General features: G+C 33.6%; 4 protein-coding genes and 1 pseudogene across 5 annotated transcripts; 3 read left to right on the top strand and 2 right to left on the bottom strand.

Moving 5' to 3' along the window:
- The first annotated feature begins 6,474 nt into the window (after positions 1 to 6,474).
- On the top strand, positions 6,475 to 16,367 carry LOC127833822 (uncharacterized). The gene is made up of 6 exons (XM_052359298.1): positions 6,475 to 6,564; positions 8,053 to 8,134; positions 13,856 to 13,972; positions 14,975 to 15,051; positions 15,701 to 15,797; positions 16,033 to 16,367. Exons 1-6 carry the CDS (start codon positions 6,491 to 6,493, stop codon positions 16,054 to 16,056), a joined length of 471 nt encoding a protein of 156 aa, XP_052215258.1. The 5' UTR covers positions 6,475 to 6,490; the 3' UTR covers positions 16,057 to 16,367.
- Positions 16,368 to 27,482: 11,115 nt separating this feature from the next.
- LOC127833821 (uncharacterized) lies at positions 27,483 to 32,603 on the bottom strand (annotated as a pseudogene).
- Positions 32,604 to 32,772: 169 nt separating this feature from the next.
- On the top strand, positions 32,773 to 50,658 carry LOC127833818 (uncharacterized). Its single transcript, XM_052359295.1, has 10 exons — positions 32,773 to 32,907; positions 40,588 to 41,609; positions 42,385 to 42,555; positions 42,760 to 42,932; positions 43,775 to 43,916; positions 44,508 to 44,604; positions 45,807 to 45,979; positions 46,900 to 47,051; positions 47,408 to 47,676; positions 47,994 to 50,658. The coding sequence occupies exons 2-10, from the start codon at positions 40,590 to 40,592 to the stop codon at positions 48,704 to 48,706; spliced, it is 2,910 nt and encodes a 969-aa protein (XP_052215255.1). The 5' UTR covers positions 32,773 to 32,907; positions 40,588 to 40,589; the 3' UTR covers positions 48,707 to 50,658.
- Positions 32,954 to 37,733, top strand: LOC127833819 (uncharacterized). Of its 2 annotated transcripts, none has more exons than XM_052359296.1 (2): positions 32,954 to 33,894; positions 36,720 to 37,733. In XM_052359296.1, exons 1-2 carry the CDS (start codon positions 33,567 to 33,569, stop codon positions 37,685 to 37,687), a joined length of 1,296 nt encoding a protein of 431 aa, XP_052215256.1. In that variant the 5' UTR covers positions 32,954 to 33,566; the 3' UTR covers positions 37,688 to 37,733. The 2 variants fall into 2 exon arrangements, with proteins under 2 accessions (XP_052215256.1, XP_052215257.1); XM_052359297.1 differs by having other exon boundaries at positions 32,965 to 33,899.
- Positions 50,659 to 51,362: 704 nt separating the features above from the next.
- Positions 51,363 to 51,905, bottom strand: LOC127835981 (bifunctional 3'-5' exonuclease/ATP-dependent helicase WRN-like). Its single transcript, XM_052362400.1, has one exon. It carries the CDS (start codon positions 51,903 to 51,905, stop codon positions 51,363 to 51,365), a length of 543 nt encoding a protein of 180 aa, XP_052218360.1.
- Positions 51,906 to 72,089: the final 20,184 nt, after the last annotated feature.

Raw genomic sequence — 72,089 nt, 5'->3', positions numbered from 1 at the left:
GGTGATGTCTGCGCTAAGACTTCTCCGTGCTGACCTCCATGTCGTATGCTCCCGCTCTTTCTTAAAGCTTGTTGGTGAGGCCTTGGAGTTCACTCGTGAGGTCAATGTCATTCGCGAATCTCAAAATGGAGGCGTGGTTGTCTTGGAGAGTCACCTGCATTGTTTTCGCAAGGGAAACATTAAACAGGACGGAGAGAAGACACCCGGACGGACACCCTCTGATATCCTGAAGAAGTCACCCATCTGTCTATTTAGAAGTACACTTCTACAATTGTACTGCGCTGTTGGCGTTTCCGAAGAGTTCTTGGATAACTCGCACCAGCCCATCGTTAATGTTGAACCTTCTCAGAACCTGCCAAAAGCCATCGTGCAACACGCGATCGAAAGCTTTCTTGAAGTCAATGAAGTTGTGGAAAAGCTCTCATTGGTGTCGCAGGTGTTTCTCAACGATAACGCATTGTTTCACTCTGCTCCACCAAGCGCTGAGTCTTGCCTGCTATTCAACCAGCAGTTCAGCGGTCTTACTTCTCAATTGGTCTAGGATGATGATGAGCATTACTTTTCTGATTTGGCTGATGTGGCTTAAGGGTCGGTATTTCTCCCACAGCTTGAAGTTGACATTTTAAGGTAGGGGAATAACCAGAGGCTGGGTCCACTCCTTTGGGTAACTTCTTCTCCGCTCAGATCTAATGGTATAGTGTCGTTCTTGCTGCAGTCGTTGCCTCTCCTCGATTAAAATCAGTTCAGAAGGATTGTTGTCCAGATTCGGGGATTTTCCTGCCTTCAGACTGCGCATAGCCACCTCAACATCTGCCTTAAGTATGAACGAACTTTCGTGGTCTGGGATCATTCGAAAGGAGACTGAGGTCTGTTTGAATAGGGTAGTTGTAAAGGTCGCTTTAGTATTCACTCCACCTGTTTAGGAATGCGGCAACCTCGGTGAGGAGGTTCTATTCGGCGTCTGCTATAACACTGGCATGGTGCTGACTGGTCTTTGTGAGGGTTTTAAGGGTGATGTAAGCATTCTTACCGCTGCCTGTGGTCATCTTTTTGTCAATGTTCTTCCTGACTTCCCTGTCTGCCCTCCGGTATTTTTGTCCTAGACTCCTGGCTTGTGTAATTCTTATGCCTCAGCTCTCTTATCTTATCGCAGAGGTCCATATATCTCCGCGGTCACCTATGGCTTGTTCTTCCTTCTCCCTTTAACAAGAACTTCTTAGGCCGATGCCAGCAGGACGTCATTGATGGTGTTGGGGAAGGAGTCGATGTGATTGTCTAAGGCTGCAAACTGCACCGCCTATCTGTGCTTGGCATGCCTCTGCTATTGCCGAGTCTTTCAGTTTCTCCAAGGCAAATCTTATGCGATGGTTCTTCGTGATGTAGCGTTAGGTGTTTGCATTCATCGGTTGACGTCTCTGGTTACTCATAAATCAGATGGTAGTGCGGCTACATGTTCTGCCACTGCAGCGGATACCATGGGATTGATTTCATTTCTCAAAGATACTTTGAGGGTTTGAACTATTCTGATAGATTTTATCTGATTGTGACCCGACTGTAGAGTAGGTCGGTGGTAAAGTAACTTGGGTCTGAAGAAATGTTCCTTCTGCATAGTTATGGCATGAACTGATTGCTTGATAATGCATGATAATGTTTGATATTGCGCGGGCTCCATTGATACTTTTTGAAGTGAAGTCATACTGTCGGTTATTGCTCTTATCAACGTGATGTTGTGGTTGGTATTTGATGGTATGGACATAGGGGAACAAAGTTATTTTTCTTTGGTATGTCTAAACAAGCCTACACTTCCCGAGCTGTCAGTTTCTGACTCAGAAGACTGGTTGCTTTTCTTCTCCGCTTTCTTTATCAGATGATATAACGTATCTCTTCCTGGAACTTGTAATTGTATACCGTGTTCTAAAGCAATTGGTATTGTCCCAAGTGGATTGATGACTTAGATCATCTGAGAATTCTTCTTTATGACTTCATAGAGACTTTTAGTTAACTGTAAGGTATACTTTTTAGCCAATACAATATTTTGTCACAGGAATCGAAATTTGAATAAATCCAGACTGCAAGTAGTGACACGTATTTTGCAAATTACGTTTGTAAGAAAAAGCTGACAGCGTTTTCTAGTTGTGTTTATTTACATTTGTTATCAGTTACTTGTCGTTAGGGTCACATAATATAGCCTGCTATACATGTTATTTGTAAAGACTTTATTATGCAGTTGAATACACCACCGAGGGCTGGAACGGTTTAGGGATGGTAAAGTATTGTTTTACCAAAATATAAAAACCAAAGTCTTATATAATCATAGTAACAAGGGATTTAACTAAACTATTTGTATTTTCTGACATCTATCAATCAATGTCAATAAAATAATGACAATCAACAATTTCGACATGTACACATAGCTTATCATTTCTGTATAAAAGAGCGATTACAACATTTTTCAGACGCATAGAAAATCGCATTCGAAAAAGAAAACACAACACAATTTGGTCAGTCGGGTCAAGTTCAAGGTAACTGTAACAAAAAATAAAAATATAAAAACATCACACTGATAGTTTCCAGTAACTAACTTAAGTAAACACTGAAACATCTGGGTGAAGCTTGCACGAAAGCCTAGCGTATAATTGTATTCAGGTTGTGTCGGATGAAGGGCAATATAACTATCACTATAAACGATAAATGGCATTCGCTCAATAACTACAGTTTGCATAAAAGCACTTCACTGAAATTGTGTGTACATAGGTAACTTACATTCAGACTCAGCTTGTGCTTGCACGTAGACCAGTCAGGTCAATCCCAAAGTACATGTTACTACAAATATGAAACTACTCTCTAGCGAACAATGTTCTGCTCAATGGATTGAGTTTGTACATGGCGACTTTTCTGAAACTTCTTAATTGTGTACCTAATATGCATACATAGCATGAAAGTGCATTACGCGCCAGTTTGATCAAGATCAAGGTCACTGTAACTTTAAATATAGGCACGAGTTGAATTTAATCATTTTGAATCACTAAATAAAAAAGAGATTTTTGGATATATTTCAAGTCTACCATTAATAAAGTCGTTCAACCATTTAAATAAAATCCGCTTATACAGGGTGTTGGCGAAAGCCTGTCCCGGTTTGTTAATTCCACAATGCATAGATTATCAATGCTGGCTGAGTTATAACTATACATCATAAATGAAAACCGTGCGATATTTTAGGAGTTGGGGGCTGCATTAATCTTTTTCGAAAATCTCTCGTTCTGATAATGATTTTTTTTTTTTAAATTGCCTTACATGACATCGGCGAAGTAGTTATGATACACATGGCTTACTTGTATATATGCGTTGTTCATATATATTAGTGATTGCACAACGTAAAACATATACTGCTATTGTAGTTATTTGCTATTTAAAAATCATGCTGGATGCAACAAAACAAGTTAAACATCTTCACTATTTATAACGCTCTTACACTCAAAATTAAACGGTTGATGCTCTAAATGTTCCGTTGCCCATATATTCCATGCTCTCTTGGCATTTCATCACGTTTTCGACTGCTAGTAAAATGTGTTATGAACTAGTTTGCTTGTTCACCCTAATTGGGTCGCCAATAGGTAAATGTTTCGAACGAGATTTACTGCATGGCCAACAAGCTATTACACTACGGCAAAAGCTTAGCTTCCCATTAGCGATGCGAACTGACGTGAGCTAAAAATTGAAGTATGTTGATATCAAAACTTAAGTTTAAAAACGACATAAAATGTAGAATCCACGTTTTTGTTGCTGAGAGCGAGCATTAAATTAGCTCTATAAATTTCATTGTTGTTCCATATGTATATATAATTGCTACTACCCGCAAAAGGGCCATTATTTTCTAGTATGATCCGTTGCAGTTGCAAGTTTCAAGAAACCTTTTCGCAACTTTTAGCATGTATTGAAGTTTGTCATTGAATGCTTTTTAATTTTGATAATTGGAACAAAATAGCTCCAGTAAAAAAAATAAAATTAAAGAAAGATAAAAAAGAAGAAATACTTATTTTGGCTTGAACCAATGACCCTTGGAGTAAAAGTCAAGCACTTATACATGATGCAAAAGACGTTAACGTCATTTATTTTCCCGCGTCCATTTTGGCACGACGTCATTTTAAACATTTTGTCATAGTCAGCAATTGACTGAAGGAAGTAAAGAAGTAGAAGTAGAAGATTGTATTGCGTATACACTATATATTTTGTAACATAAACAAGAATACAGTTACCTGTTTAAAAACGAGGAACTAATAATCGGTACATAGTTTAGTTTTTGTATTAAATATAATTATAATAAGGTTGTAAAAAGAATCTTCAGTCATGCGTGAATATTTTGGGTCATGACCCGTCCATGCAGAGAGGTAATTTATAGTTTCTTTTTATTTTATGCTTTTCTGTGGTTTATAGAGAAAAATCAGTGGAATAAAACTGGTATTTCACTGTTTTAAACAGTGAAAAGGAACAGTGAAAAATATCGATATTGAAAAATATTTTTCACTGTTTTACTGTGAAATGACGTCATTTTTTCGACGAAATGACGTCATAAATCAAGCGAAATTTATCCAGTTCAACTCTTTTACAATGTAAATAAACGGTGAAAAAAGCATAAAATAAAACGAAAATTTGTTGGATTCGATGGAATATCGGTTTAAATTCACTCGTGATCATAAAAAATACATATTTTCACTCGTGGCTGCGCCTCTCGTAAAAATATTATTTTATATGATCATTCGTGAAATAAAATCGATATTCCATCGAATCCAACAAATATACTCTATATATTACACTGTGTTTTAAAATATAACATATTATCGTTAGCCATTTAGATTTATCATTTCATTGCATGAGAATGACATGCTTAAACATGATTCTATATTTGGAAGATTTCGATTGTATATATGTTATGTTAAATATTATATTGGTGAGAATCAGTAGCAACGGTTGCAACGGTAGCCAGGGTTGTATGGATCAATAAATAACGTTACCGATACCGCATACTCGACTTCGTTTATTTATGTAAAGGACAGGGACTGTTACATTTCTCGATTATTGGTTCCTCGTTTTTAAACAGGTGACTGTATTCTTGTTTATGTTACAAAATATATGACGTAGACAAAATAAAACGTTTAATATGACGTCGCACAAAATGGACGCGGTAAAATGAATGACGTTTACGTCTTTTACACTCCCCAACATGAAATTATTAAAATTTAATATAAGAACATAAACATCATAAACACATCAGTATGATACAAATCCATTACAGCGACAAATAATTTAAACAATTCAATTGCAATATTCTTAATAATTTTTTTTCATCAACAGCAAACATATACACAGTAAGTGTTTTACCACTATAATTCAGATGGACTCAATACAACAGAGTACAAAACATTATTTCCACAAAAGTAAATCATCGCAATAAACATCATGCTACGGCAATATCAAGTCAATCAATTCAAATAGCCATTACTGTTAATCACTTACTCAACTGTGTCTAGATTGAACATTCAAGCAAGCACAATTTTGTAATAGGTTTAACTACACAGCTACGGACAAGTCCATCCCGACCCCCCAATACACTGACCACCCTGCCCAAAGCCCACTGGCTCCTAGGGACGTTTTCTTCAGAGATTAGGACGACATCTCCGGACCGAAGGTTTGTGGTCTGCCGTTGCCACATTTGCCTGGCTTGCCTTAGTACCACTCGGCCATTCGTGCTCATACAGTTATTGGCTTACTTATATACTTTATATAAGCATTCCTCGTAGTGCACAAAATATGACGATAACAATAGTACTCTGAAAATTATTCCATCGTTTCGCGTTTGTAACGCTTGTAACGCTTGATAAATTTCAGGTTTTTTAATCGTCAAAAGATGAATATAATGTATATTTTAGAGCATGATATATGTTCAGTATTTCTTTTCCCTTGCAAATAGCATAGCTACAACGCAAAATTGCGAATCTTGAACACTTTTTTTAACTTTGTTGTCAATTTATCAAAAAAATGAAAAGGTGCCTTTAAGCTATGAACGTTCTTTGTCGGTAGTATCCGTTTTGTTTAGCTACCGTGATCTTACTGCATTTAGCTTTTTTGGAGAAGATCATGTAAGGCGAGCGTGTTTCAACATGCACGCAAGGGTTATTTTACGTTGACTTACTACATGACACAACGAAATTAGCAATATGGCCATCATGCACTACTGTTTGAATTTAAAAACCATTAAGAATATACATTAACGATTCTTGGTAACTTCATTTTTTCAATTTTTCTAAACAATCGTTCGTATAATTATATAAAGTGTGTCCGCTTAAATTATTTGGGTTATGGTCTGCTATGTGATATGATATCGTAAATGGATGGGTGTGTATTTTCATTAAAATGTTTGTTTTTTAATTAATAAAGGTTCATTATGGCGGCGCAAGAAGACACGCGTATAGACGTTTCAGTAGAGAAACTGATGGGTGTTGCTGAAAAAGTGCGGCGTATAACTGGTCCTGCTAAACAGCAGTGGATGAACCTTAGGCATAACGAGTATATCGTTCCTTTAATGTTTACGCATAAAAATAAGATATTTATGATATTCCGTTTAAACTATTTTAAAAAGTACAACTTATCAGCATGTCTGTTTATTAAATGTGCAACAGTTTACCAAACAGATAAACGCTCGGCAGTTATTCGCGAAGGGTTAAATGTAGCGATGTGCCATATGAATCTATTATCATATTGGGTATATTTAAATTCCGTTTAATAGATAAGCAATTGTGAAAACTTTTTGTATTTTATACCAATAACCAATAATTGTTTCGTGTTAAATACTTATTTAGACGCTGGATAGCGGATAGTTTGCGGTTTAAACATATTAAAACCATATGTTTCTACACATATAACTGAGCAGAAATATAAACATAGTCACCGTGTCTGTTCTTTGAAGCATTTTGTTTTCATTTTGTACACATGTTCTCTTCGTTAAGTTAGGTATTCATCCAGTTTGTAGATAATAGTAGATTAGCATAGTAGTAATACGATCACGAGTGTATTTCAATCATCTACACCAAGTTTTTAATTAATAAAACAAGTTAACATATGTATTTTATTAATAGTTGAAAACAAATTGTGTTCGTGTCCACTTTACTTCCTTTTCTTAGCATGACATGAGTACATTATTTCCAATACAGAACGTTATGGCGTGTCAAACGTTGCAAAATTCAATGTTTCCGTATGTATGTGGTATATTTGTATATATATATATATATACATATATATATATATATATATATATATATATATATATATATATATATATATATATATATATATATATATATATGGTAAAATCCGATATATGTATTGCATAACAAATATATGTTGTATAATTTCATATTTATGTTCGCTTTTCAGTCACGCCTGTTTAAAATATTTCCCATGATGCAAATTATAGGACATATATATGAACATTTTACAACAAATATATGGAATTATTGCACACACATTTAAAAGTTTAAAAGTTTAGAACACACAAATATTTTGAAAATTACACATATCAGAATTATACCACATATATATCAATTTATTGCATACATGTTATGAACTGTTACGTCATACATATGAAAATATCGAATATAAATTTGAAAGCATACAACATATATTTGTTATGCAATACATATATCGGATTTTTCCATATATATATATCTATGCATTTATGCAACATATATATGCAATTATAACAACCTTTACGTGGGGATCAAATTGTAAAAAAAAGTTACCTATCATAATCTCTCTTGCTATTGTTATAGTGGACATTTTACATAATTATGACGTTTCAATATTAATTTCAAAGCTGAATGTCTGTTATTTACATGTCATGTCTTCTCTGAAGTCCTTAAATTTAACCAGATTCATGTCAACGGATAAACGAGCGGAAAGAAGCATGATCGTATTACGTGATAATAATCATAATACATGTACATAGTGATTTTAATGCAAACGTAATATATACGCATTTTTTATTCAATTGTACAGAAGCTGTGTGTCCATAGAAAAGCTGTTTGATGATATGGAGAATGTTGTGAAGTCGGCTAAAAAAGAAACACAAAGACAGCAGGTAAATATTATTTGGCGTAGTTAATGTGTTCTTTCCCAATAAAAACATGTAGTGAAGTAAAATTATAAAATTAATAACAAAATAGTGAAATAACTTATAAAAAAAATCATTATGAAATAGAGTGTTGAACGTGAAACTAGTATTACTTATAAGACATTTTAACACAACTTCACACCGAAGCCTCGAAGTCATTTCAACTTATATACTTTTTATAAGGCACACAGGGCATTACCGATTCAAGTCCGTTTTAATTAGAAGATGATTCCCCTTAATTCTATTTAAAAAACATTATTTTACTTATAGCATCCTTAACGGGAAATCAAACACATTTCTTACCTTTAAAGCAAGTCAGTATATGTATTTTATGATTTTATTAATATAGTATAATGCTAACATTCTGAAAGAATTACACTGTACGTTGAAATTGCACATAAAAGAACATTGCTCGGGATTTGAACCCGGGACTTATTTAAGCAAAATAGAACGCCCATTCGTCGTTAAGTCTGTAGAAGCGATATGCGTATCTTAAAGGATATGTTCCAAAATAATTGAGAACTAACGTTCCAAAAGCGTTATTATGTAACCTGTTTTGATTGACGACTTTCCGTTATTTAAACCATTATTTTCTTACATTTTTATTTATCAGTTTGCTTGTTTGAAAATAATAAATATATGCGACTTGTCATTTTGCCAAGTTGTGAACAAATGTCTTTTTTCTTATTTAATGTCTGAGTATGGATTTATTGTTGATCGAAGGACTCTCTGCTTTCTAACTTGTAACATTCGAGTAATAAACATTTTGTTCGGCGTGGATGTCTCAATAGCCAACATATTTGTTCGCCGATAGACCCGAATAGATACGTATATATTAAAAAAAGAGAAATTCTTATATTTGTTTCATATCTCGTTGACATAATGTTGAAACAGTGTTTAATCAGGCGTTTTTATAAGTATGTTAACGATTTAAACTAAGCAGTAGTTCATAATGCTTAAGTTTTATCCCGACTCTGGCAGAAGTAGGAAGTGGTTATATAACATACAGATTCGAGTTCAAAGTTCAAAGCTAGATTACATTTTTCAGTTTTGAAACTATTTATGCAATTTGCATATACACATGATAACATATTAAATGAGTGCATAGAGATGTAAAATCATCATTTTGGATTTTGTAGCCCGTATTCTTCACTTTGAAAAACAAATACATTACTTGTAGACGCTCAAGTGTCCTAATTTGCCATGTTATTGGCAAAAAAAATAAATAAAATATAACTATGAATATAAAGTCCAATACCTTGGTACCAATTTAATTTAAATCAAAGCATTACGTTCGCTTCGTTGTTCTCGATTTTAATGATGCCCAAAAGTGAGTGTATAACCAAAGTAATGTGAGACAAATATACAATATGGTGATTTTTACAAACGTTCAGTGTAAGCGTCGCATGCAGATTTTAGCGCAAAATGAAAATAGAAATACACATTCTCATCATACAATGCGTATAAGCACAAATTTTAGTTGCGAAGCGACACACGTTGACATAATGCGGCTACACGGGTTCAATTCCCGCATCCGATTTATGTGCATCGCCATCTTAAATTTTCCGAAAAATGACCTCTGCGGCTGTTATCTTAGCGAGTGTACCAATAGTAAGACAAAAACATACGTGGGCTTCGTTTGTTTTGATTTTTGTTTGAAAGTCATCCTAACGTGAGTTGTCGTGCTATGGAATCAATACAGTTGTCGGATAGTATTAAACGTCAGACTGAAAATGATTATAATGCAAGTCACGGTTAATGGCACTAAGAAGTAGTTAATGAAATGAAAAACACATTTAACTTTATTTAAAAAAGGAAGCATTTAACATTTTAAACTTAAGGTTTGGGGTTAAAGTATGATACAATAAATACATTGATATTCTACTTTCGGCTTTAATTTAATGAAAATTAGATATACATAACAAGATACGACACCCGTGCATACAGGGTGCACATTTATGTCATCAGTTTCTTTGGTTTTTTTTTGATGTGCTTAAAATAAGCATCGAATAAAACAATAACAGAATGTCAAGCCAGACCTGTCGGGGCCCGGAATAACAAGGACGCACTCCAACGACAGTTTCCAGCGTGGAAGCATGGACCTCTGTGACAAAATTGCTGAGGCATAAGAAGTTCACCAGCCTTGACTCAAGGGCAGATTACCATAATGCGAACAGGGAGGTGAAGAAGAACATTAAAGAGTCCAGGAAGGATTGGTTGAGTGGTATGTTTTAGGGGTAATGTTTCCACATCGACAAAAAAGATGACCACATCCGACAGTAAGAAGGCCTACATAACCATCAAGACCCTCACGAAGACAAGTCATCCAAAGGCCAGTGTTTAAGCAGACGCTTACGGAAGTCTCCTGACCGCAAAAACGCAGTCTTTAACAGGTGGACCGAAGCGGACGACGCAAGTCCGTCCATAAAGGCAGAGGAATGGTTAATTCTAATGTAGTAAAATATCCGGGATCGGACGATGGCCATTACGAGCACGGAGGAGAGGCAACGACTGTAGCAATGGCGGTACTATGCCGAAAGATCTGGGAGGAGAAAACTTGGCTCAAGGAAGGGACCCAATATCTTTTCATCCCCTTACCGAAAAAAGGGCAACTTCAAGTTGTGTGAGAATTACCGCACCAACAGCTTCATTACTCATATTAGCAATGCCATTCTTAGCGGAGGAACTGCTGGCCAAATAGCAGGCTTGATTCAGAGCTGTGTGGAGCACAGTGGAACAGACCTGTAACTGAAGAGTCATCGTTGAGAAAAACCTGAACCACCATCGTGAGCTCTTCCAAAATTTAATCAACTTAAAGAAAGCTTTCGACCGCGTTTAGCATGATGGTCTATGGCATGTTACGAGAGGATTAACAAATGACGGATGCAAGTCATTCAAGAACTCTACAGAAACGCCAGCAGCTCAATACTTCTCAATGGACAGCAGGGCAGGCGGACTGCTTTAGGACATCAGTGGGCGTCCGTCCTGTATCTCGTCAACAGACTATATGAAAGAGCACAAACATACGGGATGAATGTCTGCACACTGAGGGCGAAGATCATGGTGAAAAGCACAACCAACACCAGTGCATTCTTCACAATGAACGACGATAAACTGGCAGTGACCAGCTTCAAGTACTTGGAAGCATCTCTGTCCAAGGATGGTATCAGTACCGCTGAGGTCCGAATAACAATTGCAATGGTAAGACTGAGCAGGTTGTGTACAAGCAGTTCCATCAGCTTCAACACCAAGTACAGTCTCTAAAATGCTGTTGTAGTCATATCCTATTGTACGGCTGCGAGACCTTGACACTTCACGCATACACCGAACGCACTATACAGGCATTTGAAAACAAATGTCTCCGAAGACTGCAAAGCATTTCCTACACGGAGCACATTACCAAGAAGGACGTCCGGAACATGACTTCAACACTTGTTGGCAAAGAAGAGAGCATACTGTCGACCATCAAGCGACGAAAGCTGGATTTCTTTATACACGTCACCAGGCACGACTCTCTGTGCACGACTGTTCTCCAGGGCATGCTAGAGGGAGGTCGCCGTCCAGGCCGTGAGGGAACGCTACGTGGTCAATATGAAAAAGTGGAAATCCCTTTCCTTGGATGAAGACATCTCAGCAGCTCACAAAAGACCTGACTGTATGGGTATATCTTTATCGTCGTCCCTTATTATCCCCCAACGTTTAGACCGGTCAATGGAATAATAATGAGGATAATGATGATGCTTGTGAACAAAATAGTGTAATCCAATTAATTTCAATATTAGCAATTCTAGCACGACACTCTGCATGTTTTCTCTATACAGTGGAAAATATCGAGTGTAGAGTATTCAACGATAATTATTGGCGGAGCCTTATATTTTAAAAATAGTATTGCAATAGAGCTTTACAAATAAATTCACGTGCTTCAATGCGCTCTATCGAAATCGTTCGAAACCTACATTTTAATTAAACGTTTTGTTATAAATATTCACAATTTTAAACTTCATTTGCACGAACAGGTTACACATTTGTCTAAACGATAAGACACGAAGCAAATGCAAAGGTCAACCACATAAATACACACAGATAACACAAACAAATGAATAACATTGGACTTATTCTCATCAGTACGGTTATTGCACGATATTTGATGTTTAAACCGATATTATGAGTCTCCAAACCTCACACTTGGTCGACACTTATTAAAAAAGGTGTATATACAATTTACCTCATCCCATCACAATTCTAATTAAATAGCAATAAAAGAAAACGCTTTAAAATTGAATTTTATTTTGCTTATAAATGCTTTGTAACAAAGCAATACAAACATACTTATAACTTTGTGGCGCATGATAAAATGGCACTGAAACAAGTACAAACCACATCTTGTATTAAATGAAATAATTTTTAGTCAAGTTTTAAAATTCTCGTTAAGCATTTTCATAAAGAAGCGTAAATAATGCGTGTGAAACCTACACTCACGAAGCTTCGTTGTGTATGGTTATAATAAGCAATTATAAGCTGTATACAAGAAGTACAAACTACTAGAAAGCAAGTAATGCACTAGGCTGATACTATGTTCTGTCCTTTATAAGAACTTTTTACCATACAAGTTATATCTTCTTACTGCTTTTATATTTGACTGTGTTCTGTTATTGTCGACTGAAAATGAACAAAAACACTACCACAAGTTTATGACGCTTGTAAAAAATATGTGGTTATTTATACACAAAGATCCATCATTTACAAATGTGATCCTCCATCGCGGTTTTTATACATAACTCTGGGTTTTAAGGTTATTACAATGCCAAGTTTTAATGCTATATAAAGACCTCCAACCTAAATTTTTAACATATTGTTTAGCAGTTAAGCATTTTATGTTGTTAATTAAGTCTCTCGATGCATTCTGTTAGACACCCAATTAAAATATTGCATAACAATCGACTTTTATGAGAAAATAAGTAACGTCTACACTGGTATAAACAGAACATATAAATAGACATAATTGGTAATATGAATCATTAATAACGCGTATGACTGCAATTTGATATATATATATATATATATATATATATATATATATATATATATATATATATTTTTTTTTTTAACAGTATGCCACTTTCAATCTATTGTCAATCAGGTAAGATTAGTGCGAAAACTCCCAAACATACTAAGCAAAAAGTGGTTAAAATTCCTCTAAAATAAAGAGGCCTTCCTTCCTTTCCTTCGGTTATAATTGTATCTCGATGTACAACAATGATCAGACAATAATTGAATAATTACATTATGGTTTAATAAACAGTTTTTGTGATATCTAATATGAATTACTTTAAACCTAAAATGGCTTGATAACAAAACCTTTGATGTTTCCAATAAAATTTAAAGTTACATAGTTAATTTCGAACAGGTATCGATTAATCAGAAAATGAATGAACTTCAAGAAGAACGAAAAACTCTCAAAGATGAATTGGAGAAATTGAAAATGAATAACAAAAAGCTGGAACTCGAAAATAGACAATACCAGAACGACATGATGTCACTAAGAAGTAAAGTTGATAGCCGGGTAAACGTTACTACGCATAAACATATGTTATAATGAGCTTATTCTTAAATATTTAGTGTCGTGATGGCCACTGATACTTATGTTGTAATGCATGTATTTACATAGTCAAAGATGATACATTTTAGATCAAGGTTATCAGGACTTTTGAGGAAAGGTGGAGTATATTGGGAGAGACGAACACAGTCTTCGATAAGAAACTAAAGGAGCGATACGGCGAAAATTCGTCACTCAAGAAAAAGAATGTGAGTCACATTGAGATTTATGCAGTTAAGAAGTTTTACTATATATTATCTCGACCAATTTATAATTAATATAATAAAGAATGTAAATGCATAGGATTTAAAACAAGAAGCGCGAGACGTTTTTAAAGTATAACATCAAATAAATAAAAATTGTTTTTATCTTTACATGATCTTATCTGAATAGTTTAACTAAGTTAACTTTGACATGATCAAGGTATGGACTTCTTGACGTTGTTAACAATTATGTTACAAACGATAATTGTTTGTCTTGTCATTAAGAGGCCAAGTATGGTGGTATAAAGGTGAACTTTTTTACTTTGCAGTCTCTATTACATCTCTACGTCATAGCAAACGCGTGCGCACGCAATAGCTACTGTATCCGCACGTCATAGTTATTGCGTGTATTAGATATAACGTACACAAGCGATACGCAGTAAATGACCATTGAACGTGTCGGAATGTTATCAATTTGTAACTATTCCAATTAACACATCGGGCTATGTTCTATAATGGCTTTTCTGTTGGCCATCTATCGCGTTCGCACGTCATAGTTATTGCGCTCACATGTCATAGCTATCGTGGCGCACATAAAAGCTTTTGCGTGCGGACATTATAGAGGCATTTCAAATTAAAAAGACAGTTATAGAGACATTATCTACGTACCCTTTTTCCACTGTACGAAGAACGAGCATGATGTAATAATAAAATAGAAACATTATGTTGTTTTTATTACATTTTGTCGTTGATATACAAACTAAGATTTTATTTTGATAATTTTACTTCTCATCGTTATATATAATGAGCACTTTATACATAACATGTCAGTGCAACCGTAATATGGTTAAATATTGTTAGATTTGAAACACAATAAGTTAGTAGATATATTATAAAAGCATGAACTATAAGCACAATAAAAACTTTTTTGAGTATCACAGTGTAACTGCTTCACGACAAATGACTCAGTGGTAAATGATCTTTATTTTACAATTTTACACATTTTAGAAAAAACTCACGGAAGACAACAAAAGATACAGTATTGAGCTCATGGAACTTAAAGCTCTTAGAACAGCGAACCATCAGTAAGTTAACGGTTTGAAATATCTTTGCAACCATAGACAATGCATATATCATCTCAAATCAACTCAACTCATATCAACTCGATGATAACTTCTTTGAGATATTCATGATATATGACAATTAGACTAAGCATTTATGTATAAAAAATTATGGTAGATAATACAAAAATATGACTCGTTTCTTACCCGTTTTTGATATATTTCGATTGACAAGCAACACAACTAGAATGAATCTTAATTAATAAAACATTCTTTACGCTTTGCATGCATGCATACAAACCGTCGGCAAGGCAAGAAATTCAGTGATTGTATATATTTTTAAATGTTAATGAGAAAGAGTCAAAAATAAAAATTCAGAAGTCGAAGAGGAGCAAAAGATTGATATTATTTCAGAAGTTATTATTTTATACTTTCATATATTGTTTTATTTTTCGAAGTCGTTGCCTAAAATAAACGTCTATATGGATTCAGAAGTCAGCATTTAAGAAAGTTAACAAATACCTTTTAAGTTAAAACTCATAGAGCATGTGGCTGTACTGTATACATTTAATGAGTTTGGCATTTGTTGCAAATTCGAAATTCAAAGTGTTCGATATACCATAAATTAAGTATATGTAGTTTATTCATATCGCTATTTTTTTTAAATATATAGGTTGGAACAGAGATTGTCCCAGCTTGAGATCGATAAGGCACGTCTTTTACAGAACTTTCTGCAAGAAAAAAGCAGAGAAAGAGGACGCATTAACCCGGTTTGTACTACATTCAATAACTAACGTCATACCTTAAATATTTTTCTAATCGAAGCGAATACCAAATATAATGACATAATAAAAAACAGTCAAACATAAAATAGTTGCATAGTGTTACAAAATAAAATAAGTTGTTGCTATTTATGTGTTAATCATTAAATCAATGTAAAATATAATATGTTATTACAGCGTTATAATTCGTTTGTAAATCGAATAACGATTTATTTAAATATAGATTAAAAACCTCAGAAGTGAGTAAACTTAATGATAGTAACCCGAACGTGGTAGACCTTCATGACATGAAAAGACCCACCGACATTTTGGTGACGATGATGGAGGAGCTTTACAAAAACGAGTGGACGGATGCGTTTCTAGAATTGAAGAAGGATAATCCTGACTCGAATGAAGAGACTAATATTGCACAGGAACTTGTAAACATATTAAAGGCAATTTTCAATTATTCTTCATGTGTCGACGCGTGTACCTCAAAATTACGTGAAGAAGGCTTTAATGTTCGTCTCCCTGCTGTTGATCGGGATAATCTATGATTCAATATCAATATTTATAGTTTTCAAACAGTTAAATATTACCGATAAATTACTCGTTAGGTACAATATTTAACTGGAAAAACATTTTAATCATTCCCGAATCCTAACTGTAAATGAAACCGACCGATTTTTTTTATAACGTCAAGACGTTATTATTGAGGCGAACATTTTTGTTTTACAAACTAAAACATGTCAACAAATGAAGGAAAAAAATACCGTCAAACAAAAACGTGTTGATTTGGGTTAAAATATAGATATTGTTCTCTCGACCATTGGAAATATATTTTTCTATTATCACTCTTTAATTAAAATTTATATTCTCAAAATATAATATATATCTAGCTTTTCAAATACATGAACAAAGACAACAGTTAGTATGCGTGTACTAGTGATAAGTATTTAATTGCATTGTATATTTTTGTTTTCATTTTAGAAAATCTATGAACTTTGCAATGAGATGGACTGGAATGGTTTATTTCAACATGTTGAAAGTGCAATTGAGACCATAGCTACTGCTGTACAGGTACCAGACGACTTCTTAAAAGATCTTAAAACACAACGATTCAATCTCTACAGTGCTTATATAATGTATTAATAGTCCAACGCCAAATGAACATACATTGCTGTCATCAATAAGATTCGATAATCTAACAGTTTAAACCGATAGCACCAGTAATATATGTATACGAGGTGTTTGTTCACAACGTTGCGATATAGTCGGTAAAACATTTTTATTCATGGCGTTACATGTACACACAAAAACATTCACTGAACCAGTTGATTGACTCGGAGGCTACAGCTTATTGTTCTCTCCACTTACTATATCTTTAAAGACTGGGTCGAACCAAAAATAACAGCAAATGGTTGTTTTGCAAAACACAACCCTTTAATATGAACATGTTCTTGTTAGGAAATGAAAATGGTGTGACAAATACGTGTTCACTAGGAAAGGTATCATTGAAGGGTTTTGGGTCTGTATAGATTCGGATAAAAAACACTCAAAATTGTAATATGGATATAGCATTTTAGTATTTAGTGAAATGAAAAATAACGAAGCTATGTTTTTTTTGCGAAAAAAGGTGATTGTTTTGGAACTGTGTTCGTCAATGTTGAGATTGCGGTCGCTAAACGACTCTTTGGAGCGTCACGGTTCGAATGAAAGTTGTTGCCTTTTTGTTTTTCTATTTGTCTAGGAATCCAAACACCCTGCTTGTTCGGACTTTAAAGTTGTCATCAAGAAAGAAATGCAAGAGCAGATAAAGAAACTTAAGACACGCAGAGCTCATACTCTTCTATCTACTTTACAACGCGTATGTATTATTTTAACCCATGGTATGAAAAATATGTGAGGGCGTGAAGCTTACCTGTACAAATTGGGCATCACTTTAACAAATAATACAAATTAAATCCGACGTATAGACTAAATTTTGAAAAGTCGACAATTATCTGAAACTTTCCAATACTTAGTTGAATAATTGCAACTTTGGGTTGTTTAATCAAGAAGTCTGTTAAATGCTCCGTACCATTTCATACGAAGCTCCGCCTATAAAACCAGCTTAGGCTGTTCAATATTCTAATATTTGTTTCTCGTTCAGAAGCCTTTGACAATTGTACATCGAAAAACGGACAAATGTATACATACATTGTATGAAAATCCTATTCGTTTTGACGTCATTCGCTTATTTTGTATTGATGAAATCAACGCCGTAATTGTTTGTTACGGTCACATCACGTAATTGATAAGAACTGATGAATGTTCTTCTAGGTAAAATTATATATTTATTGCATTATTATAAACGAAATCTCAAAATAACATCGTGTTACACTGAAATAACATACGATCAGAGTATATATGTGTTTTAACAAATTAAAAAACTATGAAAAAAACTATTATACACTATAATCACTCCATCTAAAGCTTATATAAAAAACAACAACTGAAACAGTGCCAACATTTCAAGGTAACTGAACAATATGAATTTTCGCCCATACCGTTTTCCGCCTCCCGAATATGCAGAGCGCATGATATACATGTATATAGCTTTACTATAAAGTTTTTATGTTCCCTAACGCAAGGTGTAAGTTTGTTTAGTTTTAATGCCCGTTTCCTTCCATACTTTACTTCAATATGATTGAGAATGCATATCATCTGGTTACTCATTAACATAATTCCACTGAATAAGCTATTTAAATTAAGGAAACTGCGAAAAGCATCCTCTACCCATTTTTTAATTATTTTTTTACATTTTCACCATATTAAACAGGTTTGGTTTAAAATATGTTTGCGCACACTTTTTTATTTCAAATGAAGTCGATTGACTTTTACAGTACAAATATTTTAGAAAGTAATTGTTGATTTGTATATGTTAAAAAACACAGAACTGAGTGTATGCGTTTACTTATCTTAGTTAAGTTAAATAACAGTGTGCTATAAATATGCAAATTGTTATCATTCAATATAGCGAAAACTCGACCAGTTCTCATATTTGAGTTTTTTTCAGTTGAATTTGCTAAGGTCATTTTGCTACAAAAATAATACCACAAACAATCGGATTTATATACATAAACTACATCTTAATATACATGTATTTATTTCAAGTAAAGTATAACTGAATCATTTATAACGTCAATGCAATCGCATAGTAAATATATGTTAATAACCAAGTATGTGTTTGTTAATTAGGGCTTGTCCATTCTATTAGTCGTTGTATTGGCATACGAACACGATTGTTTATTTATTACAATGTGTATACATTGTTTATCTAAAGGCTGTACATAATTAGGTCAGAGAATCGTTTTATTTGTATGTAAATTTGTCATGAGAAACGCTGTGAATTGTGTTATAGGATAGCATTCAGTACATCGAAGTGACATCGAATAATAGGGCAAGCTGAAACAAATATAGTTGTGTAGTGAAGCGAAATTGTTAAATACTTCACGTTGCTTGCAACTCTATATTAAGCTCACACACGCATGTAGATAAATACATATTAATATGATATTATTTACATTGAATATTGATATTAACTTTTATATTACTTTAATTATTTATAAACATGTGTTTCACTATGCTGACACAAATAAATTCATATATTTATGGTAAATCCATATATATATATATATATATATATATATATATATATATATATATATATATATATATATATATAGTATATTTGAATATATATATATATAGTATATTTGAATATATATGTTGCATATTTCCATTTGTGTGTGGTATAATTGCATATATATATTGTATAAATTCATATATATATGGTAGAATCCATATATATATGGTATATTTGAATATATATGTTCTATATTTCCATTTGTGTGTGGTATAATTGCATATATATGTTGGATAATTTTCATATATATGTTGGATAATTTTCATATATATGTTGGATAATTTTCATATATATGTTGGATAATTTTCATATATATGTTGGATAATTTTTACATATATGTTGGATAATTTGCATATATATGTTGGATAATTTATATATATATGTTGGATAATTTTCATATATAAATAATTTGCATGCTGGGAAATATTTTAACGGGTATGACTAAACAACGGATATGGCTTTTTCGAGCGTGAAGTGCGTTCATCAAACATCATGGCCGACAAAGACATGTGAGTAAAATGATTACGCATTTGGTTTCAAATTCTGAGTCTCAAAAGGCAAACAAATATTAAGTTTTGGAGCATTACTACAGTATGAATGTGCACATTTATAATCCTTCAATTATTTGTAACATTATGGTGTTCTTTCATTTTGTTTGAGCAGTATCTTTTAATTCGGATATGCACACTTCGGCTTATTTTTTTATCATGAAAGACGGTGGTTTAACAAATGCAATTTCCTTTAATTTCATCTTCTTCCAATATTTTATTGATATAATCTGGAGTATCATCGATTTTAAAGCATGCTTTTGCCATTTGTTAAAGAAGTCTCTTTAAGTTAAACTGTACTTTCAGTACATTTGTTGTCAGTATTGATGGACAGGAACATCACATCATAGCATCTGCAACCCTTGTAGAGGCCCTGAATTCAGATGGTATGCTTAAACTTATAATATTTGTAACTTGAAAAAAGCAACACAATTATTATGTCAAATCTGGAAATAATAAGTGTGATTATTGTCAATCAGTTACCAATACTTCAATTTCCATTTTATTCATGTCAATAAAATAAACCTTACCACCTAAGTGATGCTCAATCAGAGCTCCAGATAAGGTTTTGTGAAATTCTAAAATTACTTCCAGATTTTCAAAAATAATTCTTAACTCTGAAATTTTATTCTTAACGTTACTACTAAGTTTTGGAAAATAATTCTTATTTTTCTAAATGACCTAAAAATAAATAATAATGGTTATTTTCATGCAAAAAATCAAAATAAACATACTAGCAACTTAGTTTATACGAGTTCAACAGTGACTTTTCAGTATGATACAATTTTATTTTTCAAATACCTTCATATGCCCAAACTGTGCTTAGATTGCATGCCTTAGATGAATTTTACATATTTCACAATTAAAACGGGTCTCCCCTTCAATCTTTTCAACGATTAGCCACGGGACTTGTCCCTTCCACTCGTTTAATGTTTTTGTGTGTTTAAGTTTGGACCCGTCGTGTCCCGTTTTTGTTTAGCTTTTCCGACTGTGTCGGCAACTGAACATACAACATCGTATAAGATCTTTTCTATAATGTCTTTCTAAACATTTAACTTCGGCTCACTTTGCGTACAATATGTTAAAAGCGTGTTTTTGGACGCTTTGCAGTTTTTTAGGACGCTCTCTGGGCGCCGCCATTGTTTTTTGACAGATAGACTGTATACGCCGCTTTTATTGGAAAAAATGCGCTTTGTTAAACAAACCCGATAACCATTCTATATAAGCACCCCAAAGATCTTTAATACGCGAAAAGAACTCAATAAAAATCGATACGAACCGATGCAAAAATAATATTCGTAACTTGATTTTGTAATTATTAATGGTACGACAAGATTTTAAAACAAATACGTAACGGACTTGAAAATAATTCGTAATTACGAAAATACGACCCTTATCTGGAGCTCTGCTCAATTGATCATTGTCCGCTCGGTAACTAGTTACATGTACCTCGGGTACATGTAAGTATTCTTACATGTTCCCCGGGTACGGAAAATATACTCAAACGTACCCAGCCAATTTTAGACTACCCGACTGTTTATTCCCGCCCCAAAAACACGCTACCGATTACCGTAATTACGAAACAAACTGCTATTTTTAAAAAAGTGCATCAACATGCTTGTTTAGTATGAGTTTCGATAATATAGATGCCATTTTCACAGAAAATGAAATAAATATGAAAATAATTAATTTAAAAAATAATTGCTGACAACGATCGATTTAGCGCTAAAGTTCCCGGGTATGTATGAGTATATTTACCGTACCCGGGGTACATGTAAGTATGCTTAAGTGCACATGGGGTACATGTAACTAGTACCCGAGCCGACAATGACCAATCGAGCCTAACTGACCATCCCATTCCTTATTTACGCTCTTAAAGCCTCTTTAAACATTTAAATGTGTTCATCATTATAATTGATTGAAGATGTGGTGACACTTTGTAGTTCAGACCATTCAACCAGGCAACATGCCTATGAGTACATTTTATCTGTGCTGAGGCAAGGTTTGTCATTCATATTTTTTCTTATCTCTTTACTTTCAAATGAAACTTGCAAATGTGATTGATTACATGTTTTATGATACTTAGGGATTCAAACAATACAAAAATGTTCATGTGCTTGTATTTTTTCCGATTGTTTATTGCGAAAAAAGTGATTGATTTGTTTTAATTTCAAAGTGAACATTGTGATGTTGTCACTTCCTAAAATACTGAATGTTTTGTAATTGGTAAAATATTGGGTAGCCGCACATGCGCATATATCACAAAAACTTGCTTTACTTTCTGTCTCAAGAAGCACAGAGGTCAGGCGGCATCTAATGCATAAAATTATTTGCGGACCTTTTTTATGACTATAATTACCGTGTGTGTAAACAATGTTTACCAATACTGTACATGAATTGATTTTGAACTTAGTTCATTTATGTTTGTTCATTTTAAAGACAAGCCTCTACATTTAAAATTATTTGAAAATGAAACATCACAATGGAAAATGCCATATTGCAATGTATAAAAAAAATTCTTAAGCTGCTGAAAGAGATATTATTATAGCCCGCCATAGGCGGAGGGATATTGTTTTGGCGTTGTCCGTCCGTCTTTCCGTCCGTCCGTCCGGCACTTGTGTGTCCGGAGTCATATCTTGGAAGTGCTTTGGCGGATTTCACTTTGTATGAGTATATATATGGGTAAGAGGATGATGCTAGCCAAATGGCATTGTACGCCATCTCTTAATAACGGACTTGTGGCCCTTTGTATCTTAAAAAAATGCTTTTTTGTGTCAAATATAACACTTTTGTGTCCAGAAGCACATTGGCGGGGGATATCAATTCAACGGATTTGCTTGTTTTCTTTTGTATTGCAGGGAAGACAAGTGCTGGTACTCCTAGTGATGGTGGTGACGGTGGTGGTGGGGGAGGTAAGGCTGTTGGTGATGATTGTGATAAAGACAAGGATTGTAATGCTGATACGGATAATTCTGATGATGATAATGGTGACCATGAGTGGATAATTATACACCCACAAACGAAGTTTAGGGGGGTATATAGGAGTGAGCTTGTCTGTCTGTCAGTCTGTCTGTCTGTCGGTCCATATTAAGTGTCCGCTCTCTAATTCAAGTTGTTTTCATCCGATCTTCATTAAACTTGGTCAGGTGTTGTATCAAGATGATGTCTAGGTCAAGTTCGAATATGGGTCATGCCGGGTAAAAAACTAGGTCATGGGGTCACTTAGTGCGTTTTAAACATTCAGCATGGTGTCCGCTCTCTAATTCAAGTAGTTTTCATCCGAGCTTCACCACACTTGGTCAGAAGTTGTATCTAGATGATGTGTAGGTAAAGTTTGAACAAAGGCCATGCCGGGTAAAACTAGGTCATGGGGTCACTTAGTGCGTTTTTAACATTGAGCATGGTGTTACGTCTGTGACAAAGCTCTAGTTTATGATGTTTATGATAGTTGTGAGGAAGATGATAGTGATGGTAAGGATGGTGAAGATGGTGACAATGATGATGGCGATTGTGGTAATTATGATCATGGCAATGATAATTATGCTTAAGATTGTGACAATTTTAACGATGATGATAAATGAGGATGACAAACAGGGCGGGGGGGGGGGGGGGGGGTAATGATGATGGTAATAATTGATGATAGTTATGATGATGCATAATTTGGTGGTTGTATTAAGGGTACATGTATTGCTGACAAGGATCATTATAATGATAATTATGGTGACCATGAGCAGATGATGATTGATGCTGCTGTTGATGTTGACAAAAAGGAGGATTTATGATGGTGATGATGAAATTCATTGAGTTAATTTCCTACTTTGTATTTATAACACAAATACATTTTTAGGAATGATCATTATATCACACATTTAACCTGTATTGTGTTATAAATTAAATCTTATTGATACAACATAATAATCTCATGCAAAATCTTATGACCAACCTCCAAAAGCGCAGCTTTCTAAAACGCAACATAGAACTTGGCCTATCATGCTGTGAATGTTAGCACACCCTTTCACAATGATTCTTAAATGAATGGTCATGGCCTGCTCAAAAGTGATCAAAGTTTGAAGTGTGTATGTAGCAAAGGGTTATGATATTTAACAGTTCTCTATTATTCACAATGTAGTAGTGTTTATGTCTTGCCATTAGTTATAGATGTGTGTTAATTGTAATTGTTTTTAGATGCTGTAATTATACCCCCATTACCATTGGTAATGGGGGCTATATAGGAGTCACTTTGTCGGTCTGTCTGTCTGTCCCAAAATTTCATCTGATCATCACCAAACTTGGTCACAAGTTGTTTCTTCATGATGTGTAGGTCAAGTTTGAATATGGGTCATGCCTGGTCAAAAACTAGGTCACGGAGTCACTTAGTGCGCCCCAGGGTTGGTAATGGGGCCATGCATAGTTGAGATTGACCGTATTGTCATAAGAGAGGTTCAGTATCAATATGAAATGAATCGGTGTAAAAATGAAGAAATTATAGTAAAAGGATATTTTGGGTGGGTGTGGTATATGTGAGCGGGGCGCCCCAGGGTTGGTAATGGGGCCATGCAAAGTTGACATTGACCGTATTGTCATAAGAGAGGTTCAGTATCAGTTTGAAGTAAATCGGTGTAGAAATGAAGAAGCTAATGTAAAATAACCTAAAAAAATGAGTGAAAATCTCTGACCCGGCCCCACCCCATTCCCCGTAACTAAACTTTTGACCCAGGGTCAGATCAAAATTCCAAATAGTGCAGGGTGGCATATATGCTCATAGCTACCATGTGTGTAAGTTTCAAGGTTCTAGTGCTTATAGTGTAGGAGGAGATAGTGGCCAGGACGGACGGACAGACAGACAGACGGCGGAGATAACCACAATAACTTTTTGAAAAGCGTTGGGATAAAAATCGCCATAAAATAACTTCTTATATGTGAAGACAGCATGCAAAATATTCTGTGCCAATGCAGCATGTGGGTTATACGTCACGTCTGTGACAAAGCTCTAGTTGTTTCCTGTACAGACTAGTGTTTTATCTAAAGGCTATATTAAATATTTGTTTTAATATTTTTTAGAGTCTCTGCCTGAGAACGAAAGACCAGAAAGATACTTCCAGTACTACATGGACAAGATCACAAACCCTGCTCCTGCTTGAACTGTACAAATCAAATGTAGATAAGTTCAACAACCCCCTGTTAAAAAAACTTTGTGTGAAGAACTGTGCAAATCTCTTAACAGTAAAGGTTTTTAATAGCAAGCATGTTGGAGGGAGACGGAAGACCATCGTGGCAGCTTATCGTTGAGCTAAAGACAGCAACAGAGCGACGAGATCAAAGAGCCATAATGTGATACTAAAACAGATTGTGATGGAATTTGACACTTATAGCAAAAATAGATCTAACATTCGATCATCAGCTCAAGTATGGAATGATTACTTTGTGATGATTAGAAGTGATCTATGGATTTCAATGAAAATAAACCAATAAAAACAAACACAATACCTTAATATTGATATGTTATGTCATCATCATAGACATTCTGAACATAAATACCTTAAACAAAGGTCACCCATATGATATTATGTTTCAATGGTTTTTAGCTCGACTATTATATATGAAATATATATAGTGGAGCTATCCTACTCACCCCGGCGTCGGCGTTTGCGATCCTGTTAGCATGCAAATGTTAAAGTTTGCGTACTACCCCAAATATTTTCAATGTCCCTTGACATATTGCTTTCATATTTTGCATACTTCTTTACCAACATGACTCCAACCTATATACAAGAGCAGACAACTCTATCAAGCATTTTGTAATAATTATGGCTCTTTTCCCACTTAGAATATGCATATTATAGATAAATCTATGTTAAAGTTTGCGTACCACCTCAAATATTTTCAATGTCCCTTGACATATTGCTTTAATATTTTGCAAAATTCTTTACCAACATGACCCCAATCTATAAACAAGAGCAGACAACTGTATCAAGCATTTTGTAAGAATTATGGCCATTTTTTCATTTAGAATATGCATATTATTGATAAATCTATGTTAAAGTTTGCATACCACCTCAAATATTGTCAATTTCCCTTGACATATTGGTTACATATTTTGCAAACTTATTTACCAACATGACCCCAATCTATAAACAAGAGCAGACAACTGTATCAAGCATTTTGTAAGAATTATGACCCTTTTTTGTCTTAGTAACTGAATATTTTTTTGATTTTTGTGTTCAGATCCACTTGACTTCTAAAGTATCAAAGCTATTGCTTTTTAACTTACTATCATGAGGGTACTGTACCTGCCAAGTTCATTTTAACCTTGACCTTTGAATGACCTTGACTCTCAAGGTCAAGAGTAAATTTTACTTACATTGCCATAACTTTTTTATTTATGATCACATTTTATTAATACTTTGACAAAACAACACTTACCTGTATACCACAATGGATTCCACCCAAACAATACCCCACGCCCCAAACCAGAATCCCTGCCCCCCCCCCCTCCTCTCCCCCCCCCCCCCATTTTTTTTGTCTTCCTTATTTTATTTTTGAAAATCATCTTATAAATGACCACACCCCACATTATACCCCCTCTCAACCCCACCCCCCAAAAAAACAACATTTTTTTTTTCATTTTTTTATTTTTGAAGGACCGTCCAAACTTCCCACCCAAGCTATTGCTATCAAACTTGAAATAAATCTTATTAGTCTGTTTTATATCTTTACAAATGTTCAATAGATTGTGGAAAATATACCTGAACTATTACCTTGACCTTATTGAATAATATGAACAATTGCCCCATGATGGCTTACGTTATACTGTCAAGCACTCGAATAGTCGAGCGCGCTGTCCTCTGACAGCTCTTGTTTCTTAATACATGCATTTTTAGGTAATTATTCTTTGTGTGTAGTTCTGAATATATTTTAACTAAAATTCGAGGTTAAACATTTGCATTCCAATTATAAATTGCATGCATGCAACTTAAAAAAAAAAATCTATACACTTCAGTAAGAAGCTTCCAACACTTTAGCATGTTGCATTCACTCAAACTTTTAATGAAATAAGTGTCAAGTTCCAAATCATGGATGATATTAATATTATTGTTGTTGATTTTTAGCTCGGCTGTTTTCGGAGAAACTCCCGAGGTATTATCATAGCCAGCTTGTCGTCCGCCGTCAAGCGTCGTGCTAAAACCTTTACATTGGCTCTAAAATCAAAGTGCTTCCACCTACAACTTTGAAACTTATATGTAGATGCACCTTGATGAGTTCTACACGACACACCCATTTTGGGGTCACGAGGTCAAAGGTCAAGGTCACTGTGACCTCTAACAAATATTTCTGACAAGCTTTCATTTATTCAAAACTGCACCCGCAGCCGAGCGTGGCACACGTTATGTGGTGCTCTTGTTGTTTAAAGATATGTTATCGTTTGTTATGTAATTTGCTATAAAAGTGGAACAGCAATAGCTTTTTAGTCAATTTATTTAAAAGCAATAGACATTTTTTCAAGAACATAGAATTGCATACATGTGAAGACAATTCTGTAGGATACACAAATACCTTATCATTTAACAGACATATGGACACTTTAATTTTTAGCTCCACTGGCCAGAGGCCAGCGGGGCTTATGTCATGGTCCTGTGTCCGTCGTGCGTGCGTTAACTTTACCTTAAAACATCTTCTCCTAAACTACTGGTCCAATTCTGATCAAATTTCTCAGGAATGAACCTGGGGTGAACCTCTTTCAAATTTGTTCAAATTATGCCCCTGAGGTCAAATTTGACCCTGCCCCGGGGGTCACAAAAAATGAAAATTTGCTTATATAAGGCCTATTTTGTGAAAACTTTCAAAATCTTCTCGTCCATAACCATTGGGCCTAGGGCTATCAAATTTGGTATGTAGAGACATCTAATAGTCCTCTACTAAATTTCTTCAAATTATTCCCCTGGGGTCAAATTTGACCCTGCCCCGGGGGTCACAAAATTGAACATATGCTTATATAGGGTCTATTTTGTGAAAACTTTCCAAATCTACTCGTCAATATCCATTGGGCCTAGGGCTATCAAATTTGGTATGTAGAGACATCTAATAGTCTTCTACCATATTTCTTCAAATTATGCCCCTGAGGTCAAATTTGACCAAGCCCCGGGGGGTCACAAAATTGAACATATGCTTATATAAGGCCTATTTTGTGAAAACTTTCAAAATCTTTCGTCTATAACCATTGGGCCTAGGGCTATCAAATTTGGTATGTAGAGACATCTAATAGTCCTTTACCAAATTTCTTGAAATTATGCCCCTGGGGTCAAATTTGACCCTGCCCCGGGGGTCATAAAATTGAACATATGCTAATATAAGGCCTGTTTTGTGAAAACTTTAAAAATCTTTCTGGCCATAACTGTATGGCATAGGGCTACCAAATTTGGTATGTAGTGACATGTAAAAGTTCTCTTCTTAGTTTGTTCAAATTATGCCCCTGGGGTTAAATTTGAAACTGCCCCAGGGGTCACAAAATTGAATATATGCTTTTAAAGGTCTTATTTTTTTTAAACTTTAAAAATCTACTTCTCCATAAACATTGGGCCTAGGGCTACCAAATTTGGAATGTAGTGACATCTTATAGTCCTCTACCAAGTTTGTTCAAATTATGCCCCTGGGGTCAAGTTTGACCCTGCCCCGAGGGACCCAAAATTAAACATATGCTTATATAAGGCCTATTGTGGGAAAACTTTAAAAATCTACTTGTCCATAACCGTATGGCATAGGGCAACCAAATTTGGTATGTTGTGACATGTAATAGTTCTCTTCTTAGTTTGTTCAAATTATGCCCCTGGGGTCAAATTTGACCCTGCCCCAGGGGATCACAAAATTGAACATATGCTAATATAAGGCCTATTTTGTGAAAACTTTAAAAAATCTTTCTGTCCTTAACCATCGGGCCTAGGGCTATCAAATTTGGTATGTAGTGACATCTAATAGTCCTCTACCAAAATTGTTCAAATTTTATCCCTGGGGTCAAATTTGACCCTTCCCCGGGGGTCACGAAATAGAACATATGCTTATATAAGGCCTATTTTGTGAAAACTTCAAAAATCTTCCTGTCCATAACCATCCGGCCTAGGGCTATCAAATTTGGTATGTAGTGACATCTTATAGTCTTCTACCAAATTTGTTCAAATTTTATCCCTGGGGTCAAATTTGAACCTGCCCCGGGTGTCACAAAATTGAACATATCCTTATATAATGCCTATTTTGTGAAAACTTAAAAAATATTCTTGTCCATAACCATTAGGCCTAGGGCTAGACAATTTGGTATGTAGTGACATTGTATAGTCCTCTACTTAGTTTATTCAAATTATGCCCCAGGAGTCAAATTTGACCCTGCCCTGGGGGCCACAAAATCAGTTATATGCTTATATAGTGCCTATTTTGTGAAAACTTTACACATCTTTCTGTCCTTAACCATACGGCATAATGCTTACAAATTTGGTATGTAGTGACATCATCTTATAGTTCTCTTCCAAGTTTTGTTCAAATTATGCCCCTTTGGTCAAATTTGACCCTGCCATGGGGGTCACAAAACTGAACATACGCTTATATGGGGCCTATTTTGTGAAAACTTTAAAAGTCTTTTGTCCATAACCATTAAACCTAGGGCTACCAAATTTGGTATGTAGTGACATCTAATAAACCTCTACCAATTTTGTTCAAATTATGCCTCTGGGGTCAACTTTGGTCCTGCCCTGGGGGGTCATATAAAATTGAATAAACGCTTATAAAGCTCCTATTTTGTGAAATCTTTAAAAATCTTCTTGTCGAAAACCATTCAGACTTTGGCTTCCAAATTTGGTATGCAGTAACATCTTATAGTCCTTTACCAAGTTTGTTCAAATTATGCCCTTTGGGTCAAATTTGACCCTGACCATGCGGGTCACAAAATTGAAATTTATATACACTTATATCTTGCTCATTTTGTAAAAACTTTAAAAATATTCTTGTCATTAACTCTAGGACCTAGGGCTACCATTTTTTGTATGTACATGTAGTGAGATATAGTAGTCCTCTTCAATGTTTGCTCAAATAATGCCCATGGGGTAAAATTTGACCCAGCCCAGGGGGTCACAGAAGTGTACATGTGCTTAAATAGGGCCTATATTTAAGTATTTGCACATGCAGAGAATATTTGTTTCAGCCTTTTTTCAGCAGTGGAGCGATACAGGGCCATCATGGCCCTCTTGTTATAACTTTTAATTAAAAAATATGAAGATAAATGCATGATCAGGAATCAAAACTAACCGTCTGATTACAAAATAATGTAAACAAGACTTTTGCCAAGCAATATATGTCCCCTACCGGCTCCACCATTGTCAGAAATATACATATATATTTTTATATATTTGTTGCCATAGCCACCAGATTTTTTTATGTATCAAGCAAATAAAATGACGTGCAAAATGTCCATATTGCCATCTATCCATGTTTCAAGTTTCATGAAAAAATATGAAGAATATGCAGGATCCAGAAAAGTGTGCAGAATCCACCATTTTCAGCAGTATTTCTAGTCTATTTGTTGCCCTAGAAACCAGAATGCTTGACATAGGAACAAAATGAAATGACGTGCATAATCTCCATATTACCATCTGTCCATGTTTCAAGTTTCATGAAAAAATATGAAGAACTTGTAAAGTTATCGCAGGATCCAGAAAAGTGTGACAGACTGACGGACACACAGGGCGCAAACCATAAGTCCCCTCCGGTGAAACTAGTAGCGGACAATAACTACTGAGCAGTTTTTAGTGAAAACCAAACATTTTTCAAAAATAATGATCAATGACAATTTTTATGAGTATGTTTCATTATTTTTTATATAAAAAGTTAACCAAGCTAAATTGTCTCAACAGGTAGAACAGAAACCGATAGCTTATTTATTGAGGTACAAATAATGAAAAGTTATTATTGTCGTTTTCAAAAAGAATGTCAATTTCATCTTCATTTAAAATGCATAAATTATGCAGCATGCAACTTGCAATGACTGTTTTGACAATGGACTCTATATCCACCTTATCAATAAACATAAGTATGCAAAATCTACTCTTTAACATGCCAAAGCTGTTTTCTATGAGGACACGGGTGCCAGAAAGGCTTTGTTGAAGTTCACCTGTTTCCTTGAAAGGTGACCATTATCGCGAAATGGTGTCATCAAGTATCTAGAAATCGGATAAGCTTCATCTCCTATTATGTGATTCATTCCAGTAAACCCGGGAAGTGCAGCATATAAAGGCGAGTTACGGAAAACGCGTGCATCATGCACCTCTCAGGCCACCCTCAATACACATCTGTGAAACGCCTGTCTTCTCGACAAACAGCTTGCAAGATTATTGAATAGTGTCCTTTTCTATTGAAGTAGTCTGGAGACCTTTTCATTGGTGCCGAAATTTGTATGTGCGTCCCATCTATTGCCCCCAAGACTCCAGGGAAGCCTTTCTTATTTTGAAATTCATCAATCACAGTCTGCTTGTCATTGTTTGATGGCCAACATATTACTGTCTTAAGAAGACTGTCACATAAAACTGTCAGCATTTTTCGGTTATGGTCTAAGAAAGTTGACTTTGATACGTTAAAACGGCCTGCAATAGACTTTACTGTCTTTAAATTACCCAAATACCAAAGCGTCATAAGTAAGTCCTTATCCAATGGAACTTGTTCACGACCCCCAGTTGCAATCCTTCTACGAAGCTGATCATCAGTTGGAATTCTCTGCAGAACTCTTTCAAAAGTACCCCTTGTCATGCGAAAAAAGGTCTTAAAGTCATCTGGGAGGTACTGAGGTACGGTGACTTCAACGTAGTTGGCCACTTTCGGGACATCATCTCTGCAGCTGAAAAGAAACCAAATTACTAGTTAATAAATGGATTTAGTTAAAAACCTGATATATTGCTTTGATTACGTCAAGCTTATTAATACCTTAAAACGCAATATGACTTTTGTGCTTAGTAATCTTTATTACTTGTTCAGAGCATTTTCAACCCAGGACCCTAATACAACCATGTGCCATTAAAATTGCAATAATTATTCAAATAAAACTCAAATTTGAGTTCAGATGTTTGTTTTCATGGCTATGTTAACATCTTAAGGTCTTAAGCATGGTCCTTAGATGTTAGGGAGTATGGGTACACCTCTTTGGGTGATGCAAATTCTTTAGCATCTTTATTGTTTTTATAATTAATGAATTCCGACTATTAATCCAACAAATAAAAGATATACGTTAATTGGTAATTGTCAATAGTTAATACTCGGTATATACATTTAAACTATTCATGTCCCGAGGCCGAAATTACTGTTCTTCATATTGTCCGAAATTTAGTTAATATGAAATAACATTGAATATAACAAGTGAATTCGTTAATAATGATAGAATAGATATTTCACAAAACGTACATTGCTGCATATAGAGCGGCGAATCGTGGCATTGTTCCACTAGCCTTATCAAAGAGCAAGTTCATTTAATTTTCTTCAAGTCATTTATCATACAGTAATGGTTGAAGTAATTGTGTTTCCGTCAAATCAGTATGATTGAATAGCGAGAAGTGCCCCTTTTCAAGGACAGGGTTTTCTATAAACGGAAAGGGTCTCGTTTGTTTTATTTTAAATATTTTCCAAAAGATACAAAAGAAATGTACTCATAATCTAAATAAAGAATTCATACATCATTATTGAAATTTCAGCATTAATGTTCATGTGGCATTTTCGTTCCACTTAAAGCACCTTAAGCGCATTGTGTACACACCGGTCTTACTGACCTGTGTACTATCGCGAAAGGAATTGTGGGTAGCACTACTTTTTCAACATGGCTGCCGATTGACATCATCTCAGTTTGTCAACGTTCAAGGTAACAATATATGAGTATACTGATTGTCAGTTACAATCATGTAAGTTGTAGTTATTATTTATTGTTGCATACATTGTTGGCTAATTTTAATCTTGAATTAAAATGTTTAATTTATGACGCAAGTTAATTCTGTTTACAAGTTCTCACTATACCTTTCTAAAAATAATGTTGAGCGATGTTCACTTTCAACTTTTTTATGATTGGTCGAATTGCTAACTCGAGCGCACAGGTTTTCGAAAAATAGTTCATACTTGTTTTTGTAAACGTGGAACACACAGCGTTAAAAAATTTGAATTTTGATAAAAAATTTGATGATCGGAAGTTGTGATAAATTGGAGGAACATTTCGAGTCAGGAATCTTTTGTCAAGTAGAGATTGCTGACATCCTCATTTACTTAATTGTACATTATAAAATGGACTCACCAATCGTTAGAATCATGTAAATATTAAATAGATTCATGAAGTACGAACTGTGACTTTATTCATTGTGTAAATAGTCATTGATGTTTTTTAAAAGTGTGTCTTTTTAATGTATAAACAATTGCAAAAAGTACATGGTGCGAATTCGACATCAAACCGCGAACAGTGCATGGTGCGGATACGACGTATGGAAATAGACGCAAAACCAAAGACAATAAAAGTTCGTTTTGAGGATAAACATGAGTAATCGTTACAAGAGGGACACAAAAAAGATCAACTACAAGAAATTGAACGATTCAGGGATGGCAGACGTGGGCGAAAATAATTTAAAAATAGAAAAGTCGACCGAAGTAACCCAGTTAGAGGCTACAGCAGAAGTACATGTAAACAAAAATGGCGTCCTACAGTTGCTCGAGGACGATGAAATCGATGAAGACGAGCTTTCGCACATGAAGGAAGAAATTGAAAATCTAAAGAGACAAGAAGAACAACTGCGCAAAAAACAGGACTTTCATGAAACAAAAAAGCAGCTGGAAAAACAGAAGGCGAAGATCGAATCCCTGAAGGGTAAAGTAAAAGTACTTTCTAACGGTAACACATACAGTAAAACTAAAAGTAAAAGTAGTAAAAAGAGTGATCATGAACATAAGCTTACAATTGATGACTTGAGAAAAGATAAATTACTTACAAATAAAGTTAAGAAGCAAATATCAAAGCTGGGTTTAATAGATGAATCATTATCTGAATCGGATGTTGACAGTGAATCCATTTATAACTTTTCAGAACAAGAGTCTGTGCATTCTGAATCTGATGGCAATTCTAGCTCTAATTCAGAAATATCCCAAATTAGTTCAAAACGGTCAGTCAAGGCAATTAAAAGTAAAAAGTCAGGCATTGCAATTACAGCTAATGATAAGGTTAAACATTCTCAAAGATATCCACACACTTACCTAAGATATGAATTTGTAAGCAAAAACATGACATTTGAAAGTTTGGATTTAAATTTATTTATAGCAGGAGAATTAGAAATAATTTCTGACTCTAAAACCAAATCAACAGAACGAAACGGTAGATTAGAATTGCTGAAACGCATAATGTATCTTAGTATGACATATGAATTCGAAGGGCTGAAATGCTATTATGCGGCTGTGCTTAGAGAAATTGAACTCGGGAAGAAAAAATGGAATGATGAATTCCAGTACTTAGAAATTGCTATCTTAAACAAATTTCAAATGAAACAGTCAAGCAATATCAAAAAATCAATTTCGCCAACATTTAAAAGCAAGAAACCAGATTCTGCCAATGTCGGTAAAGAAGAGTCAAATGTGTGGTTTTGTTCGCTTTACCAGAGAAACAAATGTCAGCACAAAAACGATCACACAGCTGTGGTGAAAGGGAAAATGCGGTACGCCCTACATATTTGTGCCACATGTTGGCAAAAAGAGGACAAAAAGATTCAGCATCCTGAATGTTCACAGGAGTGTCCAAGTCGACTGATGTGACTAAACAATATTTCAAACAAATTTGAAAAAGACGATGTAATAATAGACAAATTTCTACCAACATATTGTTTTAAATCAGAATTAGATAATTTAAACTCCAATTTAAATAAACATCTGTGTTCACATTCAAAATCATGCAAAATATGTTCATGTACAAATAATTCTTATCATGATATGCAGGAGATGATAAGAATTCATGAAAAAGTTAAAGCTTCGGCACAATATAATTTTATTGGTTGTAAAATTCCAGTAAATAATAGAATCAATACAGAATTTATGAAGATAATGCTACATGATTATAATGATAAGACAGTGTGTGAATTGTTAAAGTATGGTTTTCCTATTGGTGTAGTAGAATATAATGATAAATTAGAAAACATACTTCCAGTGTGGAAGTATTATAATCATAGAGGAGCTAATGAATATCCAGAAGCTATGTTAAATTATTTGTTGAAAGAAAAGAGTTACAATGCTGTGTTAGGTCCTTTTAAATCTAATCCTTTTAGTAGTAAGTTAAAAATCTCACCGTTAAACTCAGTGCCAAAAAAGGATGTCTCAGATAGGAGAATAATTTTAGACTTAAGTTTTCCAAAAGGTTCTGCCTTAAATGACTTTATTAACAAGTCAGAATATCTAGGGGATTCTATAAATTTAGTGTTTCCAAAAATAGATGACATGTGTGAATTGATAAAAGCAAAGGGGAATGGTTGTTTGTTGTTTAAAAAAGATCTTAAACGGGCTTATAGACAGATAAACATTTGTCCCGGTGATTATAATTTAGTGTCATTCATATACAAAAAGCACATATTTTGTGATACTGTTTTATCCATGGGATTAAGGTCAGCAGCTTACATTTGTCAAAGAGTAACAAATGCTGTAGCATATATATTACTTACACTTGGTGTAATTGTTTTAAATTATTTAGATGATTTTGCAGGTGCTGAAAAAGTACAGTATGCTGAGTTTGCTTATTTATGTTTAGAAAATATTTTACAAAAATGTGGTTTGGAAGAATCTACAGATAAATCGGTAAAACCAACTACAAGAATGATTTTCTTAGGTGTTATGTTTGATACTATAAAAATGACTATGGAAATATCACCAGATAGGTTGATTGAAATATTGTTATTAGTGGAGAATTGGTTAAGTAAGGAAGTCGCTTCGTTGAAAGAGATTCAGCAATTACTAGGCAAGCTGAACTTTGTTGGAGCATGTGTTAAAGCCAGCCGTATATTTATCAACAGACTATTGAATTGGCTTAGGGAGGTATATGCATTGAACTGTGAACATGATAGTCATGCAATACCAGATGAAGTGAAGTTGGATTTAAAGTGGTGGAAAACTTTTTTGCCATTATACAATGGTATTTCAGTGATTTCGGTAGAAGAATGGTCTTCTCCAGATGAAACCTTCTCGTGTGATTCTTGTTTAAGTGGTTGTGGGGGGTTCTTTCAAGGACATTATTTTCATGCAACTTTCCCCACATTCATACAAGAATTAGACTTACATATAAGTGCACTAGAATTGTTGACCATTGTAGTGTGTGTACATCTATGGCATATGACATTTAAAAGTAAAAAAATTGTAGTGCAATGTGATAACATGGCTGTGTGTATTGCTTTAAATTCAGGAAAAGCAAAGTGTAAATTTATGCAAAAATGTTTGAGAGAGATAATATTTTTTGCAGCTTTAAATGAATTTGAAATTAAGGCAGTACACATATCTGGTGTTGATAACAGGATAGCGGATCATTTGTCTAGGTGGCATTTAAATGAAAGTCATAGAAAGACATTTGAAGACATTACAAAAGAAGTTACTTTGTATAATAGTGTTGTACAAGAAAAGGATTTTACATTTATTAATCCTTGGTAGTGTATCATGTTGTTTCAGACAGACAGATGGGTCAACTTGGTGAGGAATTGAGAGCTTCAAATAGACGAGCTTATGCTGAGGGATCCAGGAAAAATTTGAAGATCCAGTGGGAATCATTTCTGTTGTTTTGCTTACATTTTGGGTTAGTTTTTCTTCCTGCTTCAACCCTTACTTTACAATTATATGTACAGTTTCTTAGTAGATCATTTAAATCAGTTGATTCAATTCGTAATTATGTAAGTGGAGTTCGAACCATGCATCAAATCCTTGGGTTTTCTTTAGATAAAGTAAATAATTTCATACTGAATCTAACCTTTAAAGGCGTTTCTAGAAAGCTATGTCATCAAGTTAAACAAGCTTTACCCATATCTCCAGAACTTTTGCTAAAAATGTATGCGGTACTAGATAATTCTGACATAAACTCGTCAGTTTTCTGGTGTTTATTTCTTTTCGCATTTTTTTTATTAGCTAGAAAATCTAATTTAGTCCCAACAACATTACAAGACCTAAAAGATCCTAAATTCTTATTGAGGGGTGATGTGTTTATTGAGAAGCATAAGTTATTGGTTAAAATGAAATGGACTAAAACTATACAATTTGGGCAACGTGTATTAAGCAGTCCATTGGTAGTTGTTAAAAATTCAACATTATGTCCCGTGGCAGCATTTAATGATATGATAAGTAAAATTCCTGCTGGACCTGGATCTCCTCTATTTGTATTGAAGTCAGGAAAACCAGTCACATATAACATTTATTTAAAAAAGCTTCGTGAAATTTTATCAAAATGTGAAGTAGATCCAAATTCTTATTCTACTCACTCTTTTAGAAGGGGCATGGCTTCCTTTGCATTCAGATTAAACGTATCCGCTGATAAAATTCAGCTTTTAGGTGACTGGTCTTCAGACGCTTATAAGAAATATCTGCATATGTCTTTAGAAGATAAAGTTGAAATTGCTGAATTCATATCTGGACATATAATTATATAATAACATGTTTTGAATAGTGTATATATGTAAATAATTTTAATTTTTTCCACAGAAATCAGAATAGACTGATTCATTGTGCAGTCATGTAAAGGCAGTAGGTAAGAAACTGCATGTTGTCGTAAGATGTTTATATATGATCAGTTCTATAGGTTGTCTGTCATTGCTGCTTTAGTTTGCACGCTTTATATTATTTCAGTAATTGAATGGACACGCTTATTAGGTGCTATTGTTTGATTGTGTTGCTTTTATTGTATTGTTTGTTTGTGTGTGTTTGGCATTATGTTGGCTTTTGCATGAATATTCTATGAATTATTACATGTGACTTATAATTGTCTTAAATGAAATTGTATGTATGATCAAATTATCTATTTGATTTACATTACTTCTTGTTCGAATTGGAAATTCGATAATGATAATATTTGAATTAATTTCGCTGTGTTACAAGGACAATAAAAATTTAACTATTATTGAATTTGTCATTCATTGTAGTTATAACTTTATATAAATTCTCACTGAGAAAAACTTAAGGAAAGAAATTGGCTAATTTTAATCTTGAATTAAAATGTTTAATTTATGACGCAAGTTAATTCTGTTTACAAGTTCTCACTATACCTTTCTAAAAATAATGTTGAGCGATGTTCACTTTCAACTTTTTTATGATTGGTCGAATTGCTAACTCGAGCGCACAGGTTTTCGAAAAATAGTTCATACTTGTTTTTGTAAACGTGGAACACACAGCGTTAAAAAATTTGAATTTCCCAGTCCCACCCTCCCAAATTAAGTAGTTTAATGAAAATCATTTTATATACATGTAATAGGTCATTGTGAGATAAGATAATTGATAATTTGTTAATGCTTATTAACTTGCTTTGTGTCTATGTTTGTATAGTGCTTTGCAATTATAAAATTATTTGTTTATTTACATATTTAATATTTGTTTTCAGCTTGAATTGTTATTAACATATTGTATAATGCTTGTATTATGCTTTGAATGCTTTTGCATGAATATTCTATGAATTATTACATGTGACTTATAATTGTCTTAAATGAAATTGTATGTATGATCAAATTATCTATTTGATTTACATTACTTCTTGTTCGAATTGGAAATTCGATAATGATAATATTTGAATTAATTTCGCTGTGTTACAAGGACAATAAAAATTTAACTATTATTGAATTTGTCATTCATTGTAGTTATAACTTTATATAAATTCTCACTGAGAAAAACTTAAGGAAAGAAATTTGGCTGTAAGTTTAATTAGATGAAATACGATAAATCACCAATAAAAAGCTATTTGATATATTACATTAACTGTCGGTGTCAATGTCATAGTAATGTTATATAGTATTTTACAACAATGAACCACACACATTAAAGCTGTAGTGAAATAAGGTCACTTCCAACAGCCTTGCTGTTGGGCTAGCTCTTGAGTGTCTGACTACCACTCTGGAGGTCGTGGGTTCAATCCCCGGCCTGAGCCCAGTATTTTCACATTAATGGCGACGAGGCAAAAAAGAACTGTGAATGCGGGAATGGGTCTGAGCTGTTCAATGGTGTCTGGGAGGGCCATGCGGATGCAAGACATGCTGTAGCGGGCGAATCTGGGCCTTGAAACATTAAAAAGGGGGAGGAGTGTAGTGAAATAAGGTCACTTCCAACAGCCTTGTTGTTGGGATAGATCTTTAGCGCCGTGGTTAAAGTGTCTGACTACCACTCTGGAGGTCCTGGGTTCAATCCCAGGCCTTTGCTCAGTATTTTCACATTAATGCTAATTGAAGATGTTTTCCCATGTACTAGTAATTATTTTCTCAGATTGTAAAATAATTTATTACAGCAAAATGAGTTGCTATATTGCTCAACATGTATATCACACCTTTATTCTAAACTAAAGCATTTACACATTTTCATAGGTTTGAACACATATTCTTATGTGGTACTACATGTAAGTCTCCGAAAGTGGTATGATATTGTACAGTCAGTCCACCAGGTTAGAATAACCCGGCAAAAAACTTTGAATTTTTTTACCACGATAATTCTTTCGGGATTTAGTGTTAATGTGAGAAGATGTAAAAATAAAGGGTAAAATTTATTTGTATGATAACAGATTAGGCAAGACAGCATATGCAGTTATTTGTCAAAAATAGCCAATTAAAGTTCACCCTTTAGAGAATTATTAAAAATCATTTACATAATAATAATATAATTAGTATTTCAAAACATTGTCATGGCATTTGTTATCAATCAGCAAAAAGTTTATTTGAAAATTATAAAGCCTCCTATATCCATATTCACATTTCAAAACATAACTAATTCAATCAGTTCCAGTTAACTTTTTGCTGCATTTATCCCCCTGTAAGCATAATACAAAAGCTTTCTTGCTTAAACTTTGTTGATTTATTCCTTTACCTTAGGTATACCCTACTTTGGGAACATGACCCATACCCTTGAAATTGGGAATTGAAGTGTCAATTCACCCTAAATTGGGTAAATATTATTAGTAAAATTTCTAAGTTAATTGTTATAAAATAGAAACTGAAAACCTATCAGAAAAATGGTTATTTCAACCTACCAGTCCTTTTTCTACACTGAAAATCTTTTTATTTCTATACTTTGAAAACTGAAACTATCCATTCACCATTGGGAATGTTTTTAGTGGATTTTGGAAAAAAGGTATGTTTTGCCATTGGGAATATGACTGAATAACGGCTATAAAATCAGCATGAAAAAGCCCTGCTTTAACTATGCTGTATTAAGTGTATGCTTAAACATCATTTGTATATAGTTTATCTAACAAACTTGATTTGGCATGCGGTGGTTAATATCCAGTTTGAAGACCACAAGCCTGTGAAAAGGTCATGCTCAGATTTTGTTAATACTATGTTATTGTCTTTTGTAGCCATGGAAACAGCAACTCCAGTAAAGTCAGTGAGGGCCTGTCTAACCTGTAATCGTTCATCTCAAGGACATTTAAAAAACTTAAGAAATGTAGCTATGCGATCCATACTACTGAAAAAACAGTTTGAATGTCTGGGCTGCAATATTGAAGACCTTGTGAAAGTAGGACATGAGAATCTGTTGGTTTATGACACATGTTTGAAAATATTGGACAAACTATCAGAAATGAAGTTGAATTTACAAATGAACATGAAAGAACTAAAGAAGAGTGAGGATAGAACAAAGAGATTAATTATGCATTCTGTTTCTCCAGTAGTTAAGAAGTTCAAGGACACAACTGTACCAGTAAAATCTAGAAAAAGTTCAAGGGCACTTTTTAAGATGCCATCTCCATCTCCATCAAGATGTATTGATTCAGTTATTAGTCCAAAATCAGGCAGCATTGATCATTCATACTCTGGTATACCAAGCAAAACAAAAACACAAAGCCTTGACCATTTGTATTCAACAACCGTAAATCAAAATGTAGATCTTAATAATCCATACAGTTTTCATAAGAAGAAAATACTGATGCCTCCTGAAATTACTGTTAACGAAAAGAAAAGTGTCATAACAATATTTGAACAATCATCAAAAGACACTGTAAGTGTTAATACTGTTTTGGAAAAACTTCTTGATCTCCCTTCTGTAAATGAAAGACTATATCTATGTTTATTGCAACGACTATCTGGAGAACTAAACAGGATCTGTGGAACAAAAGACAAAAGTGTTTTAAGGACAAAGGTGTCAGAACTAGAACCTGAAACCTTTTTCAGTGACATTGTAAAAGAAATGCACTTGAAATGTCCGAAGGTGTTGCAGTTTCTGATAACCCTGTCTTGCCCAATGGATCTTGCAGTTCCAGAGAAAAAACATGGTATAGCAGCTATGTATGCACTTGGCATGTACTTACGGAACAACCACATGATTGCCTTTCAAAAAGCTGTTGCTGCATCATGTATAAGATATAATGCAGGGAATGGAGTAAGTATGTTTATTCTGGCCTTAAAACATTAACTGTAACAGGGATATAAATTAGCTTTAGCCCAAATTAGCCATGGCCCCTAAAATGTGTGATGGGCTAGTAAAATTTCAGAGATAACTCCTATATCCACTACACAAACAGATTAAAAGAAAAATGTTGGGCTAATGGATTCAAAATGTTAGTTTATAAGCCTGTGGAATGATTGGCATTTACATTCTGGATTATGTATGTGTACTTTATTATAAATTTATATCATATTTAACAATGTATTATATGTGCAGTCATGTTCTTTCCATTTTGCTGTAACAGCTCACACTATTGTGTGAACTTTTTTTAAATGTCTGTTATAATTTCATACAAAAATGTGCACATAATGACGGTATTAAAACATAATTGTAATGTGCATGAAGATTCAATCAATGGTTATCATGAATGCCTGTGATGTATCTGTAGTTTAAAGTCACGCTCCATAGATGGCTTTTTTATATAAATATATATATATTAAACTACTAGTCTACATTGTAGATAAGGTTTCTATTTCTTCTCTTACCAATTTAAAACGGACATATATGTACAATTAGTCATACATGTACCCTAGAACTTTCAAACATACATTTTTTGGTTAATACAAATTAGTTTTAGTTTGAATAAAAATCATTTATGTTCAAAGCAACCTATGCCAATGTCAAACATATTGATTTAGAGTTTATGGAGTGCAGCTTTAAGTGTTGTTAAATATCAAACAATGCTTGAGATTTCAAATTTCATTTCCAGCTCATGGAGTTTTTACACAACCTGGGAATGTCAATACCTACAAAAAGCAAGCTGCCAATGTTGGATGACCTTGGACAAATAAATGGTCGGGATGTAGTTTCTGCTTTGGCTATTGGGAAAACCATCAAAATCACAGTTGATAACATTGACGGGCACATAAAAGCTTATCAGGTTAGGAAGTTAATATGTTTGTAACTTTAATTAAGCTGTATAATTTTATCAATGTTTTACTATTTGTTGCACTTTAACAATATTTAATATATAAATATATATTTAATATATAAGAATAATTTTGATAAAAAAATGAGAAAACAACAATTAAAACAGATAGAGTCTGTACATTCAACAGGAGCAATATGAATTTATTTTCCACAGGTCAGGCTTGGTAGTGGAAACAGAGATTTTCACTACACTCATTGGTCGATCCTTATCGACAGATTTGACCCAAGAGATCTTCAAGGACTGAGCACACAACCGAAACAGATAACTGCCCAAGGACCTGACCCTACCATCTTCTTTTTGTCTTCAAACGAACATGAAGCATTAAGGTATTCATTTATTTTCTCAACTTGATTGAAAGTAGCGCAAATACAACATGTGAGTGAAGAAAAGAACAATAAGAAACAGTTAACCATGTTAATTGAATTGCAACCTTTCTGTTTGTAATCCAGCAATACATTTTCAATTCAGATAATTACATAAGGTAATGTTCATTTTTTATATGTGAGTGTTAGCTCACAAATAATGTAGAGACAATTTTTCAAGTCAGTCTGCATTAAGTACGCTAGGAACCGTTACCACTACCTGTATGGATAACTGCAGTAAAATTAAGCTGACGATCCTAGCCTATCCACCGCATCTGCCTGTTTATAGTCTCCACTGGTACACTACAAAGTGTGTATGTATTCAAAAGTATTTAACAGCTTGTAAGACAACATTGGCCAGTCTAGTGTTTGTCATTGAAATCTGTACATATTGGCTGCTTTCAAGGAAAACGGGGCTTAATGCATGTCATAAAAGATTAGCCTGTGCACACAGATTAGCCTGTGCAAGGTGCACAGGCTAATCGAGGACGACACTTTCTGATATTGTGGTGTTTTTTGTTTAAAGAGAGTTTCTGGTACTGGGATGACAATTAATGCATATGCATTAAGCCCTGTTTTCCTAAAATGAAGCTTAAAGCTTTTTATTAATGATTTGAAAAAAACCCACATCTTGACCAGTGCTTTAAGACAAGCTCTTTATAAATTTGAATGGGTTGTGGTCATTTCAAACTTGCGATATAAAAAGCTATAACATAATTTTGAAAACTGAGTTGCGTCTAAGATTATACAACAGCAATGCCGAACAAATTCAGTGCCTTCAGCGCTTTGATTTTCTTTATTTGTAGGAAAAGATGTACTCAGCTTGTCATGCGGATACTGGTAGAAGAAATACAGCCATTGTCCATGTTTTCTACGGCAACACCTCGTCTTGTGGACCATAAATACAGACAAGTGGTTGATAGACCATCACAAGTTCATCCAATGTTTGTAAGTAGGACAAATAAATATGATTTAATGAATAATGGAATTGGCTAAATGAAAATTTTGTACATTTTGACAATTAACTTCATTATATGTGACCGCAGCTGGGAAAATCAGTCTTGTGGTCAAAAATCACATTTTGACTTTTTGGTTAATTGAGATTCTGTAAACATTGTAGTTTGCAAAAATGACCAACCCTACAGCTTTTTGGTAGGAAAAATGGTCACTTTCTAGAATAAAACACACTTAAAACATTATTCAAACAACAAGCAAAATTGTTTTAAAATAGGAATATTCTTTTAATCAAATACCTGTTAACAATATAATCAAGTAGCAACAGAATAATGGACATGTTAAAAATACACCAATTATGTTGCCATGTTAACTAATCACCAAAATACACAGTCTTGTCTTTTTATGCAAATGAATTTACTAATAATAAGTGTTTACTAAAAGGTTAACATTTAAGCAGCACCCTGTATAACATAAGTGGTCCTAGATATTTTCCTAAAGAATATATATATATATATATATATATATATATATATATACTAGTAAATAGTTAAGAACTAAGCTACATGGATTTTTTTTAATTAGGTGATCATGAAAGACCCAAAGTCATTACCTAATTGTGTTCAGATAATGGACACTATATTAGGAACCATAGAGTCATTATATACATCTGCTGGGAGAGGTATTTAGTTTGAGTTAGACCACAGTTTCCAAGTTCATGTTATTGTTGTTTTTCCATATTCTTTACAGGGCATATTTTTGAGGCCGAAAATTTGACCCCAAAGGTTTATTTTTTCCCTAATTTGAAAACAAATTCCCCCAGAAAGAAGGAAAATGTGCACAACGTGTCATGCTTTTGTTGAAATATTTACATAGTCCGTTTTTATCAATTTCAGTTTGTGTTTTTATGGGTTTTTTGTGTCGGCTCAAAAGTCTCGTCTTTATTTCATTAAAGTCAATTGAAAAATAAGATACTTTACATGGATTTTTAAAATTTTCAACGATGTTTACACTTTCCTGCTTCGCGTACTAGTAAAATATGACGTAATAAGCATGTGTTACGGCCACACTTTTGCTTTGCTTTAGTTATATACAATGTATGTCTAGGGAAAGATCTAAAGTAAAACAGGAGGGTGCTGCAACCTGCTCCTTTTTTGTTCTTCCCTCCTGCCCCTCTGTTCTGGCCAACAAAAAATTATGAAAATATTTAATTTTCCCAAATATTTAATGAAAAATGCAGCAGATGTGCTTTAAACCCTTGATCACATGCATTTGACTAATGAGTACCCTGGATATAGCAAACTAAAAGAAAATTTTTGGTCCAAATTTCCACCCTGCTCCTTTTATGCAGCACCCTGTACCATATCGGATCCTAGATCTTTCCCTAATATGTTGCAACATATTACAGTTTAGTTGCTTGATAAACTGTTTGAAACTCTTTTCAGTTACAATATACATCATTATGTTATACACTATTCCCATTCTACAAAAATATTGGTGTCAGAAATGGTATTTATTATTGCTAATACTAATGAAAATGTTTTACTGGCTTTCTGTTTCACAAACACCATATTAAGCATTTTTGTTTTATATACATAAAGCTCAAAGTTTTCATTTATGAATACAATAACAGAGCGAAAACAAGGAAAAAAGTTAATTGTCTTCTCCATTTATAAGTGTCTCTATTATTCGGAAAAATACGCACATAACACTTAAATTCTTTAATCACAGTGTCCTAAACATCAGGCATACCAAATATATTGTATATCGGTAAAGAAAACATAAACAACTAAAAATACTACAAGAATGTGCATTGAAACAAATTAGTATTTTTATGAAACAAATAAAATGCAACAATTAATTATTTGTTTTGGTTATTTTCAGGTGATGAGTTTAACAACATGGCCAGTATTCCCCTGGGTGGTGATCAGCTGACACGGGTAACATTTGATTCGGCACGCGTTCTGAGATCTGGTACTCACAGTCGAACAGAGAGGTTTGACCAGTTGTCTCCAGTCATCGAAAAACTATTTCATGTTCAGCAAGACTTGTTAGAGGTATGTGAATGGTATCTCTATAGTGACAGTTTTCATATAGGCTAATTCTTGTTTTGTATTAGTCAACTGTTGTTTGAAGATTCTTATCACAAATGCTACAACACAAGTTGTTATCAATATTTTCACTTTTTGAATATCCAAAACATTCCAGCATTAATAGTCTCATGCATTTTGAACTGTTCTTGCAATATTGTATCATTTGCCGCTCTATTCCTGGTCGATTTCTTCGTATGTCAGTATTGTTATAATACATAACTGCCGTACTTGGTAATCCATCCCTTCCGGCCCGGCCAGTTTCCTGGAAGTACTTTTCGATGGAAGTTGGTGGCTTGTAATGAATAACAGTTCTGATATTTGGTGCATTTAGTCCCATTCCAAGGGCTACAGTTGCAAATATGAGTCTGATCTTCGAATTTTCTTTGCATAGCTCTTTGACTATGTGTCGTTTCATTTTTTCTGTATATGTTTGGTGGTACTGAGCAAAAAGTCTGTTCTCCGGCACGGCATCTCCCACATACTGAAGGTCACCCATTTTTTTCTCAAAGAAAGCATAGACATAGCTTATTACATATGTGTCCGTGTACATGATAGTAAGTTGATATTGATGTTTTTCTTTGATAAGCTGTTCAGCCATAGGAGTAAGGATCTCATCCAGATGGTCTTGTGTGTTTGAAGAAGACGGTCGTTCAGTTTTAATATATTTAATGTTTGGTCTATCAGGATTCATTGCTATTATCTTTGGAGTTTTAAGTTGAAGACTTGCGCATATCTTCTTTTGAGCATCTGGTGAAGCTGTAGCAGTGAACACGAGAACAGGAATGTTAGTAAACCTTGCCAAGAGATCAGAACCTATTCTGCTGAAGTCTTGTCGAAACTGCTGTCCCCTGATATGAAACAAAATGTGTGTTATGTATTTTCAGAAAATCATCAAAACCTTCTACATACCAGAAACAGCTCGTGAAGAGGGATCACTTGCCCAGTACAGAGCAATTCTTCATAGAACAAACGTTAATGGTCAAGTTAAGGCTAATGGATATGAATCACACAAAGACTTCCTCATTACTGTCACTAGGTTTGTACACTTATATGCTGTCATTATAAATTAACATTATCATCATAAAATCCGTTAACTGTGTTGGTTCTTGCTTGAGCAAAATTATAGAAATATATTTTGAATGCCTATTAAGAGATTTACATAGAAAATTGGCACTTCAGTGTTATGCATGACTGTAGTTGTTTGCCATTTGCTATTACCAGCGATTCAACACAATAAATGTTGACACAGTGGTTTCATCATTTAGTATAAGGGCTAACAGAGGGTTGTTAGAGTTGGTGATGGCTCAGAGTAATACAATTAACAGTAATGTCTTAGGCCCTGTCATTGTAGCTTTTATTTTATTGTTTGTTAATTATTTTACATCTTTTCAGAGCTCTTGTGATAGAGTTAGCTTGTGAAAGATGGGGGGCTGATTGCAAGACAGACTTGGGGTCTCTGGTTCCGGAAGAAGTGAAGACTTCTAATACCAAAGGGAAGAAGCAGTGGTTACAGGAGCAAGTGACCAAAGTGGTGGATACACTGTTCTGCCCATACTCTGCTCCAAAAGATGCTAAAATATACCTTCGGCGCAGTGGCCATTTGTACTGTGTTACGGTGCCTTCAAAAGATGTCGGGAAAACCATTGATCTTATAATAAATGGTAATTAAATATAAATTCTTAATTCAAACCCATATTTGACCTTGACCTAATTTGGGCTTTGTTTCACAAAACTCACTAATAAACATCCAATCCAGATCATGTGCATTTACTGAATGCCTCGTCTTGATTTTTCTTTGTTTTTTTTATCAAAAATATTATATTATTTCCTGGTATGTGTAACCTTTAATTGGAAACTCGCTTTTTTAACATATATCAGTCTAATCAGTCAGAGGTAAATTACAACTAATTGTATCTTTAAGTTATTTGTTTATGATGACAGCTTTTCTATTGTAAAAATAATTTTGTTTGGCTTTCAGGTGAAGCTGTCCGCATAAGAGTGCCTGAAGATTGTAAAACTGACGAAGCAGAAGATGGTGTGTTTTCATACAGCCTTGGGATTGTCAGAGTTGCAATGGATTTTATCATGTTCAATGATGCAATAAAATCAGGTGATATAGACATGATTACAATTCTTATGAAACGATTCATTCCACTGTTTGTAGGATTGTCATCCTACAAATCAAAGTATGCTATTGAGTGTGTCAACTTCCTTACTAAAACTGAATGCCTGTTGTCAGACTTTGAAAGTGCTAGAGTGAAACTGGGATTGTTGGTCAACAGAGAAGGCCGACCAGGAAAAAACAAACCAGCAGACATGGAACAGGAGAATAATATTCGTCTTGTCAAACACGTAATTAGAGGACTTGGAGCCGGAAAAAGTGATAAAGCTATGCTAAGAATATCGAAGGCAGCACCTGTAATCAGTGCAATGGTAAATGGACTAGAAGGAAGCAAGACACATAAAGATAGACACTCCAGAAAGTCAATATCAGAAGATATTTCAAGATTAGGGGATGCAATTCGAAAAATAAGGCCTTTCAACTATCAGAAGGGTAGACAAATGAATCCTTTCAAGAAAATTTCATCAAATGTGATTGGTGCTGTGAACAAAGACAAATTAAAGGACTTTATAATCAGGCACAGCTCCAGAGCAGTTAATAAGCTTGCTTTTGATGACAATGAAGACTAATAAGGGATGCTGTTAATGCCAATAAGGACTCGTTAAATTGATTTTTGTAGTCAGATCTTCAACACTTATTTTTGCAAAATTGAAAAAAATGTGGGTTTTTTTGCTTTTTGCTATTTGCACTAAAGTTTTGTATCCTTCTTTAACTTAAGTGCACATGAAAATTAAATTGTGTAAAAAACAACATAAAAAAACACACCTGAAGTCTGAGAAATGGTTTATGGCGCTTAATATTAATGGAACATTAATATTGTTTTGTAACCTGTAAAATAAATCATGTGTAAATATTGAGCACAGACCATCAAAAGTTTGATTTTAGCAACCAGCAATTCCTTCTACCAGATGCACAATATTTTGATATTAATTGTTGAAGAAATATGTATCAATTGTCATACCATTTACAATTTTTACAGTCTGATTGCTAAAATATGTCAGAAAAAAAGTTTTATTGCATTTACTGGACCTATAACCATGGCATCACATAAGAATGCATGTTATTACATTTATGTAAAAAGACAAGAATTCTACTTTTCATCTAACTATATAACATCCATTTTTTCTCTACCCAAATATCAGAAGCAAAAACAATGAGAACTTTCTATGAATAGTTGTCACCATATGAACTTACTCCACTGGATATTTTTACCCAAAATTGTTGGAAAACATTAGTTACTAGTATGGCATTTGTATTATCAGGTTAAGTATTTTAAAAGGAGAAATCTTTTTGTGAGGGCACATATGTGCAATGGAGAGTGGTCTACTTCACTTATAGTAATATGTGATTGATGAAGCATATGTCAGTCTTGTTCATGCAATCATTTTTATGTCCCCGGATCGAATGATCGGGGGTATATTGTTTTTAACCTGTCTGTCTGTCTGTCATTCTGTCCCAAAACTTTAACCTAAAACTTTAACGTAGGTTAAAGTTTTGCAATAACTTTTGCAATATTGAAGATACATGTAGCAACTTGATATTTGGCATGCATGTGTACATTTTGTATCTCATGGAGCTGCACATTTTGAGTGGTGAAAGGTCAAGGTCATCCTTCAAGGTCAAAGATATGGATTCAAAGCGGCGCAATAGGGGGCATTGTGTTTCTGACAAACACATCTCTTGTTTAGATATGAGAAATATGCAAACACTTCCTTATTTATTTTCAATTTGTGTTAACTATTAAAAATTGTGTAGCTTTTAACTTGTTTTGCATGATTTATTCATTATAATGTTTTAAAATAGCCACTGGTGACAAAAGTTGTGTGAGTCTTGGTTGTTCTGGTCATGAGTGACACGTTTATTTTCTTAGCCTAACTGTGAATAATATTTTAACGTAATATTATAAATAAATTTGTGTTGTACTTTTCCGTGTATATAAATATAAGTACATGTATATGATAAAACTGTTTTGATATTGATGAAATTGAGGTACAAATAGTGTTATTAGTAAAATTTCCTGTCTTATTTGAATTATTTAAGTGAAATTCAATATGTGTTACTTAGACTTTTGTCATTCAATCTTACAATTGTTGCTACCTCACCTCATGTCAACTTGTATTATTGAATGTTTTTTATTTGTGAAAGAAAAACATGACATAAAATGCACAGGATTGGAAATCAATTATCTGTCAGGTTAAATGAGCCAGAGACATAGGTCCATAATACTATCCCATGGTTTTGCTCTTTTCAGTATGAAAGATTTTCAGTGAAAAAAATATGGATAATGACCCTGTTTTAACTTATTTTAAAAACTGTGTAGTTCTTACAAGTGTCAATTCAGAGTTGTTGAGCAGAAAACTGTATGCAGTGTCTCAAATGATTGTCAGCTGACCATCATTGTCATAATCATAAACCATTATAAAAAAGTACAGCATTATTGATGTCATTATTGTGTTTATCATTATACCTCTTTTGGACTTATATATGTATTTTATGTATTAATAAACACATATTATTCAGTTGTGTGTGTTGTTTAAAAAAAAAATGCATCCTGAAGTGATCACCTGGCCCCATGTTCACAAAGGATCAAGTGCCAAAAGTTATATCGGGATCAAGTACTATCGTAACTCAGTCATACTTCATTAAAGATTGTTCTTCATTAACCCTTTGAGCGCTGGAACCGGAATTTGAAGGCCTTTGCAAACAGTTTGGATCCAGATGAGACGCCACAAAACGTGGCGTCTCATCAGGATCCAAACTGTTTGCTATTCTGATAGTATTCTTTGAAAAAAAAATCGAAGAAAATGCTAATTTTAAAAATTTAGCAGACAACATTTTAGCAGACGACAAATTTCCCAGCATGCAAAGGGTTAATTGTTCAGAATATCAAACGGAATACACATGTAAATTTTCCAAGCATTTCAGTAGTTGAAATTGAAATTGGAATTAGTATGTGATCCAGGATCAGTTTGAGGATCAAATTTAAAATCAAGATAGGTGATATAACTGCCAAACTCTGGAGTATTTCACATATCTTACTCATTGAATACCTTCATATTTGCTTAGTGAATGGCTATAATCATGTAGGTGAAATTTTGTTGGTGAGGTGACTTGGAGACCTGGATCAGGGGTGGATTAGGTAACTGTTTAATCACCATTTTTCAAGTGTTAAATCTACCAGCCATGTGTATATGTATTAAACATCAGTATAAATAATAGAAACAATTACCATTCCAGAATCATGTGTGCCTCGTCTACAGCTATGCACGAAATTATTTTTTTATTCTCCAAATTTTGTATCAAGGATTTCCCCGTATCAGTGCTTAAAAGCGCCTCAGGGTGAGAATACACCAATGTGAACTTTCCATCAGCAATATCGGACATAGGGACCGTTAATATTACATCTCCATCTGATTTAGCACCCCCTTCATCACCATCATCATCAAACAATGCTTGACCACCCTGACAGTTATAGTCCACACAACAGGCTTGTACTCCAATCTTTTGCAGTGCAATGATCTGATCTTGCATAATACTGTTCAAAGGTGTCAACACGATGCAAACAGACTTCTGTAGATTATAATAATCTTTAAGGATAAGTGGTGCCAGCTGGTAAATCAGGCTTTTACCATAACCTGTTGGGAGTATAGCCATAATGTCACGTTTTTCAATGACACAAAGTAACGCTTCGATTTGCAGTTCCTTGAGTGGCATGGGAAATCCTCCCTTTTTAGCAACCTCAAGTATGATATCTCTTGGACTTGCCATGTTTACGATTGAATTGTGAAAGCGAAAGTAAGACAGATAAACATGTTTCTAATAATTGCAATTCTTCTTTATAGACATTTGAAATCACCCTTAAACATAATTTAATAAAATTTCTTTAAATAACATTCCATTTTAAACACATATTCAACACCGTTTTTCTCATTAAAAAAAAAAATTCATTCCTACGCGGAACTATTTTGGCGGAATCACAAATCCCCTAACCAGGGGAATGTGATGCGTCCTAGCATAGAGGTGACAATAACGTAGTGACGTCACCATCTATGTATAGAATGCCTTAAGCGGGATTTAGCCGTCTCCGCTTTTCAGCCACGCCTGTTTATTTCCCAGCATGCAAATTATATATATATATATATATATATATATATATATATATATATATATATATATATATATATATATATATATATATATATATATACATATATATATATATACCAATATATAGTGCCAGTTACGCGGTCTCGGTAGTTTTCAGACTGTACTTACGAGGTCAATATAAAAAACGGGGTCTATATACAACCCCGCATTCTAGGCTCCTTTAATTACTATGAGGGGGGTGTAGGGGAGGTAATGCAATCAAATCTCACAATAAGGTCTTAAATCGAAAACCACAATCACGTCTGAAATTGAAATTGTATATACCTCGCAAATAAGTTCGCTATATATATTCCTTGTATAAGACGTTAAATAAATGGCGTGTTCATAAATAACAATATATAAGGTACCCTTATATACCTTAATTCGTGTTAATATCGGATAAAAAAGGGTATGGAGATACACGTGTTTAAAGTGGGAACCCCATAACCTATTTCTAAATCAGAGACCCCGTAACTTGCCTTATGTGTGAATATATATATATATACATATATATATATATATATATATATATATATATATATATATATATATATATATATATATATATATATATATACATATATATATATATATATACATATATATATATATATATATATATATATATATATATATATATATATATATATATATATATATATATATATGAAAATTATCCAACATATATATGAAAATTATCCAATATATATATATGGAAAATATCCAACATATATATGAAAATTATCCAACATATATATGAAAATTATCCAACAGATATATGAAAATTATCCTACATATATATGCAAATTATCCAACAAAAATATGAAAATTATCCAACATATATATGAAAATTATTAAACATATATATGAAAATTATCAAACATATATATGAAAATTATCAAACAAATATATCATTTGCATTTGGCAACGTTTGACACGCCATACTTACCCTTTCATTCAATGTCACTTCGATAAAGATATATTCACATTGCAATCAAGCACATTATCTCCAAGTAGATTCTGCATCTCCAAAACGTTCAATAGTTTAATCAATTGGATCTCTTCAAATGTGATTTACCCCATTAATTATGTTATAGCTTATGGGTGTGCATACTATATTTTGTTCAATACATACATTTTATATTTCAGCATTAATACTTTTTGTATACTCAATGTGCAAAGTATATTTTAGGTACTGATTGAATCGCAATAAGAGTTTACACATTATGAAATATCTTTTTACACGGCCCCACTTTACTGAATTGAACTGGTCAAATTGTTACACGTGTTGATGAGTACGGTTGACTCATTTACGTTACAAAATATATTGTATTATATTGAGCATACATACGTGTGCTTTTGTTTTATATATTCTTCGAAAAATAAAATTAGCGGTTAGGGAAATTGAGAAAGTTAAAGCGTACATAGAAAAGCATAATCCAGTGTACATAATGGTTGTTGTAGCGAATACTTCCGTTGACTGGCCAAACATCCTGCACTGCAATACATCACTAACTTTCTTTTAATTGCGCATTAACAAATGTGGGCTCAGTCTTGTAAAGTCTGCCTTTATGTAGACTTATGTCATTATGATTAAGTCTGACTCCGTCAAAATGCTGTCTCTATTTAGGTAATGTTGGTTGGGCAGACTACGTAGATATCGATTTCAGACAGACCTGGATTTTCTTTTGTTTCTTCGACTATTGTTCTGTTTCGCTTTCCAGCTTCTTTATTCTGTTGCGTGTTAAACGATCTTCCAGTTCGTCGATATTTGCATTCTTATAGCCCATGTAGTTCTCTTTCGATTTAGATTTAGCTTAGCAGGTTTCTTACCAACTCTTTCTAGAAATAACTGCCTTTTAAAACCCCTATCATCAATTTGTTTAATCAACTCGTAGTCGCTCATCGTCTTACATCATGTCTTCAAATTTTCCCAATTCTGTACATCGAGCCGTTACAATGCACGTGCATATATATTCCGATGGCTGGTCTTACTGTCTATTATTATCTTTGCTTGTTCATAGGACTGCATTTTATTGTTTTCAGTTCACGGATAGTGAATGCTACACTCCGTTTCTGTTCAATTTTATCTTGTACAATAGCATTATAATTATTTGTCTCATTATTCTTACACAGAACAAATTCTACTCTTATTCTTAGTTTGTGTTTGTTGTGTATTGATTTGCTTGTCCCTAGTTGCTGGATGCGGTGTTTCGATATCAGACCCGAGTTCTCATTTGAAACGCTCTCCAGTCCGTTTCTTGGTCCTAGAACCAGTACCTTATGTCTTTCCCCGAAGTGGGGATCGAACTCGTGACCTCCCGGTCGAAAGGCGGCCAGCATATCCATTACACCACGGCGACCGATTTAACTAATCCTTTAAATTTTATAGTCTATGATTGTAATGACCTATATGACCCATGCCTTCATAATCCCTGATAAAAAGTCTGAAAAACGCTCTTTATATAAAAAAAATGTCCCGATCAAAGTGTGTTATACGTTTGAAGGTGTTTTATATACACAACCGAAATAATTGCGAATGACTGAATGAGATATTTATACTAGTATTATAAACATATTGGACACATTTTCAGGCATTGATTCCTAACGAGGTTGATTCCAATTTGCGGGCCTACTACGACAAATGTGTGGAAGTGTGTTGGTTGGCTGCGGTCCAAGAAACACCACTTTTCATGAATTTCAACACGAGTGTGCTATTTGACGAAACGCTATTCGAATACTTCACTGTGCGAGGCACTTTTGTGGCGTTCCTGGTAAGCAAACTGTTGTTAAATACAACACTGTTTTATTAACATAATTTAAGTGATATTGGTGAATTCAAAAGATTTCAGACAAAATAAGCAATGCGCTGATGTTTGATTGTAATATTATACAACCACGAACGGTATGATACCGATAAACATAAAAAGAAGTAAACTTAAATAGCGATGCATGTATTAAGTACTGCCTACACATGTTTATTTTGTCTAAGAATGGATTGGAAACACTTAATCTTACAAATGAAAGTCATCAACTTTGTTAACTTTTCTTTGAGTGTTCAACAGTCATATTGTGCATAAACGTATATCCGACAATATTTGATGGTGCAGTTTAAATTAGCAGGAAATGGAGATGGTCATCTTGGAACAAACTTAGGCGAAAATGTTTGTTTTTTTAATTTCCGGGGTATTTTATGTCAATACTAGACTCAGCGTTCAATTTTATGGAAACATAATTTCCAGGCCGACTTTCCAGTCCACACATGTTTACATGTAAGGAAAAAATAGAGGGATATCAAGCTTTACTTATCATTTATCATTGTAAAAGTACCATTCTAATGTGTTTTTAAAAATACATATGCGTTTTTTATATTTGTGACTTTTTTTTTACTGATTCTGTTAACGTTGTATCAACCTACAGCACTGTCCATGTTAATTTTTGCCTTGTTTCTGCTCGTGTACGGACAAATTAAATACATGACGGGCTTATCGTATGAAAAGTGGCAGTCCCTAAACATTACTATTATAAAAAAACCACAGTAACTTTTATTGTAATCCAAACTGGCACTGAACAATCCCAAAAATTCTGCATCAATGAACAATGTGCATCATAGAACATTGTGCGAATGTAAAACGCATTCAAATACAATTTATTTTGTATAGGGTTTTCAAGCGTAATAAATACAAATTAAACGGGTTTACTTTCTAAGATTTATCGAGAAATATTTGCTAAGTAAATAAATGATAAACTATCTTCCAGTTCGTCGATTTTTGCATTCTTATAGCCCATGTAGTTCTCTTTCGATTTAGATTTAGCTTAGCAGGTTTCTTACCAACTCTTTCTAGAAATAACTGCCTTTTAAATCCCCTATCATCAATTTGTTTAATCAACTCGTAGTCGCTCATCGTCTAACATCATGTCTTCAAATTTCCCCAATCCTGTACATCGAGCCGTTACAATGCACGTGCATATATATTCAGATGGCTGGTCTTACTGTCTATTATTATCTTTGCTTGTTCATAGGACTGCATTTTATTGTTTCCAGTTCACGGATAGTGAATGCTACACTCCGTTTCTGTTCAATTTTATCTTGTACAATAGCATTATAATTATTTGTCTCATTATTCTTACACAGAACAAATTCTACTCTTATTCTTAGTTTGTGTTTGTTGTGTATTGATTTGCTTGTCCCTAGTTGCTGGATGCGGTGTTTCGATATCAGACCCGATTTCTCATTTGAAACGCTCTCCAGTCCGTTTCTTGGTCCTAGAACCAGTACCTTATGTCTTTCCCCGAAGGGGGATCGAACTCGTGACCTCCCGGTCGAAAGGCGGCCAGCATATCCATTACACCACGGCGACCGATTTAACTAATCCTTTAAATTTTATAGTCTATGATTGTAATGACCTATATGACCCATGCCTTCATAATCCCTGATAAAAAGTCTGAAAAACGCTCTTTATATAAAAAAAATGTCCCGATCAAAGTGTGTTATACGTTTGAAGGTGTTTTATATACACAACCGAAATAATTGCGAATGACTGAATGAGATATTTATACTAGTATTATAAACATATTGGACACATTTTCAGGCATTGATTCCTAACGAGGTTGATTCCAATTTGCGGGCCTACTACGACAAATGTGTGGAAGTGTGTTGGTTGGCTGCCGTCCAAGAAACACCACTTTTCATGAATTTCAACACGAGTGTGCTATTTGACGAAACGCTATTCGAATACTTCACTGTGCGAGGCACTTTTGTGGCGTTCCTGGTAAGCAAACTGTTGTTAAATACAACACTGTTTTATTAACATAATTTAAGTGATATTGGTGAATTCAAAAGATTTCAGACAAAATAAGCAATGCGCTGATGTTTGATTGTAATATTATACAACCACGAACGGTATGATACCGATAAACATAAAAAGAAGTAAACTTAAATAGCGATGCATGTATTAAGTACTGCCTACACATGTTTATTTTGTCTAAGAATGGATTGGAAACACTTAATCTTACAAATGAAAGTCGTCAACTTTGTTAACTTTTCTTTGAGTGTTCAACAGTCATATTGTGCATAAACGTATATCCGACAATATTTGATGGTGCAGTTTAAATTAGCAGGAAATGGAGATGGTCATCGTGGAACAAACTTAGGCGAAAATGTTTGTTTTTTTAATTTCCGGGGTATTTTATGTCAATACTAGACTCAGCGTTCAATTTTATGGAAACATAATTTCCAGGCCGACTTTCCAGTCCACACATGTTTACATGTAAGGAAAAATAGAGGGATATCAAGCTTAACTTATCATTTATCATTGTAAAAGTACCATTCTAATGTGTTTTTAAAAATACATATGCGTTTTTTATATTTGTGACTTTTTTTTACTGATTCTGTTAACGTTGTATCAACCTACAGCACTGTCCATGTTAATTTTTGCCTTGTTTCTGCTCGTGTACGGACAAATTAAATACATGACGGGCTTATCGTATGAAAAGTGGCAGTCCCTAAACATTACTATTGAAAACCACAGTTACTTTTATTGTAATCCAAACTGGCACTGAACAATCCCAAAAATTCTGCATCAATGAACAATGTGCATCATAGAACATTGTGCGAATGTAAAACGCATTCAAATACAATTTATTTTGTATAGGGTTTTCAAGCGTAATAAATACAAATTAAACGGGTGTACTTTCTAAGATTTATCGAGAAATATTTGCTAAGTAAATAAATGATAAATATATTTTACTTTCGCTAGCACTGGTACGAATATTTTATTCCTTTGATTAAAAAATCGTCCACGGTATGAGTTTTAACGAAATCAAACATGTGTAAATTTGCAATCTCCTTAGAATTTAGTCTCCACTTGCTGAATGTAAGTTTGCTTCAAACGTTCATTACCTCATCCTTCAAAGAGCGATACAAGCATGTGTGTGTCTCTTGATTTAGAAGTGCACACGATAAGATTAATTGTTAAGCAGTATTATTCAATTGGACATGATAATGCACATTATGGCTAAACACGGTTATAGAAATAAACTTATGTAAAACCAACAAGAATCCCTAGTTTAAACCCCCTCCCCCCATAAATAAACAAACCAAACAAAATAATATTTTAACAAGTAAAAACTAAACAATTATATTTTTTAATACAATTTTTTGTTGAAAGAATACCAACGAGATTGAGGTCACTCAATCATATAATTTATAAAGCTATGCAATATATCCCTACTATCTACGAGTTCTAAGATTATTTTAAAACAAACGATTCTAATACAATTTATGATGGACGCTTCATAAGTTATTTTCATGTAACACTCAAATACCTACCTTAAGTTAGAACTGATCAAACCATAAATATTAAAATGCGTGAATAACCTTACACACTATGAAGCCTTAAATCAATAAAACAATATTTTTACAGCATACATTATATCAACGATATCAATAGTATTTGCAGTCTGTTGTAAATTATTTAACTGTGCCATTGACACAATCATTATTCCACAAGTTTGGCTCAATTATCCCAATCATAACAAACAAAGGAGTCCTACAAAATATCAACACATTACCGAGCATTTATGCTTTTCATGCATCCAATTATAAAAAGTGGGCCTTATGGAAAAAAGTACTAAAATAGTCAATTGTACAATGTCATTTTAAACATATACTCCAATATTAAAATAATAATGTTCATTCATCACTTGTAATGATGCGCTTTCTTCACATTTTCTTGTCGTAAAATTAAGTGTGACAAGCGAAACATATTTCAGCAGTTATTTTTAATTGTCTCCCCTGATATGAAAACATCAGACGTCTCCATGAATCCAGTGGTGTAGATATAAATGATCAACAAAACTTAACATGATGTCTTAAACTCCATATCTATGGGTACGCAAATGATACATTTTTTTTAATATATGAATGTCCGAAAGATTTCCAAACTTCTCATGATGGCTTTGTTTTGCTGCTGCACCTACTGGCACATGAATAAAAGTAAAACTTAATAAGTCTCTATGAAAGACAACATAAAAACGTCCGCTTTTACAATAAGCATTATCAAAGATTAACATTTCCAAACCATTGCCAATTTCTTAAAGAAAACAAAAATAAAGCAGTACATGCAATTCAAGCGGTGTACTTATTTATCAGTCGGATTATAATTCTCATCATCGAAATTGACCTTTCAAACAACTTTTTAGGCGATAATGAACTCCCCATTCTTACCTATGGGGCTAAAATAGACGAATTCGAAAGACTGGTATACGTGCATTTAAATACATTGCTCCGAAGAACATTACTTGCTATTCTGTCGCGTTTTTCTAAACACAACAACAAGTTATAAAAATATACATTTTCGGTGTATTCTGTATGCGGATAAGGTCCAGGAAATTTGTTCCAATTCCATGTAGCAAAGAAATATCACGATAAATAACGATGTTTCTTGTTAAACATGAATAAAACAACAAATGCAGTATGCGAATAATGATGTTCTTAATTACTATTGTAGACCGAAATAACACATTGATATCGATATCGGCAATAAAACCTTGACTTGTCATAAAATCAATTAGACCTATGTACATACATTCCTGTAAACACACTTTTAAAACCACTTTTGATTGGACGAAATGAACAGACAAAGCTTTTAACATTAAACATGGCATTTGTGTTGCCTCCTTGACTAAACACTACACGATAAATATTGTCCGAATCAACCAATTTTTACGAGTATACAATGGTTTGGAATAACTTTTGTGTTCACACAGTGACCGATTGTAGAACTCTACTCCTTTAGGTCGGGTTCAGTCATACGTAAACCATTTCTTATTTCGTTGCTTATCTTGTCGATGATAAGCGCTTAATTGAAGATGAAGATCAGCCCGTTTGCTCGCTTAATAGCTTATTTTTGTCGAACTGTTCTGAATATGACACATAGTCCATAATCTTAATGAAGTATTGATAATTAAAACAATAGTCAAAACTTAACTTCAGGAGAAAGGTGAAATTACTAATCTCACACTTTGCTATTCACATCGTTTAACATTCCAAACGTATTTGACAGGTTAAAAAATTTAACATTCGTCAGTATTGGTACACTGCGCACGTTAAATATATACGCTGAATATGTAATGTAGCGATGGCTGTGACCTACCGTACCAACAGGTATCACGACCTTGATTATAGACGTCTTGACCCGAGCAGCAACAAAAGTCACGGTCTCCAAAAAAGCATGTTCGTAAACAATTTTAATATTATGCCCCTTGAATTGCCTAAATGTTTAAGATTTACGGTTGTGTTCTTTTTTTATTTCGAAATGTGGTTGATTTAGAACGGTGACACGAGAAACACAATGGCGGGTAAGTGAACGCTAATCACAGCATTGGATTATCATTCTCTAGATTTTAAAATTACGTTGGTACCAAGACTTCCTGCCTCAATGTGTGATGGATTTTAATTTTATCCCCTAGACATTTACTGTTGTTTACAAGACGCAAATCGGCTGTGGAAACCCCAAATATATCATAATTGATTGGCGTTGTATTAAATTAATTGCGGATAGTGTTCGGGGTAATATATAAATTAATATAATCGCAGAAGGGATCGATAGATGTGGAAATAATGTTATCAGTACAGTTAAGGAATGAATTTTTTTTATATCACATTTGACAGCAGGTGAAACTCTATGTGCTCATTTAACTTTAACATTTCGAAATGTAAATTCAAGGGAGTCAATACAATGTATACAATCAAGGAAGGTATTAAACTATACAAAATAGTCCCGTAATGAGAAATAAATTCACCGATAATGTCAATTAGTTCACTCACGTCTTTACAATTAGCAAGTTTGCAATGTTGACCCATTCAAACAAAGGCTGCTAAACAACGGATTGAGCATGGGCAACACTCTGCTAAATACATACGTATGCTTTATTTTTTTTCAACTGTTTCACAGTTAAAAAGATTACATTTAAACCATCTTTTGAACTACAATTATACGTACTCTTATGTGTGATTTTGATCAATTCGATGTACAAACAATGAACTCAACTAAGTCAATTGTATTTTGATTGAACATCAAAACGAACACTAAAGCTGATTTTTACATAATTACAAGAGCTTGTCACAGAACAGAACAGAACAGAACAGAATATTTTATTTTAGCTTAAGCATACAGCTCATCGCCATAAACATACATATGCAATAACAGCATGCGTGACAATTATATACAAAACATACATCCTTTTGAGGAAAGATCAATTTAAAAAGTATTGACATACAACATGTTTTAGTGAGAATGTCACATGGATGGGGTTAATACAAAGTGATCATGTAATGTTAACACGAAATTTAATAATTGTTACAAATATAACATTATTCTAAGCTTATTGTCTTTGTGGAAGATATATCATTTATACTACACATACAGCACATCTTCTCGTAACTTAAAGCATTTTAAACAAAAAATGGCAAGTTTTCTTAACACTATTTTGTTTGAACAATTAAGTAGTTCGATAAACTTGAACATACTAGGCCGTGATCTGTAATACGTTGGAATTAATGTATACCTAATATCGGCATAATAAGGACATTTAATAACAAAGTGATATTCATCCTCGATATCATTGAGGTTGCATAAAACACATTTGCGTTGATCTCTGACAATGTTATGGTGTCTACCCGTTTCAATTAATAATTTGTGAGACGACAAACGTAATTTAGCAATAATATTTCTATGTTTATTATTTTCAACAATATCAAGATACGCAGATCTTTCGAATATTGGTTTCAATTCTTTATATAATATCATTGAACTAGATGATGTGACACTTGTATTCCAGTTAGTGATATACTGGTCTCGTAATCTGGTTTTAAGTAAAGGTATTAATTGATTAGAGTTCACAAATTCGGGGAATAGCCATACATCGTTGAAACCGGTTATGTTTAGAATGTCCCGTACTTTCGATGACCAATTGTTTGTGTTATTTTTGCGTTCAATTTCTTATCTCTGTGATAATAAAATGTGTTTAAGAATACAATTACCCTCTTTTACATTATATAATTTCAAAAAGTATTTCACGATCCTGACATATCTGTCTAAATACAAGGGGAATCGACCAACTTCGGCATATAGCGATAATGAGTTTGTTGACATCTTAACATTCAATATTCTTTTACAAAATTTACGATGGACGCGCTCAATGTTTTCCGCTTTCATATATCCCCATACCTCACAGTTATAGTTTATAATTGATGATACATATGCGTTAAATAAATTTAACATGATATGTATAGGTACGTTCATGTCTTTTGTGAGAGTGAACAAAGAATGCATCGCTTTTAAAGCTTTGCCATACAATGTATTTGTTGCGGACGCAAAAGATCCACCGCTTGACATGACAATTGCAAGGTAATTAAAATTGTTAACAATTTCTATTTCTTGACCTTTATATGTCCATTTTAATGTTTTACTAACTGTGCCACCTTTTCGGAATACCATGACCTTTGTTTTTTCAATGTTTACCGTTAAATTCCACTTATCGCAGTAGGTTTCTAAATTGTTTAATGATTCTTGAAGACCCTCCGGTGTTTCAGAAAATAAAGCCGCGTCGTCAGCGAATAATAATAGATATATCGATATTTGATCTAGTGAAATTCCGGCGTTTATTCCATTTTGCAAACCGAAAGTAGTGCCAAATCACCGCCGAAATGTGTTTGCTTGTATGAAAACATTTGTTTTAGAGAGCAGAATAATATTTGTAAAACATGGCACCTGTGTTATCCATTTATATTTCAAGGATCAGTTAGTTATATAGTGATGAGGTTATGCTGTAGAGAATGAAATATACGAAAAAGAAATAAAGGGAGGTAATTAAAAAAGAAGACTATAAACAGTTACTGTTCTTGATCACTGTACTTTTCCTTAAACTCATTTTACAGTGAATACTTCAGTGTTAAAATAAACATATTATTATAAAACTAGATAAAGGGACATATTAAAAATTGAAAAGCTAAAATAATTACTATGAAATTAAATAAAATATAATTAACAATAAAAAATAAATAAAAATAAAAAATAAAGGGAGATAATACAAAAATACGACCGAAAGAGTTATGGTTTATGTTCACTGCACTTCTTCTAGTTGCCATCTGTTTATATTAATAGTTTCAAGTAAATCCATTAAGTTGATTTAGAGTTATGCTCCGGAAAATAATTTACTTTGCAATGCAATAAAGGGAGATTATTAAAAAACTAAGGTAGATAGAGTTATGGTTCTTAGTCACTGCACTTTTCCTATTTGCCATCTGTTTATATTTCAAGTTTCAAGAAAAGAGTTATGATCCGGACAAAAATTTACTTTGAAATTTAAATAAAGTGAGATAATTAAAAAACTAAGGTAGATAGAGTTATGGTTCTTAGTAACTGCACTTTTCCTACTTGCCATCTGTTTATATATCAAGTTTCAAGTAAATTCTTTCAGTAGATTTAGAGATATGATCCGAACAAAAAAATACTTTGAAATTAAATAAAGGGAGATAATTAAAAAAACTAAGTAGACAGAGTTATGGTTCTTAGTCACTGCACTTCTCCTACTTGCCATCTTTTATATTTCAAGTTTCAAGTAAATCCCTTGAGTAGATTTGGAATTATGCTCTGGACAAAGTTTCGGACGGAAGGAACGACGCACAGACGGACGTACAGACGGGCGAGACCAATTACTAAATCCCCTCTAAAAATTTCTGCGGGGATAATTACTTCTATTCCATGTGAGCTATATAAAAAACGACAACAACAACCGTAGTTGAAATTTAACAGTACAGGATTTTAAAAATGAATCGGGTACAGAAGATGAAGAAGGTGAAACTTTCAAGTTTCGACTTGATACATCTTTTGCAGATTAATAAAGTAACATAAATGATGAGACATCATGTGTCCGATAGTCGGTTTATGTTTCGAATGTATTTATTATTTGAAGTTTATGAACATTGTTCGATTTTTTAGAATGATATTGCTCGTTAAATGACTATTTGCTGAATGATCGATTTTTTTAAAGAGACGCATTATTTCTGCTCTAGATGACATGTATGATGTTTAATACGCAATCTTAATGAAACGTAGTCAGAATGTGTTTTTTTCTTTAATAATATCTAGGCCAAGTTTGACCCTTGGTCATGTGCGTAAAACGGTATGAGGTCAAAGTTCATAAATCCTAAATTCCTACATTAAATATTATAAGCTATGGTTCTCATATTTGAATACATCAGGTATGGCCTGCCCTGCATGTGAATGAGAATGGGCCAATTTTGAGCAAAGGAGTAGCACAAGGAAGTCAAGAACAACAGTCTAAAGGACAGCTTTGAAAAGGTATTGTACATGCATATACAAATCAGTGTGACAATTAATAATTTTAGGCTTAAATAAATGACACTTAAATAAATGACACTTGCTGATGTCAGATATCGCCGTCTTCTTCGAGTACCTATCAATGACAAAATAATGTAAAGAACTGCTTTACTTAATTATGAGTTCCATCATAAATGTATTTAATATACCTACTTGGTTAAGTTATAAATTTTTATTTCTCTCATTTATGTACAAAAATAATACAACTCCGAAAACAGTGTCAATAGATATTAAGTTCTGTCCGCGAGTCATTTGTTAAAGGCTAATTCAAACAATATATTGGAATTCCATATTAGCCAAATTTAATACCGGTATTTGCCTATTAATGTCATGTTTTATAGGCTTTTAATCTGCTTTTGTTTATTTTGATCTTAATTAACATTATTTTAATAAAATAATTAGGTATTACTGACAACATTACTTTCAACATGGTTAATAGAATATAACAAATATCTTAAACATTGTAAATTGTTTGTTGCAAAAATCTAATTATTATAGTATATGTAGACATTGTATGAACATGTTAAAGTTATTTTAAATTGCTCTGAGACACTTCTGTTGTGAAATAAGTCTTAAGAGAAGATCTTAACATTGTTACCTTTCCTAATAAAGTACTAAAGTATATTATAAATTATATTTTTAATGCGAAAGGAAATAGCAACATAAATATACATTTTGATAGTATTTACGTTTTAGTGATACTGTACATAAGCGCATCTAAGCGCATACAACTAATGTGTAACTTTAAGGACACTGTGTTGCGCGTCGTCCGTCAGTGCGTGCGTGAGGTCTTGTGTGCGTTAATGTTTTCTTTCACCGACTTATCCTCCTAAGTTCCTGTACATATTTCAAGGAACAATCACAGCAATGATCCTAAGGACCCCCTTTCTAAGTTTTTAAAGCCATTCTGGTCGGTTGCAGAAGTAGGTTACCAGAGTCTCCATCAGTTTGATTTATATTCTTTCATTTATCATATATTGAGTGGTTGACACGTTAGCTTATTATTGAAGACCTAACGACACAATTTGTAAGCAAATATTTCCAGAATGACGATCTTGATTAGTCTCGATTAAGGTTATACTGTAATTTCTTTCATGGTTCAGTCTTGTTCCTTATAGATATGAGCCCCATTCGCAATTTTGGAGCCTACTGTCACTGTAAATGCAGACGTAAGATCAGCGTTTGTAGGTTATATGTTACCAATGCCTTGGTGCCTACAACTACGTCTATGAATGCGTCTATACATCGATTAAAAGAAATACATGATGTGTGATGTGCGAATGTGTTTGGGAATTTCGAAATAGTATATTTACTCCAAAATCAGTTTCTTGTTTTATAATGTGTAAACAGTTTGTGCAAAATATTTGTTATAATTATTGATTCGAATTCGAATTCCTTTCTTGTGCATTACATAATCGAGTGAATTTATATTTTTGCATCGTAATTGTGAACGTTTGTGTACTAGTTGTCATTGATTTCAAGGAAAATACCTTGCTGGCATAAAGATTGTTTTCGTACGGTATGGTTGATGTTACACAAACGTTTCTCTAAATTGAAGAAACATATATTGTGACATATGTATAAAACACTTATCATACAACACTTGTTTGCTAATAATTGAAACAATTAATGTTATATTTAAAAGTATTTAAAGTCAAAGTCTAAAGTTACTTTCTATGTTTTAGTTTTCTGAATAAATTTAGTGAAGATCAACTTTGTTATTTTTATCAGAGACGTAGTCTCTGTTTTTCTATATCGAGAAAATCATAAAAATTGTAATATCCTTAACATGTTTATGTGATATCTGAGAGCTAATTTTCTGTATTCAATGTATATTTGTACTCTGGCGCATGTATATTCAAACAAATTCAGTGAGAAATACAGAATACTATGTTAGTGTTATCGTGTTCCTGAATTTATCCGACGAGTTGAAGAAAGGTTTACATGGCGAGGCTTGCCGAGCCGTGAAAGCCTGTCTGAAATGAGACGGATAAATTCAAGTTCTCAATCACACTTACACAGTATTCTATTTATCCTACAATATTTTTTGAGTTTGTTCCTGATCCAATATTTTTTCTTTAATTGCTAAAAACATTAGCAAGAACAGATTAAATTAACTGAATCTAACCTTGCGTAGTAATATTAAACTTGTTTGTGTTCCCTTTAACGCCTCTCGAAATAGCCCCAAACAATTACACGCAAAAGCAGAGTACCAAGACAAAATAACGCTATATGCATCGATTCAAATTTAATCAGCTTTTCAAATGTAACACACTAGAGTAGAACACAGACGACTTTGTTCAAACTAAAATTCTCGTTTGACGACTGCTAAATAAACAAAATTCTGCCATTTTGAATTTACTCGTCAAGCATGATTCAGAATTTATCACCGCATAATAATATAAACAGCTCTTCTTTTTACACTTTTACTAATTGGCATGCAAATCTCAAACATCCTCTGGTTATTGTTCTACTCACCAAAATTGTTTAACAACCATGTTTGTTTTCTTCAAATTTTGTTTGCTGCCATGACGAGAAATTCTATTAAAATTATGCACATGTTATTAAAATGTACATTTCTTCATTGCCATCAATCTTTTCCATTTTAAAGCACTTGATGTAAGCAGGAAATTCTTTTTTTTTGGATAGACATTCTTTGATCGAGTGACAAAATAACGACTTATTCATCCAAGAAATAACTCGTTTAAGTCAACATCAATTTCTTTCGAAACATTAAATAACATATTCACTGACACTTTTCTTAATCCGTCAATTGTTCAACAAAACATCGCGTCATTCGAGTACATTCGACATCAATAAAATCGAAAATTCAGTCTCACCGGTTTCATTTCGAGTAATGTATTCCAACACATTTACTCACATTGTTTATAATAATCAATCGTAAACACAAACAATCGTACCAAATGCAGACATTAGCGTCGTTGACCTGAATGACGCAATCAAGTGATTTCGTCAGCTGTGTAGTAAAATAAGGTCTAGCTGTGAAGTAAAATAAGCACTTTTCTAACATATGAGGAATTGTGTAAGCTTCTTAGCGTCGCAGTAAGACAGTCTGGCTACCACGCCGGAGACTAGTTTAATCCCACGTTTGGTTCAGGATTTTTTCTTTTAAGCTAAACGAATTATAAAAAAAACGCTGCATTTGGATAGATAAATAACGGCTTTTATTTACATACGGTATACTGATTTGAAAATTAAATATTCCATTAATATTTAAATTTAAATTCAAGAACAAATAAACGAGAGATGAAAGACCACAAAAGTAATCCCTATGTACATGTACTAGCCGTTGGATAAAGGTAACTTGTTGAATAAACCTTATCTTTATCCAACGGGCCTTATTTTTTAATATAAAGTCATTTAGCTGTAGGATAAATGAACATATTTTACACAAATGAAAGATGATATTGGGCTGTAACATTGGCATATGCTTCCAATACAGTAAGTATACATTACCCGCTGTAGGCTTATATCAAGGCTTATAACACCATGGTTTACTGTACATCATACTACTTAAAACTTAAAACATAGCCCCAAATTGATTCAGTTTATCATCCCAAAATGGACTCATGCAAGATAAAGAGTGCAAATCCCATGTGGGCCTATAAAGGCCGTACTTTCCCGTTCAATATTGTAAGAATTATACGACCCAAGGCACGCTTTTATGACAAGCAGATCGACCCCATTATTCACCGCATATGGGACCAATACACAGTTTTCAAAATCTCATGTGAGCCTTAAAAGGCTGACAATGCAGACACCACATATGTAAAAACACAGAAACAACCTTATGTCCAAATGAAAGTATAATATATAAGCCATATTTGGTTAATAGGGAAACAGTTTGCAAAATCTTTATTTTGCAGCGTAAAAGCTTACCATGCGGACCAATATCAATGCCGGTCGTCGCGACTCATAATTGTAACGCAAATATGGTCCACTGTGGGTTCTTATGGAACGCATACATGCCCCATATCGTGGTCCATGTTAGAAAAAACGTATATAGATTGCAAATTATATTGGCTGCCCATGCGGGACCCGTAGCAAATCCTATACTTAAAACCAATATGGGTATTGACGATAAAGCCCTCTGTGGGTTATCATGGGTCCCATATATTACCCATATGTACCTATCTGGGTATCACAAATCAAATGTTGCACTTTATAAGCCGACCGCAGTTATATATTGGTTATACAGGAAAGGGTCATATTGGATTCTTATGGGATCCACATATATCCATATACTAACCCATTTGTGACATGAATATATATTGTTCGCAAAATCCACTTTTGACGTTTGTACTTATTTAAAAATGTTATCAGCATTCAATGTTCTATTTATTCCGATGTTCCCATTTAGAATATTATATCGATAATGAAGTTCGGTGATATTTTTTAATTTAGTCAAACCTATTTTGTTTCCTGTCCTACCATTTAAACTCATATAAAACACGCTTCATGTCGCACAAATTGAACTCAAATACACATTCCTCAAATTTCTTTAAAACGGAGTTGTGTGTTTTCTTTTACACGCAGAGAAATAATGCTGGTGGAACTTAAAAATCAACTTAATAGCTTTGGCTAAATAATGATTTGTGTTATTTCAGGAGAATCACAAAGTGAGCTGTTCGGCAACACGCGTTAAAATTTAAAAAATCCCCAATTGAAGATAACCACTAACAATGACATTCATGTGTTCATGAATGATTGAGGAAATATTGCAGATAAAAGTAACATAATTTGTAGCAGGTTCTGTTTTAAAACAAACACCTTCGATTTTTAAACTATAAACGCATACTTACATCTTGTTCTATGTAATACATTAAAATATCTTCTAAGCATTTTTATTGCAGAAGTAAGTCAGAAGTCAGTATCAATACTCATTTAGCACAAGCCATGTATGTACTGCCATACTTCACATAAAGAGTTGTTTCCGTTGAAATATTACGAAAAACATGTACATAAGTCATGATCTGCAACTGATAATGAACTTTCAATATAGTGTATTGCTTGAACAACTACACAAACCATACCAAAGCTTATCATATGCACAACTACAACCGACGTTCGTGGATATCAGTTCAAAGTGGTGTGTCGTGTATCTTTAATATATTCGTACTGTTGATATATCGTGATTACACAAAGAAGAATCCAAGATTCTACGTTTGTACGTAAATGTCTTTTGTTAGATCAGGTGTTGGTATAACAGTTCATTGAATTACAATTTAAGCAGTATATCAGAAAATGTAAGATTTTGCGCGTATGAGCGATTTCAAGGGTATTAGTGTACAATGATCTTGTACAAACATAATCGTCTTCTATCCAGAAAAATATTGCAAAATATTAGCAAAGTAAGTTGCTTGTAGAATGATTTTATGTGTAATCAAAGAGTGCTGCCAGTCATCAGGAAAATAAAACATGTGGGATTTCCGAATAGTAGCCCAACACCTCAAGCATATGATGCTTTTCTTGTGTAATATAGAGAGCGTTAATGTAATTTTGAGATAAGTTCTAATTGAGCCATACACTTAAGAACAAATCCAATTTATGGTTTTACGGTGCAATGACTAATGTTACGATTATGTATTCCGTACGTGCGCGAATTATGGCAAACAACATTCAAGTATCCGAAATTGTAATGTTTAAACTTAAAAAAAAAGACACTACCATTAAACGTGGACAACACCACTTAGGTAATTGTAAATCAAAACAATAACACGACCCACATGTGTAACTTTAATATGGAATTTACGCTTCAATACATATATGAAAACAACAGCGGGTAAGGTTGAATTTATTTGACAATTCAAACTATGTTTTTGCTTATCGGGTGCAGTCGATCTTGAGTAATTGTTAAAAAAACAAAAACACGACCCAATGTCTTGCTTTTACATGGATTATACGCGTACATGCATATATGAAAACAAAAGTATGTAAGGCTGAATTTATTTGACAATTCAAAGTATGTTTCTGCCACTAGGGTTCAGTCGATTTTACATCGTACGAAACATAACGATGACTGTCGATGCTTTTCGATTATTTGTTCGATACATACCGATTTAAAAAACATCAACATCGGGAAACAAACGAGCACTTACTGCTGTCAAATCATTTCAATATTAAATATTGCATTTCACTTTCATACATATTGCTGAGCTGTTAATAAAAGCATGGTTTTGTGCTGCGTCCTGTGTAAATTGTGCCTACTGATATTGTTATAATGCATATTGTGTTATTATCTTCGAATCATTTGTAATAAAAATATATGAAAACATTAAACACGCAATATGATAGAAATAAAGACGCAAAAATCCAATAACGTTTTCAATGTGGGCATAACAACAAGTACCAGTTGGATAATCATTCAAATCGTCTGAAGCACTTCTTAATTTTGGCATAGAAAACAAATCGGAAATATTGACCATCTTCGTCCTATTACTGAAATTATATTAATCTTATTATCATCAAACTTGGTTGCAATGTTTGCGTGAATAAAATCTGCACAAAATTCGATAACTAGCTTGATTATCTGAAACACTTATAAAGTGTAGACATTGAACTACACAAATAGCCAAATTGATCTAGCTCACCCTTTAAATAAAATAGTTTTAATCGCGTCATCATTAAACATGGTTACGACGTTTGCGGACATACATTTTAGGCAAATACGTTAGCCAGCAAGATCTGTTGAAACACTTGAATTATGCACTTGAATCATCCATCATATAATGTATATATTTAATCAATGCCATCTTTAATAGTACTTCAACTGATATTTGGGAAACGATGCACTTGCTAACGTGAATGATGTTTATTATCTTATGGTGATAATTCATTACACTGGTAACTTGACATGAAGTCATATTTGTGAACAGGTAACAGGTTAGATATGAAAGACTAGACGTCATATTGTGTGAATAATTGGGTTAGTTAGTTTAAACTTATTTTTTGCATAAAATATTACACGTTTTTTCAACACTATCTGGATCCTCTCCCATATAATTGTATATAACATAAATTGCTAAACTACAATATTTACAGTTTAACACCACAATCAGTTAGTATAATAGATACAAAGATTAATAAACATGGAAGTAGTGAAACACTCGTTAAGTTATTAAGAATAGTAATCTGCAACTGTATGTATGTTATTGATATTTGCATACAAAATTTGAAACCTTTTTGAACCTGCTATTAATGTCTGTACTGTTCTGAACACCATTTCATTAATATCCAAAGACATGTTGGGTTCACTACGTAGCAAAAAAAATATGGTTCAATTTGCTTATAGTTAATCATCTTATGTGTGCAAATTCAAAGATTCAAGAAAGTAATGCCACGCATTATCACAAGGAGCTCCGCAAGAACTAGATAGATC

This window comes from Dreissena polymorpha, chromosome 6 (genome assembly GCF_020536995.1).
Source record: "Dreissena polymorpha isolate Duluth1 chromosome 6, UMN_Dpol_1.0, whole genome shotgun sequence".
Classification (NCBI taxonomy): domain Eukaryota; kingdom Metazoa; phylum Mollusca; class Bivalvia; order Myida; family Dreissenidae; genus Dreissena; species Dreissena polymorpha.
Note: the sequence above shows the minus strand (reverse complement) of the source record. Positions and strands in the feature narration are given on the sequence as shown.

Coding starts and splice junctions, on each gene's coding strand:
- LOC127833818 (XM_052359295.1), top strand. CDS start 40,590: ATGGAAACAGCAACTCCAGTAAAGTCAGTGAGGGCCTGTCTAACCTGT. Junction 42,556..42,759: donor GGCACATAAAAGCTTATCAG/GTTAGGAAGTTA, acceptor TATTTTCCACAG/GTCAGGCTTGGTAGTGGAAA. Junction 47,052..47,407: donor TTCCTCATTACTGTCACTAG/GTTTGTACACTT, acceptor ACATCTTTTCAG/AGCTCTTGTGATAGAGTTAG.
- LOC127835981 (XM_052362400.1), bottom strand. CDS start 51,905: ATGGCAAGTCCAAGAGATATCATACTTGAGGTTGCTAAAAAGGGAGGA.
- LOC127833822 (XM_052359298.1), top strand. CDS start 6,491: ATGGGTGTTGCTGAAAAAGTGCGGCGTATAACTGGTCCTGCTAAACAG. Junction 8,135..13,855: donor AAGAAACACAAAGACAGCAG/GTAAATATTATT, acceptor GATACATTTTAG/ATCAAGGTTATCAGGACTTT. Junction 15,052..15,700: donor CTTAGAACAGCGAACCATCA/GTAAGTTAACGG, acceptor TTAAATATATAG/GTTGGAACAGAGATTGTCCC.
- LOC127833819 (XM_052359296.1), top strand. CDS start 33,567: ATGAGTAATCGTTACAAGAGGGACACAAAAAAGATCAACTACAAGAAA. Junction 33,895..36,719: donor GAAGATCGAATCCCTGAAGG/GTAAAGTAAAAG, acceptor ATGTTGTTTCAG/ACAGACAGATGGGTCAACTT.